The following is a 70,996-nucleotide window of genomic DNA, read 5'->3' as shown; positions in this document are numbered from 1 at the left end:
CAGAATCACCCCCAACCAAAGCAAAAAGACTTTTTGGGTTCGGTCTTCATTAAAAAGACGATGATAAAGCTCTGATGCGGCTTATTTCCAATTGTTGTTTTTGGGGTTAGAATGCACATTCACCCAGAAATCGCAGCGTGTCATGTTTGGTATCAGCCCAATTCAAGCAAAGGTGTTTTGGTTCCATCTCAATAGAGGACGAATAAGCTTTGATTTTTCTTTCATTGTTCATTCACCCACAAATAGCAAAGGGAAATGTAATAAGCCAAAACAGGTTGTTTCGGGTTCCAACTACATAGAAAGAAGAATCTTGGCTTTCTCTTATTTCAAATCGTGTTCTTTGGTGAAAATGCACATTGACCCAGAAATCGCAAAGTTTATGTAATTAGACCAAAATAACAAGACAGCGTCTTTTTGCTTCCATATGCGTATAAAGAAGACGAATAAGCTTTGATTGGGCTTCTTTCAATTTGCATGGTGTTGTTGGTTGTTTAAGTGTTCATTCACCCACAAATAGCAAAGCAAAGTGTAATGCCGAAACAAAGCAAAACAGGTTGTTTTCGGTTCCATCTACAAAGAAAGAAGAATCTTGGATTTCGCTTATTTCAAGTCGTGTTCTTTGGTGTAAATGCATATTGACCCAGAATTCGCAAAGTGTATCTAATGAGACCAAAATAACAAAACACCGTCTTTTCGCTTCTATATGCGTTTCTATACGATGAATAAGCTTTCCTTGGGCTTCTTTCAATTCGCATGGTGATGTTGATTGTTTCTGTGTTCATTCACCCACAAATAGCAAAGCAGTGTAATGCCAAAACAAAGCAAAACGGGTTGTTTTCCGTTCCATCTACAAAGAAAGAAGAATCTTGGATTTCGCTTATTTCAAGTCGTGTTCTTTGGTGTAAATGCATATTGACCCAGAATTCGCAGTGTATCTAATGAGACCAAAATAACAAAACACCGTCTTTTCGCTTCTATATGCGTTTCTATACGATGAATAAGCTTTGCTTGGGCTTCTTTCAATTCGCATGGTGTTGTTGGTTGTTTCTGTGTTCATTCACCCACAGCAGTGTAAAAGCAGTGTAATGCCAAAACAAAGCAGTGTAATGCCAAAACAAACAAAACGGGTTGTTTTCCGTTCCATCTACAAAGAAAGAAGAATCTTGGATTTCGCTTATTTCAAGTTCTTTAGTATAAATGCATATTGACCCAGAATTTGCAAAGCGTATGTAATGAGACCAAAATAACAAAACACCGTCTTTTCGCTTCTATAATAAGCGTTTCTACACGATGAATAAGCTTTGCTTGGGCTTCTTTAATTCGCATGTTTTTTGGGTGTGCACCAGAATCACCCCCAACCAAAGCAAAAAGGCTTTTTGGGTTCGGTCTCCATAAAAAGACGATGATAAAGCTCCGATGCGGCTTATTTCCAATTGTTGTTTTTGGGGTTAGAATGCACATTCACCCAGAAATCGCAGCGTGTCATGTTTGGTATCAGCCCAATTCAAGCAAAGGTGTTTTGGTTCCATCTCAATAGAGGACGAATAAGCTTTGATTTTTCTTTCATTGTTCATTCACCCACAAATAGCAAAGGGAAATGTAATAAGCCAAAACAGTTGTTTCGGGTTCCAACTACATAGAAAGAAGAATCTTGGCTTTCTCTTATTTCAAATCGTGTTCTTTGGTGAAAATGCACATTGACCCAGAATTCGCAAAGTGTATCTAATGAGACCAAAATAACAAGACAGCGTCATTTTGCTTCCATATGCGTATAAAGAAGACGAATAAGCTTTGATTGGGCTTCTTTCAATTTGCATGGTTGCAGCCCTGACACATGGTGTTGTTGGTTGTTTCAGGGTTCATTCACCCACAAATAGCAAAGCAAAGTGTAATTGCCGAAACAAAGCAAAACAGGTTGTTTTCGGTTCCATCTACAAAGAAAGAAGAATCTTGGATTTCGCTTATTTCAAGTTCTTTGGTGTAAATGCATATTGACCCAGAATTTGCAAAGCGTATGTAATGAGACCAAAATAACAAAACACCGTCTTTTCGCTTCTATAATAAGCACGATGAATACACGATGAATAAGCTTGGGCTTCTTTCAATTCGCAGGTGTTTTGGGTGTGCACCAGAATCACCCCCAACCAAAGCAAAAAGGCTTTTTGGGTTCGGTCTTCATAAAAAGACGATGATAAAGCTCTGATGCGGCTTATTTCCAATTGTTGTTTTTGGGGTTAGAATGCACATTCACCCAGAAATCGCAGCGTGTCATGTTTGGTATCAGCCCAATTCAAGCAAAGGTGTTTTGGTTCCATCTCAATAGAGGACGAATAAGCTTTGATTTTTCTTTCATTGTTCATTCACCCACAAATAGCTAAGGGAAATGTATTAAGTCAAAACAGGTTGTTTCGGGTTCCAACTACATAAGAAAGAAGAATCTTGGCTTTCTCTTATTTCAAATCGTGTTCTTTGGTGTAAATGCATATTGACCCAGAATTCGCAAAGCGTATCTAATGAGACCAAAATAACAAAACACCGTCTTTTCGCTTCTATATGCGTTTCTATACGATGAATAAGCTTTGCTTGGGCTTCTTTCAATTCGCATGGTGTTGTTGGTTGTTTCTGTGTTCATTCACCCACAAATAGCAAAGCAGTGTTATGCCAAAACAAAGCAAAACGGGTTGTTTTCCAGTTACAGATAGGTAGCCGTGTTGGTCTGCCATAGTCAAAACAAAACAAATTCCTTCCAGTAGCACCTTAAAGACCAACTAAGTCAGTTCATGGTATGAGCTTTCGTGTGCATGCACACTTCTTCAGATACACTTAGTTGGTCTTTAAGGTGCTACTGGAAGGAATTTGTTCGGGTTGTTTACCGTTCCATCTACAAAGAAAGAAGAATCTTGGATTTCGCTTATTTCAAGTTCTTTGGTATAAATGCATATTGACCCAGAATTTGCAAAGCGTATGTAATGAGACCAAAATAACAAAACACCGTCTTTTCGCTTCTATAATAAGCGTTTCTACACGATGAATAAGCTTTGCTTGGGCTTCTTTCAATTCCCAGGTGTTTTGGGTGTGCACCAGAATCACCCCCAACCAAAGCAAAAAGACTTTTTGGGTTCGGTCTTCATTAAAAAGACGATGATAAAGCTCTGATGCGGCTTATTTCCAATTGTTGTTTTTGGGGTTAGAATGCACATTCACCCAGAAATCGCAGCGTGTCATGTTTGGTATCAGCCCAATTCAAGCAAAGGTGTTTTGGTTCCATCTCAATAGAGGACGAATAAGCTTTGATTTTTCTTTCATTGTTCATTCACCCACAAATAGCAAAGGGAAATGTAATAAGCCAAAACAGGTTGTTTCGGGTTCCAACTACATAGAAAGAAGAATCTTGGCTTTCTCTTATTTCAAATCGTGTTCTTTGGTGAAAATGCACATTGACCCAGAAATCGCAAAGTTTATGTAATTAGACCAAAATAACAAGACAGCGTCTTTTTGCTTCCATATGCGTATAAAGAAGACGAATAAGCTTTGATTGGGCTTCTTTCAATTTGCATGGTGTTGTTGGTTGTTTAAGTGTTCATTCACCCACAAATAGCAAAGCAAAGTGTAATGCCGAAACAAAGCAAAACAGGTTGTTTTCGGTTCCATCTACAAAGAAAGAAGAATCTTGGATTTCGCTTATTTCAAGTCGTGTTCTTTGGTGTAAATGCATATTGACCCAGAATTCGCAAAGTGTATCTAATGAGACCAAAATAACAAAACACCGTCTTTTCGCTTCTATATGCGTTTCTATACGATGAATAAGCTTTCCTTGGGCTTCTTTCAATTCGCATGGTGATGTTGATTGTTTCTGTGTTCATTCACCCACAAATAGCAAAGCAGTGTAATGCCAAAACAAAGCAAAACGGGTTGTTTTCCGTTCCATCTACAAAGAAAGAAGAATCTTGGATTTCGCTTATTTCAAGTCGTGTTCTTTGGTGTAAATGCATATTGACCCAGAATTCGCAGTGTATCTAATGAGACCAAAATAACAAAACACCGTCTTTTCGCTTCTATATGCGTTTCTATACGATGAATAAGCTTTGCTTGGGCTTCTTTCAATTCGCATGGTGTTGTTGGTTGTTTCTGTGTTCATTCACCCACAGCAGTGTAAAAGCAGTGTAATGCCAAAACAAAGCAGTGTAATGCCAAAACAAACAAAACGGGTTGTTTTCCGTTCCATCTACAAAGAAAGAAGAATCTTGGATTTCGCTTATTTCAAGTTCTTTAGTATAAATGCATATTGACCCAGAATTTGCAAAGCGTATGTAATGAGACCAAAATAACAAAACACCGTCTTTTCGCTTCTATAATAAGCGTTTCTACACGATGAATAAGCTTTGCTTGGGCTTCTTTAATTCGCATGTTTTTTGGGTGTGCACCAGAATCACCCCCAACCAAAGCAAAAAGGCTTTTTGGGTTCGGTCTCCATAAAAAGACGATGATAAAGCTCCGATGCGGCTTATTTCCAATTGTTGTTTTTGGGGTTAGAATGCACATTCACCCAGAAATCGCAGCGTGTCATGTTTGGTATCAGCCCAATTCAAGCAAAGGTGTTTTGGTTCCATCTCAATAGAGGACGAATAAGCTTTGATTTTTCTTTCATTGTTCATTCACCCACAAATAGCAAAGGGAAATGTAATAAGCCAAAACAGTTGTTTCGGGTTCCAACTACATAGAAAGAAGAATCTTGGCTTTCTCTTATTTCAAATCGTGTTCTTTGGTGAAAATGCACATTGACCCAGAATTCGCAAAGTGTATCTAATGAGACCAAAATAACAAGACAGCGTCATTTTGCTTCCATATGCGTATAAAGAAGACGAATAAGCTTTGATTGGGCTTCTTTCAATTTGCATGGTTGCAGCCCTGACACATGGTGTTGTTGGTTGTTTCAGGGTTCATTCACCCACAAATAGCAAAGCAAAGTGTAATTGCCGAAACAAAGCAAAACAGGTTGTTTTCGGTTCCATCTACAAAGAAAGAAGAATCTTGGATTTCGCTTATTTCAAGTTCTTTGGTGTAAATGCATATTGACCCAGAATTTGCAAAGCGTATGTAATGAGACCAAAATAACAAAACACCGTCTTTTCGCTTCTATAATAAGCACGATGAATACACGATGAATAAGCTTGGGCTTCTTTCAATTCGCAGGTGTTTTGGGTGTGCACCAGAATCACCCCCAACCAAAGCAAAAAGGCTTTTTGGGTTCGGTCTTCATAAAAAGACGATGATAAAGCTCTGATGCGGCTTATTTCCAATTGTTGTTTTTGGGGTTAGAATGCACATTCACCCAGAAATCGCAGCGTGTCATGTTTGGTATCAGCCCAATTCAAGCAAAGGTGTTTTGGTTCCATCTCAATAGAGGACGAATAAGCTTTGATTTTTCTTTCATTGTTCATTCACCCACAAATAGCTAAGGGAAATGTATTAAGTCAAAACAGGTTGTTTCGGGTTCCAACTACATAAGAAAGAAGAATCTTGGCTTTCTCTTATTTCAAATCGTGTTCTTTGGTGTAAATGCATATTGACCCAGAATTCGCAAAGCGTATCTAATGAGACCAAAATAACAAAACACCGTCTTTTCGCTTCTATATGCGTTTCTATACGATGAATAAGCTTTGCTTGGGCTTCTTTCAATTCGCATGGTGTTGTTGGTTGTTTCTGTGTTCATTCACCCACAAATAGCAAAGCAGTGTTATGCCAAAACAAAGCAAAACGGGTTGTTTTCCAGTTACAGATAGGTAGCCGTGTTGGTCTGCCATAGTCAAAACAAAACAAATTCCTTCCAGTAGCACCTTAAAGACCAACTAAGTCAGTTCATGGTATGAGCTTTCGTGTGCATGCACACTTCTTCAGATACACTTAGTTGGTCTTTAAGGTGCTACTGGAAGGAATTTGTTCGGGTTGTTTACCGTTCCATCTACAAAGAAAGAAGAATCTTGGATTTCGCTTATTTCAAGTTCTTTGGTATAAATGGATATTGACCCAGAATTTGCAAAGCGTATGTAATGAGACCAAAATAACAAAACACCGTCTTTTCGCTTCTATAATAAGCGTTTCTACACGATGAATAAGCTTTGCTTGGGCTTCTTTCAATTCCCAGGTGTTTTGGGTGTGCACCAGAATCACCCCCAACCAAAGCAAAAAGACTTTTTGGGTTCGGTCTTCATTAAAAAGACGATGATAAAGCTCTGATGCGGCTTATTTCCAATTGTTGTTTTTGGGGTTAGAATGCACATTCACCCAGAAATCGCAGCGTGTCATGTTTGGTATCAGCCCAATTCAAGCAAAGGTGTTTTGGTTCCATCTCAATAGAGGACGAATAAGCTTTGATTTTTCTTTCATTGTTCATTCACCCACAAATAGCAAAGGGAAATGTAATAAGCCAAAACAGGTTGTTTCGGGTTCCAACTACATAGAAAGAAGAATCTTGGCTTTCTCTTATTTCAAATCGTGTTCTTTGGTGAAAATGCACATTGACCCAGAAATCGCAAAGTTTATGTAATTAGACCAAAATAACAAGACAGCGTCTTTTTGCTTCCATATGCGTATAAAGAAGACGAATAAGCTTTGATTGGGCTTCTTTCAATTTGCATGGTGTTGTTGGTTGTTTAAGTGTTCATTCACCCACAAATAGCAAAGCAAAGTGTAATGCCGAAACAAAGCAAAACAGGTTGTTTTCGGTTCCATCTACAAAGAAAGAAGAATCTTGGATTTCGCTTATTTCAAGTCGTGTTCTTTGGTGTAAATGCATATTGACCCAGAATTCGCAAAGTGTATCTAATGAGACCAAAATAACAAAACACCGTCTTTTCGCTTCTATATGCGTTTCTATACGATGAATAAGCTTTCCTTGGGCTTCTTTCAATTCGCATGGTGATGTTGATTGTTTCTGTGTTCATTCACCCACAAATAGCAAAGCAGTGTAATGCCAAAACAAAGCAAAACGGGTTGTTTTCCGTTCCATCTACAAAGAAAGAAGAATCTTGGATTTCGCTTATTTCAAGTCGTGTTCTTTGGTGTAAATGCATATTGACCCAGAATTCGCAGTGTATCTAATGAGACCAAAATAACAAAACACCGTCTTTTCGCTTCTATATGCGTTTCTATACGATGAATAAGCTTTGCTTGGGCTTCTTTCAATTCGCATGGTGTTGTTGGTTGTTTCTGTGTTCATTCACCCACAGCAGTGTAAAAGCAGTGTAATGCCAAAACAAAGCAGTGTAATGCCAAAACAAACAAAACGGGTTGTTTTCCGTTCCATCTACAAAGAAAGAAGAATCTTGGATTTCGCTTATTTCAAGTTCTTTAGTATAAATGCATATTGACCCAGAATTTGCAAAGCGTATGTAATGAGACCAAAATAACAAAACACCGTCTTTTCGCTTCTATAATAAGCGTTTCTACACGATGAATAAGCTTTGCTTGGGCTTCTTTAATTCGCATGTTTTTTGGGTGTGCACCAGAATCACCCCCAACCAAAGCAAAAAGGCTTTTTGGGTTCGGTCTCCATAAAAAGACGATGATAAAGCTCCGATGCGGCTTATTTCCAATTGTTGTTTTTGGGGTTAGAATGCACATTCACCCAGAAATCGCAGCGTGTCATGTTTGGTATCAGCCCAATTCAAGCAAAGGTGTTTTGGTTCCATCTCAATAGAGGACGAATAAGCTTTGATTTTTCTTTCATTGTTCATTCACCCACAAATAGCAAAGGGAAATGTAATAAGCCAAAACAGTTGTTTCGGGTTCCAACTACATAGAAAGAAGAATCTTGGCTTTCTCTTATTTCAAATCGTGTTCTTTGGTGAAAATGCACATTGACCCAGAATTCGCAAAGTGTATCTAATGAGACCAAAATAACAAGACAGCGTCATTTTGCTTCCATATGCGTATAAAGAAGACGAATAAGCTTTGATTGGGCTTCTTTCAATTTGCATGGTTGCAGCCCTGACACATGGTGTTGTTGGTTGTTTCAGGGTTCATTCACCCACAAATAGCAAAGCAAAGTGTAATTGCCGAAACAAAGCAAAACAGGTTGTTTTCGGTTCCATCTACAAAGAAAGAAGAATCTTGGATTTGGCTTATTTCAAGTTCTTTGGTGTAAATGCATATTGACCCAGAATTTGCAAAGCGTATGTAATGAGACCAAAATAACAAAACACCGTCTTTTCGCTTCTATAATAAGCACGATGAATACACGATGAATAAGCTTTGCTTGGGCTTCTTTAATTCGCATGATTTTTGGGTGTGCACCAGAATCACCCCCAACCAAAGCAAAAAGGCTTTTTGGGTTCATAAAAAGACGATGATAGAGCTCTGATGAGGCTTATTTCCAATTGTTGTTTTTGGGGTTAGAATGCACATTCACCCAGAAATCGCAGCGTGTCATGTTTGGTATCAGCCCAATTCAAGCAAAGGTGTTTGGGTTCCATCTCAATAGAGGACGAATAAGCTTTGATTTTTCTTTCATTGTTCATTCACCCACAAATAGCAAAGGGAAATGTATTAAGCCAAAACAGGTTGTTTCGGGTTCCAACTACATAAGAAAGAAGAATCTTGGCTTTCTCTTATTTCAAATCGTGTTCTTTGGTGAAAATGCACATTGACCCAGAAATCGCAAAGTTTATGTAATTAGACCAAAATAACAAGACAGCGTCTTTTTGCTTCCATATGCGTATAAAGAAGACGAATAAGACGGTGTTTTGTTATTTTGGTCTCATTAGATACACTTTGCGAATTCTGGGTCAATATGCATTTACACCAAAGAACACGACTTGAAATAAGCGAAATCCAAGATTCTTCTTTCTTTGTAGATGGAACCGAAAACAACCTGTTTTGCTTTGTTTCGGCAATTACACTTTGCTTTGCTATTTGTGGGTGAATGAACACTGAAACAACCAACAACACCATGCAAATTGAAAGAAGCCCAATCAAAGCTTATTCGTCTTCTTTATACGCATATGGAAGCAAAATGACGCTGTCTTGTTATTTTGGTCTCATTAGATACACTTTGCGAATTCTGGGTCAATGTGCATTTTCACCAAAGAACACGATTTGAAATAAGGGAAAGCCAAGATTCTTCTTTCTATGTAGTTGGAACCCGAAACAACCTGTTTTGGCTTATTACATTTCCCTTTGCTATTTGTGGGTGAATGAACAATGAAAGAAAAATCAAAGCTTATTCGTCCTCTATTGAGATGGAACCCAAACACCTTTGCTTGAATTGGGCTGATACCAAACATGACACGCTGCGATTTCTGGGTGAATGTGCATTCTAACCCCAAAAACAACAATTGGAAATAAGCCGCATCAGAGCTTTATCATCGTCTTTTTATGAAGACCGAACCCAAAAAGCCTTTTTGCTTTGGTTGGGGGTGATTCTGGTGCACACCCAAAACACCTGGGAATTGAAAGAAGCCCAAGCAAAGCTTATTCATCGTGTAGAAACGCTTATTATAGAAGCGAAAAGACGGTGTTTTGTTATTTTGGTCTCATTACATACGCTTTGCAAATTCTGGGTCAATATGCATTTATACCAAAGAACTTGAAATAAGCGAAATCCAAGATTCTTCTTTCTTTGTAGATGGAACCGAAAACAACCCGTTTTGCTTTGTTTTGGCATTACACTGCTTTGCTATTTGTGGGTGAATGAACACAGAAACAACCAACAATACCATGCGAATTGAAAGAAGCCCAAGCAAAGCTTATTCATCGTATAGAAACGCATATAGAAGCGAAAAGACGGTGTTTTGTTATTTTGGTCTCATTAAATACACTTTGCGAATTCTGGGTCAATATGCATTTACACCAAAGAACACGAAATAAGCGAAATCCAAGATTCTTCTTTCTTTGTAGATGGAACCGAAAACAACCTGTTTTGCTTTGTTTCGGCAATTACACTTTGCTTTGCTATTTGTGGGTGAATGAACACTGAAACAACCAACAACACCATGCAAATTGAAAGAAGCCCAATCAAAGCTTATTCGTCTTCTTCATACGCATATGGAAGCAAAAAGACGCTGTCTTGTTATTTTGGTCTAATTACATAAACTTTGCGATTTCTGGGTCAATGTGCATTTTCACCAAAGAACACGATTTGAAATAAGGGAAAGCCAAGATTCTTCTTTCTATGTAGTTGGAACCCGAAACAACCTGCTTTGGCTTAATACATTTCCCTTTGCTATTTGTGGGTGAATGAACAATGAAAGAAAAATCAAAGCTTATTCGTCCTCTATTGAGATGGAACCAAAACACCTTTGCTTGAATTGGGCTGATACCAAACATGACACGCTGCGATTTCTGGGTGAATGTGCATTCTAACCCCAACAACAACAAATGGAAATAAGCCGCATCAGAGCTTTATCATCGTCTTTTTATGAAGACCGAACCCAAAAAGCCTTTTTGCTTTCGTTGGGGGTGATTCTGGTGCACAGCCAAAAAACATGCGAATTAAAGAAGCCCAAGCAAAGCTTATTCATCGTGTAGAAACGCTTATTATAGAAGCGAAAAGACGGTGTTTTGTTATTTTGGTCTCATTTCGGTTCCATCTACAAAGAAAGAAGAATCTTGGATTTCGCTTATTTCAAGTCGTGTTCTTTGGTGTATATTGACCCAGAATTCGCAAAATGTATCTAATGAGACCAAAATAACAAAACACCGTCTTTTCGCTTCTATATGCGTTTCTATACGATGAATAAGCTTTGCTTGGGCTTCTTTAAATTCGCATGGTGTTGTTGGTTGTTTCTGTGTTCATTCACCCACAAATAGCAATGCAGTGTAATGTCAAAACAAAGCAAAACGGGTTGTTTTCCGTTCCATCTACAGAGAAAGAAGAATCTTGGATTTCGCTTATTTCAAGTTCTTTGGTATAAATGCATATTGACCCAGAATTTGCAAAGTGAATGTAATGAGACCAAAATAACAAAACTCCATCTTTTCGCTTCTATAATAAGCGTTTCTACACGATGAATAAGCTTTGCTTGGGCTTCTTTCAATTCGCAGGTGTTTTGGGTGTGCACCAGAATCACCCCCAACCAAAGCAAAAAGGCTTTTTGGGTTCGGTCTCCATATAAAGACGATGATAAAGCTCTGATGCGGCTTATTTCCAATTGTTTTTTTGGGGGGTTAGAATGCACATTCACCCAGAAATCGCAGCGTGTCATGTTTGGTATCAGCCCAATTCAAGCAAAGGTGTTTTGGTTCCATCTCAATAGAGGACGAATAAGCTTTGATTTTTCTTTCATTTTCTTTCATTTCTTTCATTTTTCTTTCATAGCAAAGTTTATGTAATTAGACCAAAATAACAAGACAGCGTCTTTTTCCTTCCATATGCGTATAAAGAAGACGAATAAGCTTTGATTGGGCTTCTTTCAATTTGCATGGTGTTGTTGGTTGTTTCAGTGTTCATTCACCCACAAATAGCAAAGCAAAGTGTAATTGCCGAAACAAAGCAAAACAGGTTGTTTTCGGTTCCATCTACAAAGAAAGAAGAATCTTGGATTTCGCTTATTTCAAGTCGTGTTCTTTGGTGTAAATGCATATTGACCCAGAATTCGCAAAGTGTATCTAATGAGACCAAAATAACAAAACACCTTTTCGCTTCTATATGCGTTTCTATACGATGAATAAGCTTTGCTTGGGCTTCTTTCAATTCGCATGGTGTTGTTGGTTGTTTCTGTGTTCATTCACCCACAAAAAGCAAAGCAGTGTACAAATAGCAAAGCAAAACGGGTTGTTTTCGGTTCCATCTACAAAGAAAGAAGAATCTTGGATTTCACTTATTTCAAGTTCTTTGGTATAAATGCATATTGACCCAGAATTTGCAAAGTGTATGTAATGAGACCAAAATAACAAAACACCGTTGTCAGGGGTTCAGGGAGAGAGGCGCAGAGGAGGGAGGAGACCGAGAGTGAGGGAGAAGGATTCCAGGCTGACGAGGAAGAGGACGACAATGACCCGAGATGGTCCATGAGTCCGTCCAGTGAATCGGAGGATTCCCAAAAGGGAGCCCCCCTGGTCAAGCCAAGGGGAGCCCAAGGGGGAAGCAGTCAGGAGCAGGGGAACGTAGGGGGAACCGCCAGTGGGAGTTGGAGATCGGGACCGGCTTCTCCACCGGAACGGAGTGAAGAGGGTGGAGTTACCAGTGTGTCGGGAGGAACAGAACAAGGAGCAGAGGGGGGAAGGAGATCGGGGCAAGACGTCCTGCTGGAAGGGGCGGAAAGCAGTACCGGGAGCAGTGTGGCTGTTGAAAGGAAGGTCAGGAGCAATGTACGCGCGCCAAGTTCAAATGTGGAGGCGCGCGGAAGTGGGGAGAGCTCTGGGGAGGAGCCTGGTGCCAAAGCACGAAGGAGGGGGGAGCAGGCAGGAGAAGACTCAGCCTCTGGGGAGTCCCGGAAGGAGGGAACACAGGGGGGCAGGAAGACCCTGCGGAAAAGGAAAGAGAGGAAAAGGTGGAGCAGCACAAGCCTCTTAAATTGGTGCAGGGGAGGGACGGACTCAGAGGGGACTTCTAACATCTAAGGGTAACAGATGCGGAGCCACGGAGTTTGGATGTAATGACGACAATGATCTTCAATAAAACCTTTTGTATATAGCTTGGACTGGACTTTGGTCTCTTGTGAGCTGGGACCCAGGGTGGCTCTGACAGTAAGTCCCCTCCAAAGAACGCAAAATTTTTTTTTTGCAAAGCTCACGAACGGTGACAGCCATGAGTGCGGAGGAGCAGTTGACAGCGCTGCGAACTACAGTTTCCGAACTCACTGCTGCAGTCCTTGCGTCTCAGAAGAAGCATGACGAAATGGAGAAGCGCTGCCAGGACCTGCAAACAAGGTGGGAACGTGCAAGCAGGGAAGGGTTCCCAGGGTCCAGATCAGAGGGGATTGGACTTGGACGGAGGGGGGGCAGCCTAGTCACCCACTTCGATGGGAACCTGAAGCACTACCCCAGTTTCAGAGCAGACGTTTTGTATGCATTGCACTTGCTTCGTCATGACTTTAAAGATGAGGAGGAGAAAGTGGGGTTTATTGTTTCTCACTTGCATGGGCCGGCCAGAGACTGGTTGCGCAATTTGTGGCGTGAAGATGGCCCTGCCCGCCGCGATGCAGATGAATTCATTAAAGCGATGGATGCCTGCTTCCAGTCAACTGTAGATGTGGATCTTGCACGCAGGGAAATTTTTGGATTGCGGCAAGGCAAAGCCACTGTGCGTCAGTACCATTCCAGATTTTTTGCTTTACTGACTGCGCTAAGCTGGGAGAAGGATTGTGCACCTGTGAGGGATTTGTTCTGGGAGGGGCTCAGCGGTCCCATTAAGGATGAACTTGCCAGGGGAGACAGACCCCAGACCCTGGAGGAGCTTGTGCAGAGGGCTTTGGCGATTGGGATACGGCACGAGGGACGTCCTTGGCACACTGAGGAAGAACGTCAGGTGCGTCCACCAGCGAGGACGTCTTCTTTCATCCCCAGGGAGTTCAGTCAGTCACATCCTTCGCCACTGGGAAGGCAGGGGGAGGAGCCCATGGAACTTGGTGGTGCTAAGGCTCAAGCAACAGCCAGAGCCCCAGCTTCCGGTGCAGTAAAGGCAAAGCCTCCTGGAGGGACCAGGAAGTGTTACATTTGCGACAGTGCACAGCACATGGCGAAAGAGTGTCCCCAGAGGCTGCAGAAACACACTGCAGCTTTAGCAACTGTTGCAGCAGAAATGATGCAAGCAGAGCAACCTCAGGGAAACGACAGTGCCTGGCTGGAAGCAGAGCTGCTGGGGCTCAGCCAGGCGAATCTGTAGAGCAGTCCCCAGCGCTTTTGCAACGCACAGACCCTTTACCACCCAAGCCAGCGGTGCAGCTCACTGCAACACTTCAGTTGCCGAATGGAACCACCCTGGAAGTCCCCATCACGATTGATTCTGGGAGCAACGCAGATTTTGTGGGGACGCACTTTGTCAAGCAGCATCGCATAGCGCTTCTGCCAGCGACAACACCTCTGAACGTAGTCACGGTGGATGGCAGGAAATTGCTAGGAGGACAAGTTGTGCAACAGACGCCTCCCATGGTGATGAGGATTGGAAATCATCGAGAAGTCATCAGCTTCAATGTCACCCGCCTTTCAGACACGCCTATAGTATTAGGCATGAGTTGGCTGGAGAGACACAGTCCTGCTGTAGCGTGGTACCAACGGCAGATCACCTTTTGCTCATCGTACTGTGCTCAACATTGCATCCAGTCCAGCCAGGAGGAGGGAGCTGAGCAGCAGTTGCAACTTGGCATGGTGCAGGCAGTACCCCGCAAGTACGAGGGGTTCCTGGAGGTTTTCTGCGAGAAGGAAGCTGACCAGTTGCCGCCCCACAGGCCTTATGATTGTGCCATCGACCTGGTGCCAGCGGCGCAGTTGCTGACTGCAAAGCTGTATTCCATGTCTGAGGACGAGATGCAAGAACTCAGGGAGTTCATAGAGCACAATTTGAAGCGCGGATTCATCCGAGAATCGAAAGCGGTGGGGGGCAGTCCTGTTTTCTTTGTAAAGAAAAAGGACACGCCCCAAAAAAGACTCATTGTGGACTATCGATTCATAAACAGTAAGACCAAACCCAAGGCCTTCCCCATGCCCAAGATAGATGATCTCCTGGCAACCGTAAGGAAGGGGAAGATCTTCACCAAATTGGATCTGCGTGGAGCGTATAACCTCATACGCATCCGGGAGGGCGATGAGTGGAAGACGGCCATGTTCACGCCTCTGGGCACGTACGAATACAGAGTTATGCCATTTGGTCTCCAAAATGGATCTCACGTCTTCCAAGCATTTATGCATCACGTGCTAGCGGGACTTCTCTACAAGAAATGCGTGTGTTTCCTCGACGACATCCTGATCTTTTCGGAAACGGAGGAGGCCCATGAGAAGGACGTAAAGGAAGTCCTGCAGAGACTACGGGAGAACAAGCTCTACGCCAAGTTAGAGAAGTGCCAGTTTGATGTGACGGACGTGGATTTCCTAGGCTACAAGCTGTCCGACAAGGGGCTGGCCATGGACAGCGCCAAGGTCCGCGCGGTGTTGGACTGGAAGAGCCCTCGCAATCGGAAGGAAGTCCAAAGATTCATCGGCTTCGCCAACTTCTACCGCAAATTCATCAGAGGTTTTGCAAAGGAGATGGCAGCGATCACGGACACTCTCAGTTCCAAGAAAAAGAGGTTCGTGTGGACGGAACAGGCGGAGCGCTCTTTTCAGAAGCTTAAAAGCCTTTTCGCCTCCGAGGAGCAGCTGCTGCACGTGAATCCAGGCAAGCCCATACGAGTAGAGACCGACGCGTCAGACAGAGCGGTTGGAGCCGTACTCCTGCAAGAAGATCCACATGGAAACTGGAGACCCGGTGCCTTTTACTCCAGAAAGCTCAGCAAAGCGGAGCAAAACTACACCATATGGGACAGGGAGCTGTTAGCCATTCACGCAGCGTTCAAAGCGTGGCGACATTTCCTCATTGGAGCCAAGCACACAGTGCAGGTCCGCACGGATCACAAGAACTTAGAGTATTGGCACACGGCGAAACTCCAGAGCCAAAGACACATGCGCTGGGCAGAGTTCTTCGCGGATTTCGACTTCAGGATAGAGTACGTCCCAGGGGACTCCAACGTTATAGCCGATGCGCTCTCCAGGAAACCGCAATATCTTGAGGAAGCGGCGCCAATAGCAGCCAGGCACATTTTTGCACCGCAGGCGTGGGCGTGCGCTGCCATCGCTGTCGACCTGGACGCGGTACGACGCGCGTTGCAGGTAGATCAGTTTGCACAATCCAAAATAGAGGAGCTGCGTAGGGGTTCGCTGAGAGACGATGAGTTCCAGTTACGCGACGGACTGTTAACTCACAAGGGTGCCCTCTACGTGCCGAGCGACGAGCTCCGAGCAAAGGTTCTGCAGCAGTTGCACGACGCTCCCAGTGCGGGCCATTTCGGCAGGGAGAAGACAATGGAACTGGTGGCCAGGGACTTTTGGTGGCCCCAGATGCGAGGAGAAGTAGCGGAGTACGTCGCCAGATGTGACACTTGTCAGAGGTCCAAGCCAGTACACCAGAAGCCGGCGGGCTTACTGGAACCACTGGAAACACCACAGCAACCGTGGGAGAGGGTGGCGCTGGACTTCGTCACTGACCTGCCCAGTTCCAGAGGCAAGACGGCGGTACTTGTGGTGGTGGACTTGTTCACCAAGATGGCGCACTTCATTCCCTGCGCGAAGGTGGCGACGGCGGAACAGACCGCCAAGCTCTTCATCGACCACGTGTTCCGGGCGCATGGGCTGCCGCGGGCCATCCTGTCCGACAGGGGGCGCCAGTTTATTTCCAATTTTTGGCAGAAGCTCCTAGGTATCCTGCACGTCAAGATCAACCTAGCGTCGGCAAGACATCCACAAACCAACGGCCAAGCCGAGAGGGTCAACGCGATCATGCAGCAGTACCTGAGATGTTACGCAAATCAGCGACCCGCAGCTTGGGTGGACTACCTACCGATGGCGGAGTTTGCCTACAACAACACGAAGCATGCGTCGACGGGGGTGACGCCGTTCTTCGCGAACAATGGACGTCATCCCAGGACCTTCCCGGGGTTCGTAGCACCAAGAGAGGGGGAGCCGCAAGAGGCCGACCAGTTCGCTGCAGAACTACAAGAGGTGCACGAGGAGCTGCGGAGACATTTGGAGCTAGCCAAACAAGCATATAAGGTGCAGGCAGACAAAGGCAGAAGAGTGGGAGAGGACATCCAGGTGGGGGACTGGGTGTGGTTAGCGGCCCAGGCGATGCCAGCCAAGTCGTTGGCCAAGAAGAAGCTAGGGCACAGGCAGCTAGGACCATACCAGGTGGAGGCTAAGATCAACCCCGTGGCTTTTCGACTGGCCCTCCCCGAAGGTTCCAGAGTCCACCCGGTTTTTCATAGGTCGGTGCTCACTCCCTACAAGGCCCCGCACAGGTTTCAGGAGTCTGAAACAGTACCGCAGCCACGCACAGAGTCACCTAGGAGGGAGGGATCGCCTAGGGTCGAACCACTCAACGAGGTCACAGAGATCCTGGACTCGAGATGGGGGGAAGAGGGAATAGAATACTTTCTAGTCAGAGAGGGTGCACCAGTCAGTGCCAGTGGGTGGGTGCCGGACTACGCTTTAGACGAACCTCTTTTAAAGGACGAGTTCCATGCCCTTTTCCCACATAGACCCATGCCAGCCGAGTACTTCGATGACTGGCTCTTTACCCCCACATGTTCAGGCAGCACTTTCCACGGCTTTTCTTCAGCCGAGGAAAGAACGCCGGACTCAAACTCGCCCAGGGGATCGTGTTCGGGGGTGGACACAGAGCCCTCTTATTGGTGGGATGAGCAACCAGAGGAAGCCTGGCGCAAGAAATGGCTGAAGGGGCCTTGGCCGGCAGCACCCGACGAAGTAGCAATGGAAGAGGGAACTGCGAACATTTTGGGTGAAGAACCCGAATTCGAACACACGTACACCGAGCTGCCAGCAGAGGACATGGACGTAGCCGAACTGTATCCTGCATCTACCTCTGAGGAGCTGCAGTTCCCACAACCCGCACCCGATGGGGGGGAGGGGGGAAGGGGGGGCTTCGAGGGGGGGATGGATGTCAGGGGTTCAGGGAGAGAGGCGCAGAGGAGGGAGGAGACCGAGAGTGAGGGAGAAGGATTCCAGGCTGACGAGGAAGAGGACGACAATGACCCGAGATGGTCCATGAGTCCGTCCAGTGAATCGGAGGATTCCCAAAAGGGAGCCCCCCTGGTCAAGCCAAGGGGAGCCCAAGGGGGAAGCAGTCAGGAGCAGGGGAACGTAGGGGGAACCGCCAGTGGGAGTTGGAGATCGGGACCGGCTTCTCCACCGGAACGGAGTGAAGAGGGTGGAGTTACCAGTGTGTCGGGAGGAACAGAACAAGGAGCAGAGGGGGGAAGGAGATCGGGGCAAGACGTCCTGCCAGAAGGGGCGGAAAGCAGTACCGGGAGCAGTGTGGCTGTTGAAAGGAAGGTCAGGAGCAACGTACGCGCGCCAAGTTCAAATGTGGAGGCGCGCGGAAGTGGGGAGAGCTCTGGGGAGGAGCCTGGTGCCAAAGCACGAAGGAGGGGGGAGCAGGCAGGAGAAGACTCAGCCTCTGGGGAGTCCCGGAAGGAGGGAACACAGGGGGGCAGGAAGACCCTGCGGAAAAGGAAAGAGAGGAAAAGGTGGAGCAGCACAAGCCTCTTAAATTGGTGCAGGGGAGGGACGGACTCAGAGGGGACTTCTAACATCTAAGGGTAACAGATGCGGAGCCACAGAGTTTGGATGTAATGACGACAATGATCTTCAATAAAACCTTTTGTATATAGCTTGGACTGGACTTTGGTCTCTTGTGAGCTGGGACCCAGGGTGGCTCTGACAGGTAGTCTACCATCTTTAGTGACTACCTGTCTCTGTGCCTTGTCCATATTTGTAGACACCACTCCATTCATATCTCCCATCAAAATCATATTATAGTCCATATAATCCATCAGAGTCTCATGTAACTTCTTAAAGAACTCCGATTTTCCTTCATTTGGTGCATAGATGCCTACTATCAAGAACTGCTCTCCTTGTGATTGAATTTCAATTGCAACAAATCTTCCTTGGTCATCTTTGAATATAAATTTCGGTGATAGGCTCTCCTTTGCATAAAGGACCACTCCTCTTTTTTAAACTTTATCTGATGAGATAAATTCATGGCCCAATCTTTTATTACTCAATATCTTCCTGTGTAGCCTTATCACATGTGTTTCTTGTAAACAGTTCAAGTCCAATTGTTCTTTTTTCAATAAATGAGACTCTCCGCCTTTTTTCTGGGGAGTTCAGTCCATTTACATTCCAGCTCAAAACTTGCAACGCCATGATGTAATTACACTGATATTCCTCCAACTGCGCCCAATGCTTGCTCTTCTGTTGGTGGTGTTGGTGACACGTTCACTGGGGGATCCAATCCAAAGGGTAATGCTGATATATCCAATATTCCTCTATTTGGTGATCCGATGCTCTTTGCTCTAGTCCTCTATCTGGTGATCTTCTATCCGATGCTCGTGGCTCTTTTCCAAGTTCCTTCTGCAGATCTTCTTCGTATTTATACAAAACTTTACTTTATCTTCTACTGATCTTATTTTTATTTTCCTTCCTTTGAAACTGAAAGATAGACCTTGGGGAAACTCCCACCTAAAGATGATTTTATTCCTTCTCAGCAGGGCAACCAAGTCTCTGTAGTTAGGCCTAAGATCCAAGAGATATTTCGGGATGTCTTAAAAAATTTCCACTCTTGACTGTTGTACTTCTAAGTTCTTCTGGTAGTGCCAACCCAATATTCTGTCTCTCTCTTCTTTGATTTGGAGGGTAATCAAGCAATCTCTTATTCTATTCTTCTCTTTTTTCCCTCCTCTTCCAAGTCTGAAGGCCTTCACAATTCTAAACTCTTCTCGGCCCAAGTCCAAGTCCCAAAAGTTGGCAAATTCCTGCGTGAGAAAGTCTATCAAACTTTCCTTCTCCAATTCAGGTAAAGCTCTGATCAAACTTTCCTTCTCCAATTCAGGTAAAGCTCTGATCCTCAGATTTGTCTGTTTTTCTTTAAGTTCAATCATAGCAAGCTTCAACTTATGGTCATCAAGTTGCCTCTGTAGGGCTGGGACTCTCTCTCTCTCCAGTTGTGTTACTTTACATTCCACAGCAACAGCTTTTTCCCTGGCTTCCTCCGCAGTCTGCTGTATCAAAGTAGATTCCTGTATCAATTTCTGAATGGTTTCTGTATTGGTATTCACCTTTTGACCCAGATTATTTATACTAAATCAATTTTAGTGGTTGCCACATCCACTTTCTTGTTAAGCTGTTACAATGAATCATTTATCTTGCTTAATGCAACCGCTAAGGCCTCTTCTGTTGACATTCCTCTTGATTTTGAGTATGCTGGTACAGCAGCTGAAGAGGCAGGGGGGCTGATGTTGAGGCTCTCCTGGGTTGCTGCAAAGTCTTCCCAGACCTTAATGTTTTTTCAGGAATTGACTGGTCTGTTTTTTCCTTTCCATTTGCCATAACACTTAAAAGATTCAAGGTCAGTCCCAGAGTCACACAGTTTTTTATCTTGCAGCTGGAAATTCCCCCAGCCCAGCACTTGTAACAGTTTCAAAAGCTTCCTCTAGGGGGAAACAGTTTCTATTTATATTAATCCGTAATGTCCCCTTTTAAACACAGTTCAAACAATGAAGTTAGTTTCAATTTTCAGTTACTTTTACTCCTTTTTAAGAGCAGACAGAGACAGTGGAAACAATGTATTTCTCTTATTTAGCTAGCTGTCAATGAACATTCTAATCACTGTCAATGAACGTCAGTCCTGCTACCAGCCCGTTTCCAGGGTCGGAGCAGTGGTATTTTAACTCTCTTCGCTCTCTCCTGCAGACATGCTCCGTCCAAAACTCCCTCCCCCCTTCTCCGGCCTCCAAGGGGGGTTTAATGTTTTTTACCAATGGAAATTTAGTCCTTTACGATAGGCTTTCAAAGACTTCAGCTTGCAGCCTCGTTGCTTCAGTCTAGTTACAAAAGGGGAAGGCGGACTTCCTGTGTTGAACCTCCCCGTTTCGATACCAAATTAGACGTTTAAAAATTCAATTCTCCTGCTTCAGCTCTACTCATGGGTAGTTGCTTTAAAGTCAAATTGTCCACAAGAAAAAAGTCAGCGCTCTCCGGCAACAGCATAGCGGCTTCGCTCCGTGGAAGAAGCAGTCGATTCGAAGCACCGTGCCGCTCACCCCACGTCGCTCCGGATACCTGAAACCGGGTTTCCCCGCGGGTAGGGGAGGTGCAAAGGGTGCCCGCCGAATCCCATGTTCACAGGCTTCACCCACCTGTGATTTTTAATGGGTCTCCAGATTCCCAGTCAGAAGGGGCTGCGGCGGCAGCGCAGGTCTTCGAGGCTTTGACAGCCAGAAGGGGCAGCGGCAGCAGTGCAGGCCGTCGAGGCTTTGACAGCCAGAAGGGGCAGCGGCAGCAGCGCAGGTTGTCGACCCTTTGACAGCCAGAAGAGGCATAGGCAGCAGCACAGTTCATTAAGGCTTTGACAGCCAGAAGAGGCAGCGGCAGCAGTGCAGGCCGTCGAGGCTTTGACAGCCAGAAGGGGCAGAGGCGGCAGCGCAGGTCGTCAACCCTTTGACAGCCAGAAAAGGCAAAGGCAGCAGCACAGTTCATTAAGGCTTTGACAGCCAGAAGAGGCAGAGGCAGCAGCGCATATCGTCGAGGCTTGACAGCCAGAAGGGGCAGCAGCGGCAGCGCAGATCGTCGAGGCTTTGACAGCCAGAAGAGGCAGACAGCAGCGCATATCGTTGAGGCTTTGACAGCCAGAAGAGGCTGTGGCAGCAGCGCAGATCGTTGAGGCTTTGAAAGCCAGACGGGGCAGCGGCAGCAGCAAAGGTCATCGAGTCTCTGACTTCCAGAAGAACCAGAGGCAGCAGCACAGGTTGTCGAGGCTTTGACAGCCAGAAGGGGCAGAGGCGGCAGCACAGGTTGTCGAGGCTTTGACAGCCAGAAGGGGCTGCGGCAGCAGTGCAGGTCGTCGAGGCTTTGACAGCCAGAAGAGGCAGACAGCAGCGCATATCGTTGAGGCTTTGACAGCCAGAAGAGGCTGTGGCAGCAGCGCAGATCGTTGAGGCTTTGACAGCCAGAAGCGGCTGCGGCAGCAGCGCAGGTCATTGAGGCTTTGACAACAAGAAAAGGAAGAGGCAGCAGCGCAGGTCATCGAGGCTTTGACAGCCAGAAAAAGAAGAGGCAGCAGCACAGATTGTCTAGGCTTTGACAGCCAGAAGAGGCAGAGGCAGCAGCGCAGATCGTCGAGGCTTTGACAGCCAGAAGCAGCAGAGGTAGCAGCGCAGATCGTCGAGGCTTTGACAGCCAGAAGGGGCAGCGGCAGCAGGTCGTCGAGGCTTTGACAGCCAGAAGCGTTAGCAGCGCAGGTTGTCAAGGCTTCGACAGCCAGAAGAGGCAGAGGCAGAAGTGCAGGTCGCTGAGGCTTTGACAGCCAGAATGGGCAGCAGCAGCAGCGCAGGTTGTCGAGTCTTTGACAGCCAGAAGAGGCGGAGGCAGCAGTTCAGCTCATCGAGACTTTGACAGCCAGAAGAGGCAGATACAGCAGCGATGATCGTTGAGGCTTTGACAGCCAGAAGCGACAGAGGCAGATGCACAGGTCGTCGAGTCTTTGACAGCCAGAAGGGGCAGCGGCAGTAGCGCAGGTCGTCGAGGCCTTGACAGCCAGAAGCATCAGTGTCAGCAGCGCAGGTCGTCAAGGCTTTGACAGCCAGAAGAGGCGGAGGCAGCAGCGCAGGTTGTCGAGTCTTTGACAGCCAGAAGAGGCGGAGGCAGCAGTTCAGCTCATCGAGACTTTGACAGCCAGAAGAGGCAGAGGCAGCAGCGCTGATTGTTGAGACTTTGACAGCCAGAAGGGGCAGCGGCAGCAGAGCAGGTTGTCGAGACTTTGACAGCCAGAAAAGGAAGAGGCAGCAGCACAGTTCGTCGAGGCTTTGACAGCCGGAAGAGGCCGAGGCAGCAGCGCATATCGTTGAGGCTTTGACAGCCAGAAGAGGCTTTGGAGCAGCGCAGATCGTTGAGGCTTTGACAGCCAGAAGGGGCTGCGGCAGCAGCGCAGGTCTTCGAGGCTTTGACAAGAAGAAAAGGAAGAGGCAGCAGCGCAGGTCGTCGAGGCTTTGACAGCCAGAAAAGGAAGAGGCAGCAGTGCAGGTCGTCCAGGCTTTGACAGCCAGAAGAGGCAGAGGCAGCAGCACAGATTGTCGAGGCTTTGACAGCCAGAAGAGGCAGAGGCAGCAGCGCAGATCGTCGAGCCTTTGACAGCCAGAAGCGGCAGAGGCAGCAGCGCAGATCGTTGAGGCTTTGACAGCCAGAAGCGTCAGCAGCGCAGGTTGTCAAGGCTTTGACAGCCAGAGGAGGCGGAGGCAGCAGTGCAGGTCATCGAGGCTTTGACAGCCAGAAGAGGCAGAGGCAGCAGCGTAGATCGTTGAGGCATTGACAGCCAGAAGGGGCAGCGGCAGCAGCACAGGTCGTCAAGGCGTTGACAGCCAGGAGAGTCAGAGGCAGCAGAACAGGTCGTCGAGGCTTTAACAGCCAGAAGGGGCAGTGGCACCAGCGCAGGTCGTCGAGGCCTTGACAGCCAGAAGAATCAGTGTCAGCAGCGCAGTTCGTCAAGGCTTTGAAAGCCAGAAGAGGCGGAGGCAGCAGTGCAGGTTGTCGAGGCTTTGACAGCCAGAAGAGGCAGAGGCAGCAGTGCAGGTCATCGAGGCTTTGACAGCCAGAAGAGGCAGAGGCAGCAGCACAGGTCGTCGAGGCTTTAACAGCCAGAAGAGGCATAGGCAGCAGCACAGTTCATTAAGGATTTGACAGCCAGAAGAGGCAGCGGCAGCAGCGCATATCGTTGAGGCTTTAACAGCCAGAAGGGGCAGCGGAAGAAACGCAGGACATCGAGGCTTTGACAGCCAGAAGAGGCAGAGGCAGCAGCGCATATCGTCGAGGCTTGACAGCCAGAAGGGGCAGCAGCGGCAGCGCAGATCGTTGAGGCTTTGTCAGCTAGAATTGGCTGCGGCAGCAGCGCAGGTCATCAAGGCCATGACAGCCAGAAAAGGAAGAGGCAGCAGCACAGGTTGTCGAGGCTTTGACAGCCAGAAGAGGCAGAGGCAGCAGTGCAGATCGTCGAGGGTTTGACAGGCAGAAGGGGCAGTGGCAGCAGCGCAGGAAGTTGAGGCTTTGACAGCCAGAAGGGGCAGCGGCAGTAGCGCAGATCGTTGAGGCTTTGAAAGCCAGAAGGGGCAGCGGCAGCAGCACGGGATGTCAAGGCTTTGACAGCCAGAAGAGGCAGAGACAGCAGCGCATAACGTTGAGGCTTTGACAGCCAGAAGAGGCTGTGGCAGCAGTGCAGATCGTTGAGGCTTTGACAGCCAGAAGGGGCTGCCGTAGCAGCGCAGGTCATCGAGGCTTTGACAACAAGAAAAGGAAGAAGCAGCAGCGCAGGTCATCAAGGCCATGACAGCCAGAAAAGGAAGAGGCAGCAGCACAGGTTGTCGAGGCTTTGACAGCCAGAAGAGGCAGAGGCAGCAGTGCAGATCGTCGAGGCTTTGACAGGCAGAAGGGGCAGTGGCAGCAGCGCAGGAAGTTGAGGCTTTGACAGCCAGAAGGGGCAGCGGCAGTAGCGCAGATCGTTGAGGCTTTGAAAGCCAGAAGGGGCAGCGGCAGCAGCACGGGATGTCAAGGCTTTGACAGCCAGAAGAGGCAGAGACAGCAGCGCATAACGTTGAGGCTTTGACAGCCAGAAGAGGCTGTGGCAGCAGTGCAGATCGTTGAGGCTTTGACAGCCAGAAGGGGCTGCGGTAGCAGCGCAGGTCATCGAGGCTTTGACAACAAGAAAAGGAAGAGGCAGCAGCGCAGGTCGTCGAGGCTTTGACAGCCAGAAGTGGCAGAGGTAGCAGCGCAGATCGATGAGGCGTTGACAGCCAGAAAGGGCAGCAGCAGCAGGTCGTCAAGGCTTTGACAGCCAGAAGCGTCAGCAGCGCAGGTTGTCAAGGCTTCGACAGCCAGAAGAGGCGGAGGCAGCAGTGCAGGTCATCGAGGCTTTGACAGCCAGAAGGGGCTGTGGCAGAAGAGCAGGTCGTTGAGGCTTTGACAGCCAGACAGGGCAGCGGCAGCAGCAAAGGTCATCGAGTCTCTGACTTCCAGAAGAACCAGAGGAAGCAGCACAGGTTGTCGAGGCTTTGACAGCCAGAAGGGGCAGAGGCGGCAGCACAGGTTGTCGAGGCTTTGACAGCCAGAAGGGGCTGCGGCAGCAGTGCAGGTCGTCGAGGCTTTGACAGCCAGAAGAGGCAGACAGCAGCGCATATCGTTGAGGCTTTGACAGCCAGAAGAGGCTGTGGCAGCAGCGCAGATCGTTGAGGCTTTGACAGCCAGAAGCGGCTGCAGCAGCAGCGCAGGTCATTGAGGCTTTGACAACAAGAAAAGGAAGAGGCAGCAGCGCAGGTCATTGAGGCTTTGACAGCCAGAAAAAGAAGAGGCAGCAGTGCAGGACCTTGAGGCTTTGACAGCCAGAAGAGGCAGAGGCAGCAGCGCAGATCGTCGAGGCTTTGACAGCCAGAAGCAGCAGAGGTAGCAGCGCAGATCGTCGAGGCTTTGACAGCCAGAAGGGGCAGCGGCAGCAGGTCGTCGAGGATTTGACAGCCAGAAGCGTTAGCAGCGCAGGTCATCGAGGCTTTGTCAGCCAGAAAAAGAAGAGGCAGCAGTGCAGGACCTTGAGGCTTTGACAGCCAGAAGAGGCAGAGGCAGCAGCGCATATCGTTAAGGCTTTGACAGCCAGGAGGGTCTGTGGCAGCAGCGCAGATCGTTGATGCTTTGACAGCCAGAAGGGGCAGCGGCAGCAGGTCGTCGAGGATTTGACAGCCAGAAGCGTTAGCAGCGCAGGTCATCGAGGCTTTGTCAGCCAGAAAAAGAAGAGGCAGCAGTGCAGGACCTTGAGGCTTTGACAGCCAGAAGAGGCAGAGGCAGCAGCGCATATCGTTAAGGCTTTGACAGCCAGGAGGGTCTGTGGCAGCAGCGCAGATCGTTGATGCTTTGACAGCCAGAAAAGGAATAGGCAGCAGTGCAGGTCGTCGAGGCTTTGACAGCCAGAAGAGGCAGAGGCAGCAGCGATGATCGTTGAGGCTTTGACAGCCAGAAGCGACAGAGGCATCAGCACAGGTCGTCGAGTCTTTGACAGCCAGAAGTGGCAGCGGCAGCAGAGCAGGTCGTTGAGGCTTTGACAGCCAGACGGGGCAGCGGCAGCAGCAAAGGTCATCGAATCTCTGACTTCCAGAAGAAGCAGAGGCGGCAGCACAGGTTGTCGAGGCTTTGACAGCCAGAAGGGGCAGAGGCAGCAGCACAGGTTGTCGAGGCTTTGACAACAAGAAGGGGCTGCGGCAGCAGTGCAGGTCGTCGAGGCTTTGACAGCCAGAATAGGCGGAGGCAGCAGCGCAGGTCGCTGAGGCTTTGACAGCCAGAATGGGCAGCAGCAGCAGCGCAGGTTGTCGAGTCTTTGACAGCCAGAAGACGCGGAGGCAGCAGTTCAGCTCATCGAGACTTTGACAGCCAGAAGAGGCAGAGGCAGCAGCGCATATCGTTGAGGCATTGACAGCCAGAAGGGGCAGCGGCAGCAGAGCAGGTTGTCGAGACTTTGACAGCCAGAAAAGGAAGAGGCAGCAGCACAGGTCGTCGAGGCTTTGACAGCCAGAAGAGGCAGAGGCAGCAGCGCATATCGTTGAGGCTTTGACAGCCAGAAGAGGCTGTGGCAGCAGCGCAGATCGTTGAGGCTTTGGCAGCCAGAAGGGGCTGCGGCAGCAGCCCAGGTCTTCGAGGCTTTGACAACAAGAAAAGGAAGAGGCAGCAGCGCAGGTCGTCGAGGCTTTGACAGCCAGAAAAGGAAGAGGCAGCAGTGCAGGTCGTCCAGGCTTTGACAGCCAGAAGAGGCAGAGGCAGCAGCACAGATTGTCGAGGCTTTGACAGCCAGAAGAGGCAGAGGCAGCAGCGCAGATCGTTGAGGCTTTGACAGCCAGAAGCGTCAGCAGCGCAGGTTGTCAAGGCTATGACAGCCAGAGGAGGCGGAGGCAGCAGTGCAGGTCATCGAGGCTTTGACAGCCAGAAGAGGCAGAGGCAGCAGCGTAGATCGTTGAGGCATTGACAGCCAGAAGGGGCAGCGGCAGCAACACAGGTCGTCAAGGCGTTGACAGCCAGGAGAGGCAGAGGCAGCAGCACAGGTCGTCGAGGCTTTAACAGCCAGAAGGGGCAGCGGCAGCAGCGCAGGTCGTCGAGGCCTTGACAGCCAGAAGCATCAGTGTCAGCAGCTCAGGTCGTCAAGGCTTTGACAGCCAGAAGAAGCGGAGGCAGCAGTGCAGGTTGTCGAGGCTTTGACACCCAGAAGAGGCAGAGGCAGCAGTGCAGGTCATCAAGGCTTTGACAGCCAGAAGAGGCAGAGGCAGCAGCACAGGTCGTCGAGGCTTTAACAGCCAGAAGGGGCAGCGGCACCAGCGCAGGTCGTCGAGGCTTTGACAGCCAGAAGCATCAGTGTCAGCAGCGCAGGTCGTCAAGGCTTTGACAGCCAGAAGAGGCGGAGGCAGCAGTGCAGGTTGTCGAGGCTTTGACAGCCAGAAGAGGCAGAGGCAGCAGCACCAATCGTCGAGGCTTTGACAGCTAGCAGGGGCAGCGGCAGCAGGTCGTCGAGGCTTTTACAGCCAGAAGCGTCAGCAGCGCAGGTTGTCAAGGCTTTGACAGCCAGATGAGGCAGAGGCAGCAGCGCAGATTGTTGAGGCTTTGACAGCCAGAAGGGGCAGCGGCAGCAGCACAGGTCGTCAAGGCTTTGACCGTCAGAATGTGCTGCAGCAGCAGCGCAGATCGTCGAGGCTTTGACAGCCAGAAGGGGCAGCGGCAGCAGCACAGGTCATCGGGGCTTTGACAGCCAGAAAAGGAAGAGGCAGCAGCGCAGATCGTTGAGGCTTTGACAGCCAGAAGGGGCAGCGGCTATTGCGCAGGTCGTCGAGTCTTTGACAGCCAGAAACGGAAGAGGCAGCAGTGCAGGTCGTCGAGGCTTTGACAGCCAGAAGATGCAGAGGCAGCAGCGCAGATTTTCGAGGCTTTGACAGCCAGAAGGGGCTGCGGCAGCAGCTCAGATCTTCGAGGCTTTGACAACCAGAAAAGGAAGAGGCAGCAGCGCAGGTCGTCGAGGCTTTGACAGCCAGACAGGGCAGCGGCAGCAGCGCAGGTCATCGAGGCTTTGCCCGTCAGAATGTGCTGCAGCAGCAGCGCAGGTCGTTGAGGCTTTGACAGCCAGACAGGGCAGTGGCAGCAGCAGCAGCACAAGTGGTCTCACTGGCAGAGCCTAAGTGACACCAGATAAAGTTGAGCAATGGACTCAATCCTGATATTCACCTGAGATGGTGGTGCTTTGTTTTGACCCCCAGGCTTGTTGTGACCCATGGAAGGTATAGAGCTGCTGCCCCCCCCCCTTATCAGACAACAAATATCATGTATTTCATAAGCATATATTTTCATGGTTTTACAGTTTTAGTGTGAGCTCAGTTTCTAAAAAGCACCTCTTGAACGGGTTATTTTGGGATTGATTCAGGTTGGCCCCCAAAGCAGCTCACTTCAAATCAATGGTCTCCAGCAAGAAGCACCCACCACGCATGACCCCTCCTGCCCCTTCTCATCCCAACGTGGCTGCAGCAGAAGCTAGGCTGGTGCTTCCATTTGGAACTATGGAGTTCTCTGCTGGTTTCTGGTGGGCCTGGACCCCGCCTTCCAACCTCTAGGGCTGGGCATGGCCCTCCCAATCTAACTCACCTCTGCTCTCACAGTCAGGTACATTTTGGTTGGAAAGGGAAGGAAAGAGTATGAGCTGGTTGGAATCATGCTGAACCAAACACATCCTAAGCTGGGTCTGAACTGCAGGAGGGTTTGGACTTGGCTCATAAAGAGCATGAGATGACGCTTGAAACTGGAGAAATCTCTTCAGTTCAAAGACTTAGTGGCCTCAATAAATATATGAAAAAAGCTTATTTGGACGAGCAAAGAATTATTATTGTTGTTGTTGTTGTTGTTGTTGTTGTTGTTGTTATTATGTCTCCCCACGCCGATACATAGCGGAACAAAGAGAAAAAAAGATATATAATAAACCAGCAGACATACAAAAATCAATCTTTAAAGCAGGCAAAAATAAATACATATGAACTTATACCAGCCTTCCAAAGGTGAAGACTTGCTCATCCATTAACGGAATACCTGTATGATTGCTGCCTGCAGTAACTTGCGCGCTAGGTCACGGAAGTGTCTGTATCAGAGTCGGACATCCCCTAAGTTGGAGCAAAGCCACTGTAAGTGCATCTTTTATTATGTATACATTCATCTTCTATCAAAAAAACACTGTCCATATATATTAGACATGATAGCAGTGAATGCAGTTGAAGTTGTACAATTAAATAAAAAATGTGTAAATACTAAAGAACATTTGACAGTTAAATTGTGAGGAATAAAGAAACCATTAGAAACATTAGAACAGGCATTCCCTGTTTCCAGTTCCTACCTCCAAGTAAAACGCCATGCCAATGGCTTTCTTCTTGTTGTTCGGACAGCACATATATTTCCGTGCCAATCGGGCAATCCTATTATACTGTTCTGTTGAGGAGGTGAACAAAGTCCTGAAACATAAGAGTAAGAGACAAAGAATTCACAAGTCTGAAGCTGGCAGGAAGAACCACCCAGCGTTCCTGCACAACAACAACCACCACCAGGTTACTTGAACGCTGAGCAGAGCCTCCCGCCTGCATTCGCTCCCTAAGATGCACACACATTTCCCCTTACTTTTTAGGAGGGGGAAAGTGTGTCTTATAGAGTGAACAATATGGTACATTTTCTGAAATAAATAAGAAGTTTATCCCCATTTCCCCAGAAAGCAGGCCTTGCTCTTCATGCCTCACCTGCCAGTCCTTTTCACCTTCTTACCTTGCCAGAAGACGAATGCCTTTGAAAAAGCTTTCTGGACTTGACAGCATATCCCAGCAGCTTTGCAACCCCAAAACCTCAAATTCGTCAAGGTATTCAACACGCCCAATCAGTTGTTTCAGGGCCTGCACAGCGGTCCTGAGTCAAGTGAAGGAATTAAGAATATTATATTTTAAAAATTTGTATACTGCCCTTCACCCGTAGATCTCCGGGCAGTTCACAACATAAAAATGCAAGTTAAAAAGCACAAAATACAGAATAAAAACAAGAACCAAAGCAAACCAATAACTCCTCTCCCTCTAACAAACACAGTTGAAAGGGCATAGGAGGTTAATCAGCCAATGGCCTGATTGAAGAGGACCATTTTTGCCTGGCATCTAAAGGCACCAGGCAAGCCTCCCTGGGGAGAGCAACCCACTAATGGGGAGCCACCACAGAAAAGGCCCCTTCTTGTGTGGAGGAGGCATGTGAAGAGGGGCTTCCGATGATGAGCGCAAGGTCTGGGTAGGTTCATCTGGGGAGTTTTAGGTCCTTGACATCTTGCAGTCCAACCCCAACCATCACCCCCTGCAGCCTCCCCCATGTTTCCAGCACAAGCGGCAACCTTTCGGCTGTGATGGAGACTTAAGGTTTCATGACACGTGAGTCCCACCACACCCAAATCAGCCCATCGTGCGGGAGAGTCTCCAACATCCTCTCCCATCCTAGTGTCCTTCAGATGTTTTGGGCTACAATAACTCCCATCTTCAGCCCCGTTGTGCTGGCTGGGGCTGGTGGGAGTTGTGGTCCAAAGTGACTGAAGAGCACAGGGGTTGGGGAAGCCTGGGTCTCCTAGCTATCTAACCTAAGCAGAACCTCCATGTCCAAATGAAGCCTATCTCTTGGGGGAGAGCTGAGCCATCACCACTATGGGTCAGAGAGAGAAGGGAGGGCCCCCCCAAATGCATTAGCAGGTCCCTTACATCAGTGGATCGAGATGCGAAGAGGGCTCCGGGATTAGACTTGCCGCCCTCGAACCTCTTCTTCTCGCCTCATGGACAAAACAGATCTGAGTGCTAAGTGCAAACAGCAGGTGGTGGAACATGCTCTTCAGGATACCTGCAGCCTCAGGGAACGACAGGATATGACACAGAGTGTTGGTAGCCTGGAGGGACAAGGACAGGAGAACGGCATTCAGCAGAGGTCATCGTCAGATCAAGATCTCAGACTCAGACGCGACTCAGAGCCCCGGTCCATTTCCCTCAGTGTTGTCTACACTGACTAGCAGTGGCTGTCCAGGGTTTCAGGCAAGGAACTCCCCGACATGGAGATGCTGGGGCCCTTCTGCATACAAAGCAGGTGCTCACAGGATGGACCACTTATTAAGATGCACCCCCCTCCCAGCAAGAAGCCCCCAGCCCCATCCAGCTCCCATTCAAAACAATCCAGGAGAGAGAAACTGAGTGGTTTCGTACCGCCATTGGCATTTGAGAAGTGCTGCGTCGCCTGGAAGTGACTTCCGCTTTGGGGTCTTCATCCTGCAGCCTTTTCAGGAGAGGTCTCAGCAGCTTGACGCTGGAATACTGATCAGCGACCAAGGCCTTCCAGATCACCGTGGCACTTCTGCAATTTTTCAAAACAGAATTTTTCCCTTTTCCTTTTCTTAAAAAAAGTCAGGCCTTTGATATTTTCTTTATATTGCACATACATTAGCAAAGAAAGAAACCACAACTCGGAGCACAATTTTTTGCAAGTACGAAATTCAATATAAATAAATATAAATTAAGAAACCCCTTAAATCTACCCCTCCCCATTTTCACATCACAAAAACTTACTCATCACACTCCATCGAACAGTCCAACAGGCTGTCTACGACCGGCTGCATGCGCTTGGTGGCTAGGCTGACAAGAGCCGAAAGTGTCACTTCCTTAGTGCGGGTGTCGGGGATCTGGTGGAGACGGTTGTAAATCTCCTTCACAACCATAGGCAGCTGGAAGAAGATAAAAGAAGACCAGGATGAGAAAGTGTGGTGAACCTGTTTCTATTTTGCTTAATGTATGTAGGGTTTGGTGTCAGCGTTACTCGTGCCGGTTCTCTGCCGTTCACTTGTGTTCCTTTGGTGGTGAGAGAGGTTGGGGTGGCCTAGGGTGTGGTTGTTTGTTTGTGATTGGCTGTGGTGATCTTTGTTTTGAATCAATTCCAGTACCCTTTTGGTACTAGATTCTGGCTCCTGCAAAGTCAATACTAAATCGTCAGCAAATGCTTTCAGTTTGTACTGTTTAGCACCCACTTGTATGCCTTTAACCAATTGGTCCTTTCTGATCATATTTAACAAAACCTCCAGGACCGATATAAAAAGCAATGGAGAGATTGGGCAACCTTGTCGTGTTCCTTTCTCAATCTTAAACTCTTCTGTCACTGCATTGTTCACAATTAATTTTGCCTTTTGTTCTGAATAAATTGCACCTATACCATTTTCAAAACCTTGACCTACCCCCATCCCCTGTAGATTCTTCTTCATAAAACTCCAAGAAATGTTGTCAAAGGCCTTCTCTGCATCCACAAAAATCAAAACTGCCTTAGTATTGATATTCACTTGTAATTTTTCTAGAATATAAATTATATTCCTCGTATTATCAGACAAATGTCTGCCCGGGAGAAAGCCCGCTTGGTCTTTATGAATTTCTTCTACTAACACCCTTTTTAATCTTTTAGCCAAAATATCTGCAAAAATTTTGTAATCTTCCATTCTATTTCCTGGTTCATCAATTTCATATATTGTACTTGATATAACTTTATCTCTTTCAGGATCTCCTGTGATTTTGGTTTTGCTCTCAGCTTCTTCTCTCCTTCCTTTATTTTTTCCAAGATTTTATCCTTTTTTTCATTTTGGGTTCTCTTCTTGTTGACGACTCTTAACGACTGCAATAGGTCTTACAGGAAAAAGCAGGAAAGAGACTGGAAAGAGAAGCTGCTGAATTGCAACTTATTACCAAACTTAAAACCATGGAGAGACCTGGTCTGAACAAAGACATTGGATTCTTATCTCATTATACATGACAAAGCCACTTTTCACCTTCTCACCCCTTGCTTTTTCCTGTAAGACCTATTGCAGTCGTTAAGAGTCGTCAACAGGCTCATCACAGCTATCTGCCAATCACCCATTCCCACCACCCTTCTGAGTAATACCCATCCCCACCTTCTCACTATATAAAAGGGTCTGGTGACTTCTGTTTCAGTGTATTTGAAGAAGTGTGCATGCACACAAAAGCTCATACCTAGAACTAACTTAGTTGGTCTTTAAGGTGCTACTGGAAGGAATTTTTTGTTTTGACTATGGCAGACCAACACGGCTACCTATCTGTAACTCCCCCACAACAAACACTCTGCGAGGTGAGTGGGGCTGAGAGACTTCAAAGAAGTGTAACTGGCCCAAGGTCACCCAGCAGCTGCATGTGGAGGAGCGGAGACGCGAACCCGGTTCCCCAGATTACGAGTCTACCGCTCTTAACCACTACACCACACTGGCTCTTCTTACTTCCCACACAATGCCTTCTTACTTCCCAGAAACAAGCTAATTCTAAGTCCGAAGAGAATGTTTGATTTAGAGGAAACCTGCTCCCCCTGCCTCCGTTTTGAGCCTTACGTCCTCCATTTCCATGCCGCATTCCTCAAGGAAGGACCTCAGGAGCTTTCCTGCAGCCTGAGAGACGGCTCTGTCTTCCACTGTCAGGTTGTCAATCGCCTTCAACACGACTTCGTTGATCTGGCTGGGCGTGAGGTGCTCCCCAAAAGCCTGGCACAAAGAAGAAAGAAGAGGGAGTTTTCTTCTGCTCCACACTCTGACCACGTTTCAGTAGTCCAAGGGTGCCTTCACAAACCAAGTGAAAGACATCTCCACTCTGCCTTGAGAGGGTTGAACTAAGTGACCCCCACGTCCCTTCCAACTCTACAATTTGGTGATTCTATTTATGTGTTTATTTAAGTAGCTGAAAGATTTTACAACAAACCAAACTAAAAGTCAGGTGACGCCTTGCTATTTTCGATCCACATCTTAAATTGGTTATGACATTGGAACATGAAGAGGTTCAATCTAAAATCAGACTAGAAAATTTTAAAAAAAAATCCCTCCAGGAACAGAGAGGGTGAATAATAGTGGCTATCCGTTATATAACCAATGCCTAACAGACTGGGTGGGAACCTGCCGGCTGTGTGTTTAGTTCTTAATATACAACAAAAACACCCACCACAAGGTTGGCATAGTCCACTGGCTTGGCAGTGCCTTGTGAAAGATGCATCGAATGAGTCAACTTTTCCTATTCTTTTTCCGCCCTGAGGAGCCCAAGGTGGCAATGCATGGTTCTCTCTCCTCCCCGTTTTAGTCTCATGAGGTAGGTTAGACTGAGAGACTGTGACTGACTCGTGAGTGGGGATCTGAACCCTAGGTCTCCCAGCACCTGGTAGAATTTCAATAAGTAGAATTCTGCATGCAGTTTAGGCTACCGGGCACTTGTCTTTGAGCAATTTATTCTAATACAATGCATTTCTGAATGTTATTTACACTAATAGCTCACGCATGGATTTTTTTACACACTGTTTGGCATTGCGAAATTCAAGGACATGTGAATTTCAAAGGCGGGTTGTGTTTCAGTTCTCCTGTTGTTTCTGAAAGCCTTGATCTGATAGCTTTGGCTTCCAGTGTGAACTGCTCTGAATCTCTCCCTCATCCCTAGAAGGCGTGGGCTGCCTGAGGGCAGGCTGAAGTTGGTGGGGCAGGGCCCCGTTGGCCCGAGTGAGCAAATCTTTGCTAACTGGGAGTGGCTGCGGTCTTAGCAATAAAGAGTACAAAAGGCCACCCCTACCTTGGCCACTTTTGCGATGTTGTAGTGGAAGAGAGAGGGCCCAGGGATGAAGAAGTCTTCTCGGACCCATCTGACCATGTTGCCTTTCTTATTTTTATTCCTCCTCTTCTCCAGTTCCTTACCTAAGCAGGGTCGGGTTTTGGAATATGCATGCAAAAGAACCCAGCATTAGTGCTCCCTGCTCAAAACCTCCAGTTTTCCCGCTGGGACCAACAAAAACAATTATTGGTTTCACCTCAAAAATTATAATTCGGAATTGGAAAAAAGGTTCAGAAGGGGGCAACCAAAAGGACTGGGGTGCTTGTGGAGCAAATGCTGGTTGCAGCATTTGGGGGGCGGTTCCGTTTAGAAAAACGGCGAGGAAGAGGAGACACAATGTATGGCTTGGAGAAAGTGGAGAGAGAAAGCTTTCTCTCTTGCCCTCATAACATGAGAACAACTGGACCTCCAATGAAACTGAAGTTTCAGGATGGTCCTTCTTCTTGCAATGCACAGCTAAACTCTGGAACTCCCTGCCACAGGAGGCACTGATGGCCACGGACCAAGATGGCTTTCAAAGAAGATGAGGCAAATTCATGGAAGAGAAGGCTACCCATGGCTATTAGCCAGGATGGCTATGCTCTGCCTCCATGGTCAGAGGCAGCAAAGTACAGGAGTAGAAAGAGCTTGAATTCTGCTTGCTGGATTCCCACAAGCATCTGATCAACCCCTGTGGGAACAGGATGCTGGACTGGGCTGGGCCACTGGTCAGGTCCAGAAGGCTTTTCTGATGAACATCAGCAGTGAATTCCTCCCCCAAGACTGCCCTCTCATCTCTGGCCAACGGGGTGTTGGCGTTAGGCCAGTGCTAGCACAATTCTGGCCCTCCTGAACTCCCTGATCAACCCCAGCAGCAGCCAGCATGGGCAACACTCAGGGATGATGGGAGTTGGAGCAGCCTCTGGAGGGCTACAAATCTCCCACCCTGCGGCTTACAAGAAACAAGCCATTTCCCAGCATCCCCCTCACCCATTTTGGCTATCATGATGTAATGGAGATGGTACAAGGCCTCTGCTGACTGCAGGCCAATCTCCTTCACGTTGTCTGCGAGGTGAAGGGACAAGAGCGCCACCAGCTGTCCAAGAAGGGGGAAATCCTGGGATACCTAAGAAGTGGAGAGAGAGAGATGCACAGTCAGCCCTTGTCCCACAGAGCCCAGCAAGAGAAAACCGTCTGGCATGCTTTCAGAAGAAGAAGAAGAAGAGTTTGGATTTGATTGATTTATTTTTTAATGGATTTTTATTAAGATTTTAAAGGTTAGGGAAAAAAAGATAAACAAATATCAATTTAAACAAAAAAAAAAAAAAAACAAACCCAGACAATTAAAAAAAACAAATCAAACCTTTACATAACTGTCAGAGCTGCCTCTAGGTCCCAGCTCACAGAGGACCAACGCTAGGCTGATGTTATGTACAAAAGTCTTTATTGAAGTTTAATTTCCATTTCAAAGCCAGGGCGTGCAGCCCTACGTCTAGACTCTAGATCGGCGAAGTCCCGTCTGAGTCTCCGCCCCTTCCACACCAGTTTAAGATCCTAGCACTGCTCCACCTCCTGCGCTGCACTCTTCTCCTCTGGGTCCTCCTGCCCGCTGGGGCATTGCCCTTTCTAGACTCTTCCGACGCTGAGTCGCTTAGCTCCTCCCCCTGCCTCCGGCGTGCTTTAGGACCCGGTTCCCAATCCTCACTCTCTGCTGTCCCGCGCTCCTGTACATTTGAACTTGCTTCTCGCGCCAACCCAGTGACCTTTCTCCTAACCATTACACTACCACAATAACTGTCAGGGGCTCAGGAGCAGAGGCACAGGGGAGAGAGGAAATGGAGAGCGAAGGGGAAGAATCGGAGGGCAGCGTAGGGGAGTATGAAAGTGGCCCGAGAGATTCCATGAGCTTCTCCAGCGAATCAGAAGATTCCCAGAGGGGGGCGCCGATGGCCAGTGCAAGGGGGGTCCCAGGGGGGACACACCAGAAGCAAGGGGCCAGCGGGGACTCCCAAAGCAGCAGCGGGAGATCAGGACCAGCTCCTCCACCAGAGCGTGGTTTGGGGAAAGAGTCCCATGTATCAGGGCCAGCTTCTCCTCCAGCAGGGAGAGAAGATGAATCAGGGCTGGCCACGCCTCTATCGCAGAGTGAGGGAACGGAGGGGAAGTCAGGTCCAGCTAGCCTCTCCGAAGGGGGAAGCAGTGACAGGAGCAGTGTAACGGTCAGGAGGAAGGTTGCCGGCTGGGCGCGCGCGCCAAGTTCGAATGTACAGGCGCGCGGAACAGCAGGAAACCCGGATTGGGAACCAGGTCCTAAAGCCCGCCGGAGGGAGGGGGAAGACTCAGGGGACTCAGCGTCAGAAGAGTCTAGAAAGGGCGAGACCCCAGCGGACAGGCGGGCCCAGAGGAGAAAAGAGCAAAGGAAGAGGTGGAGCAAGGCTAGAGTCTTAAACTGGTGTCGGGGGGAAGGAGATTCAGACGGAGCTTCAGCGGTCTAGAGTTTGAGACGTAGAGCTACGCGCCGCGGCTTTGAAATCGAAACTGAACTTCAATAAAGACTTTTGTATATAACAACGAACTGGCGTTGGTCCTTTGTGAGCTGGGACCTCGGGCAGCTCTGACAATAACTTTCTTTCCTTTACTTATTTCCTTGACTTCCTCACACCTCCCTTTTTTGTATTCTAGTTCAATTAGATATTTCAGCAAATCCTTTCCATCTTCGTTTTTATCCTAATAATTTATCTTAACATACTATAATTTTACATTCTCTTCTTTCACCAATTAACAATCCATTTTTACTTAGACCTTTATATCATTTCTGCTAAAACCACATAACTTCATTCCAACATCCTTCTAACATTCCTTAATTTTACAATGTTTCTGTAGATAAACTTTAAATTTCTTCCAATCTTCTTCCACCAACTCTTCTCCTTGGTCTCGGATTCTGCCAGTCATTTCTGCCAGTTCCATATAGTCCATCACCTTCATCTGCCATTCTTCCCAGGTGGGTAGACCTTGTGTCTTCCAATATTTTGCAATGAGTATTCTTGCTGCTGTTGTGGCATACATAAAGAAAGTTCTATCCTTCTTTGACACCAATTGGCCAACCATGCCCAGGAGAAAGGCCTCTGGTTTCTTCTGAAAGGTATACTTAAATACCTTTTCATTTCATTATAGATCATCTCCCAGAAAGTCTTAATCCTTGGGCATGTCCACCAAAGGTGAAAAAATGTACCCTCAGTCTCTTTACATTTCCAACATTTATTATCGGGCAAATGATAAATTTTTGCAAGCTTGACTGGTGTCATGTACCACCTGTAAATCATTTTCATTATGTTTTCTCTTAGGGCATTACATGCCGTGAATTTCATGCCTGTGGTCCATAACTGTTCCCAGGCAGCCATCATAATGTTATGTCCAACATCTTGTGCCCATTTAATCATAGCAGATTTCACCATTTCATCCTGAGTATTCCATTTCAACAGCAAGTTATACATTCTTGACAAATTCTTAGTTTTAGGATCTAACAGTTCTGTTTCCAATTTTGATTTTTCCACCAGAAAGCCAATTTTCTTATCCAAATTGTAAGCCTCCATTATTTGGTAATAATGAAGCCAGTCTCGTACTTTGTTTTTTAGTTTTTCAAAACTCTGCAGTTTTAATCTGTCCCCTTCTTGTTCCAAAATTTCCCAATATTTCGGCCACTTGGCCTCCATATTGAGCTTTTTCTGAGCCTTTGCTTCCATTGGTGACAACCACCTTGGAGTTTTGTTTTCAAGCAAATCCTTATATCTTATCCAGACATTAAACAGTGCTTTCCTGACAATATGGTTTTTAAACGCTTTATGTGCTTTGACCTTGTCATACCACAGATATGCATGCCACCCAAATACATTATTAAAACCTTCTAGGTCTAAAATGTCTATGTTTTCAAGAAGCAGCCATTCTCTCAGCCAACAAAATGCGGCTGATTCATAATAAAGCTTAAGGTCTGGCAGGGCAAATCCACCTCTTTCTTTAGCATCAGTTAGTATCTTAAATTTCTTGCCCTGCCAGACAAATCTAGAGATATCTTTCTGCCACTTCTTGAAACAATCCATTTTGTCCAAAATTTGCAGTGTTTGAAACAAAAACACCATCCTTGGCAATACATTCATTTTTATCGCAGCAATTCAGCCTAGCAATGATAACTTCAAATTTGTCCATATTTCTAGATCCTTTTTCACTTCCGTCCAACATTTTTCATAATTATCTTTAAATAAATTCACATTCTTAGCAGTCATGTTAACCCCTAAGTATTTCACTTTCTTAACCAATGTTAATCCTGTCTCCTTCTGAAACTTCTCTCTCTCAATCACTGTTAGATTTTTCTCTAAAACCTTAGTTTTCAACTTATTCAACTTAAATCCTGCGAGCGGTTGCCGAACAACTCCAGGCACGCCTGGAAGAAGCGGACCATTTGGATCCCTTCCAGTCGGGATTCAGGCCTCATCATGGGACTGAAACTGCCTTGGTCGCACTGGTTGATGATCTCCGGCGGGCTAGGGACAAAGGTGAGAGCTGTTTCCTAGTTCTGCTGGATCTCTCAGCGGCGTTTGATACCATCAACCATAACATCCTTCTGGACCGTCTTGAGGGGCTGGGAGCTGGGGGCACTGTCATACAGTGGTTCCGCTCCTTCCTCCTGGGCCGTGTTCAGAAAGTGGTGGTGGGGGATGAGTGTTCAGACCCCTGGGCTCTCACTTGTGGGGTGCCTCAGGGTTCTGTCCTCTCCCCCATGCTTTTCAACATTTACATGCAGCCGCTGGGAGAGATCATCAGGAGGTTTGGGCTGGGTGTTCATCAGTATGCGGATGATACCCAGCTCTACCTCTCTTTTAAATCAGAACCAGTGAGGGCGGTGAAGGTCCTGTGTGAGTGTCTGGAGGCGGTTGGAGGATGGATGGCGGCTAACAGATTGAGGTTGAATCCTGACAAGACAGAAGTACTGTTTTTGGGGGACAGGAGGCGGGCAGGTGTGGAGGATTCCCTGGTCCTGAATGGGGTAACTGTGCCCCTGAAGGACCAGGTGCGCAGCCTGGGAGTCATTTTGGACTCACAGCTGTCCATGGAGGCACAGGTTAAATCTGTGTCCAGGGCAGCTGTGTACCAGCTCCATCTGGTATGCAGGCTGAGACCCTATCTGCCTGCGGACTGCCTCGCCAGAGTGGTGCATGCTCTGGTTATCTCCCGCTTGGACTACTGCAATGCACTCTACGTGGGGCTACCTTTGAAGGTGACTCGGAAACTACAACTAATCCAGAATGCGGCAGCTAGACTGGTGACTGGGAGCGGCCGCCGAGACCATATAACACCGGTCTTGAAAGACCTACATTGGCTCCCAGTATGTTTCCAAGCACAATTCAAAGTGTTGGTGCTGACCTTTAAAGCCCTAAACGGCCTCGGTCCAGTATACCTGAAGGAGCGTCTCCACCCCCATCATTCTGCCCGGACGCTGAGGTCCAGCGCCGAGGGCCTTCTGGCGGTTCCCTCATTGCGAGAAGCAAAGCTACAGGGAACCAGGCAGAGGGCCTTCTCGGTAGTGGCCCCCGCCCTGTGGAACGCCCTTCCAGCAGATGTCAAAGCGATAAACAACTACCTGACATTCAGAAGACACCTTAAGGCAGCCCTGTTCAGGGAAGTTTTTAACGTGTGATATTTTACTGTATTTTTGGTTTTTATGGAAGCCGCCCGGAGTGGCTGGGGAGGCCCAGCCAGATGGGCGGGGTATAAATAATAAATTATTATTATTATTATTATTATTATTATTATTATTATTATTAACATGACCAAATTCTTGAATCAATTCCAATACTCTTTTGGTACTAGATTCTGGCTCCTGTAGTGTCAATACCAAATCATCAGCAAATGCTTTCAATTTGTACTGTTTAGCTCTGACTTGTATACCTTTAATCAATTGGTCCTTTCTAATCATATTAAGCAGAACCTCCAGGACCGATATAAAAAGCAATGGAGAGATTGGGCAACCTTGTTGTGTTCCTTTCTCAATCTTAAACTCCTCTGTGACTACATTGTTTACAATTAATTTAGCTTTTTGTTCTGAATAGATTGCACCTATACCATTTTCAAAACCTTGACCTACCCCCATTCCCTGTAAATTTTTCTTCATGAAACTCCAAGAAATATTGTCAAAGGCTTTCTCCGCGTCCACAAATATCAAAACTGCTTTGGTGTTAATATTCACTTGTAATTTTTCTAAAATGTTAATTATATTCCTCGTATTGTCAGACAAGTGTCTCCCCGGGAGAAAGCCCACTTGATCTTTATGGATTTCTTCTACTAGTACCTTTTTTTAGTCTTTTAGCCATAATATCAGCAAAAATTTTGTAATCCACATTGAGCAAAGATATGGGGCGGTAGTTCTTAAGCTGTGTCTTCTCAGACTCTGTTTTCGGTATAAGTGTAATATAAGCTTCCTTCCACGACTCTGGTGCCTTTTTCCCTTCCAGTATTTCATTGCAAACTTCCTTTAAAGGCTGTACTAGCCATTCTTTCAAGGATCTATAATATCTTGAAGTGAAACCATCCAGCCCTGGGGTTTTGCCCAATTGCATGTTCTGAATGGCTCCTTCTACCTCCTGTTCTGTTATTTTATAATTCAACATTAGCTTATTTTCTTGAGAGATTTTTTGTAATCCATTTATTTTCAAAAATCGATCAATGTCCATTTCTTTCTGAGTCTCCTGTGTATATAGATGTTTAAATACCTCTGAAAGCACTTCCTGATCTCCACTGGATTCTGTATATTCTTTCCCTCCACTTCCAAATTAGTAATAGTATTAAGTTTTTGTCTTTTTTTCATTTGCCAAGCCAGCAGTTTCCCACATTTATTTGCCGATTCAAATGTCTTCGGTCTCATCTGTTTGATCTTCCATTCTATTTCCTGATTCATCAATTTCATTTTGCATAAAGTATTACTCCTCTTTTCTTAACTTTGTCTGATGAAATAAATTCATGTCCCAATCTTTTATTGCTCAATATCTTCCTGTGTAGCCTTATCACATGTGTTTCTTGTAGACAAATCAAATCCAATTGTTCTTTTTTTAATAAATGAAAGACTCTCGCCTTTTTTCCGGGGAGTTGAGTCCATTCACATTCCAGCTTAATACTTGCAGTGCCATGATGTAGTTACTCTGCTTATCCTCCAACAGCACTTAGTACTTTATCTATTTCTGTCAGTGGTGTTGATTTCCCTCTTTTTGGTGAACTTCTGTCCAAAACTCCTGGCTCTTTTCCAAGTTCTTTCTGCAGATCTTCTCCATGGTTTCCCCAAAACTTATCTTTTTCCTCCACTGATCTTATCTTTATCTTTCTTCCTTTAAAGCTAAAGAATAGGCCTTGGGGAAATTCCCACCTGAAGATGATTTTGTTCCTTCTCAACAGGGCAACCAAATCTCCAAAGTTGGACCTAGGATCCAAAAGATGTTGTCAGGGACCTGACATTGGAGCGTGAGGTGGAGGCTGGGCTCCAAAGCGATGCAGGAGAGGGGACCAGCAGGAGGGAAGGAATTCAACGTAACACCAGTAGAGAAGGGAGGGAGATGGAGGATTCAGAGAGAGGTCTCCGGGACCCTTCATCTGAGACCAGTGGAGAGAGCACGGGCACGCCTCTGCCCACTCCTTCCTTGCACAGAAGAGTCCCACGCAGGGAGATAGGCGGAGACTTGGCGTCAAACAGCTCTTATGCTGGAAGAGGTTCAAGAAATGCCCACTGACGGATTCTGCAAGCGACTGAACGGCCACGGAGTGAGGGCTTTCAGCCAAAAGCATGGTTAGCCAGGCAATCTAGCCAAAAGTGACGGCAACTTACGCACAAGTAACCCCTTATAACCATTACAGATGTTTCGGTATATCTTTAAAGATTTCCACTCTTGACTGCAGAATTGTCAAAGAATTCTGAAAGTGCAGACCCAAAATTTTATCTCTCTCTTCTTTAGATCGGAGAGTAATCAGACAGTCCCTTATTTTATTCTTGTTTCCTCCTCTTCCAAGTCTGAAGGCCCTCACGATTTTGAATTCTTCTTGTTTCAAATCCAACTTCCAGAACTCTGCAAATTCTATCAAACTGCCCTTCTCTAATTCAGGTACAGCTCTAATCCTTAAATTCGTCTGTTTTTCCTTAAGTTCAATCATAGAAAGTGTCAATTTATGGTCCTCAATTTGCCTCTGTAGATCTGGGACTTTCTCTGTTTCCAATTGTGTTATCTTAAATTCCACAGCAGCAGCTTTTTCCTTAGCTTCATCTGCAGTCTGTCGGATCAAAGTAGATTCCTGCAACAATTTCTGAATAGATTCTGTATTAGTGTTCACCTTTTGTCCCAAGCTATTTAAGCTTTCTGTATTTAAGTCAATTTTAGTGGTTGCTGCGTCTACCTTCACTTTTGCCTCGTCCACTGTCATCTTTGTCTCTTCAACCGTCTTATTTGTCTCTTCGACCCTCTTATTAAGTTGCTCCAAAGATTCATTAATCTTGGCCAGTGCAATCGCTAAAACATCTTCTGATGACATTCCACTAGGCTTAGATTGTGTTGGTACAGTCGCAGATGGGGTAGGGAGACCAACGGCTGATGGTCTTCACTGCCAAATCTTCCCAGACCTTGTTGTTTTGTCTGGGAATGACGAGTCTACTTTTTCTTTCCCATGTGCCATAACACTTAAACAATAGAAGAGCCAAGGTCAATCCCAGCTACACAGTTTCTCTTTGCAAGTGGAAAATTCCCCTAGTATCGATTTCAGAAACTTCCTCTAGGTGGAAACAGTTGCAATAGTCCAAAATGACACCTTTTAAACTCAAATAAAAAAATAAACACTTCCAATTTTTTGTTACTTTCCAGTTACTTTCCCTCCTTTTTAAGAGCAGAAGAGGACAACTAACCACAATGTATCTCTCTTGCTGAGCTAGCTGTCAGCAAGTCGTCTATTCACAGTTAATACGCAGTTCAAAGCACAACAGTCTTTGTCTATTGGCAGCCCGTTCCCAAGTTTTGAGCGGTGGATTTTAACTTCTTTCCCTCTCTCTTGCAGGTATATATAGTCCAAAACTCCCCCCTCCTTCCCCTGCTTCCTGGGGGGGGGGTTTGATACTTTTTGTGTTAGGAAATTAATCCTTTCCAGTCGGATTTCCAAAACTTTAGCTTGTAGTCTCTTTGCTTTGATCTATTTACAAAAGCGGAAGGCGGACTTCCTGTTTAAACCTCCCCGCATCGGTGCCAAATTAAGTCTTTTTCGTCCTTTTATACTTCCAATTTTTCCTATTCACGGGTAGTTGCTTTTGAGGTCGAATTGTCACAGGAAGAAGTCAGCGCTCTCCGGTAACGGCTGTGCGGCTTCGCTCCAAGGAAAAAGCAGTTGATTCACAGCACCGCGCCGCTCACCCTGCTTCGCTCTGGAACCGTAATCGGTATTCCCTGCGAATTGGGGGGGCCCAAAAGGTGCCCGCTGAATCCCACGCTCACAGGCTTCTCCCGCCTGTGACTTTTGAAGGGTCTCCACTTCGCCATAGCGGTACAGACCCGATTTCCTCGAAGCAGATCCTCCTAGTCAGAAGGATTCCGCCATTACCGATGGCGCTAACCCGAAAGTCCCCAAGAGTTTGGATTTGATATCCCACCTTTCTCTCCCTTTAAGGAGTCTCAAAGCGGCTAACATTCTCCTTTCCCTTCCTCCCCCACAACAAACACTCTGTGAGGTGACTGGGGCTGAGAGACTTCAAAGAAGTGTGACTGGCCCAAGGTCACCCAGCAGCTGCATGTGGAGGAGCGGAGACGTGAACCCGGTTCCCCAGATTAGGAGACTACCACTCTTAACCACTACACCACACTGGCTCTCAGTCGGCAAAGGTGGCAGAGGGGCACAGGGCAAGAGAGCTGTGCTTAGGTGGCCCACCCTAGGCTTGCCCCAGGGCTTTTTCCCCAGCCAGAACTCACTGGAACTCAGTTCTGGCTGTTGAATGGTTGAATGTTGAATGGTTGAATGTTGAATGGCTGTGTCAGCATTTGGGTGTAGTATATAAGGAGCAGCACCTAGCTCTCCCATTACCCTGGGGGATTGGTTGGTGGTTGGGTCTGGTTTGTTGTTGATGTATTTAGTGTTTTTGTTTTTGTTATTAAAACCTTGTTTAAGTTATTTTTGAGTCCTTTTTTAATGCATGGTCTCCCCAGCAAGCTCTCTGCAGTGCTACTATACTGCAAATAGCTAACATCTTTGGTTATGGGCCCAGCTGCTGAGTGGATGACTGCCTTATTTTGGACTCTGAGAAAGCTTTGAAAACTCCTTCTCCTGCTAGTGTAGTTTCTGTGGGTCTGGAAGAGTTCCAGAATGGTTGACCGGGTTCCAGAAGCTGAGAAGGCTCTGGTGTTCCCACAGCTAACAGATGAGAACTATAGTTTATGGTCTTTTCGGGTGGAGGCGCTTTTGACCTCTAGAGAAGTATGGACCTATGTAACTGATGACCCTCCTGACCCTGTAACTAATGCTTGGTCGAAAGGAGATGCAAAAGCCAGGGCAATAATTAATTTGGCAGTCAGTGACCAGCAAGTAGTCTATATAAGAAATAAGAAAACTGCCAAAGAAATGTGGGACAGTCTTGCAGCAGTGCATATTAGAAAAGAGTCAGTGTCTGCATTGACGTTTTTCAAGCAGCTGTACCAGACCAAGTTGCAGCCTGGTAGTGATTTGGCAGCACACTTGAGACGTCTGGAGGCAATACACTGCGAATTAATTCGAAGGGACATGGAGATACCTTATATTCAGTATGTTTTTATCATTCTTTCTTCCCTTAATGAGGACTTTGATGGTGTAGCTAGCCAGATATCTGCCGTTCCACCAGCACAATTAACCGTGGAAGGGGTAACGGCATGATTAGCGGACTTCCGGGTTAGCGCCATCGACAATGGCAGCATTCCTCTGACTGAGAGGAACCCGCTCCGTGGAATTCGGGTCGTACCGCCGCGGCGAAGGCGGAGACCCTTTAGAAATCCCAGGTGGATGAAGCCTGGGAACGTGGGATTCGGTTGACACCAGGAGCGCTCCCCTACCCACAGGGAAACCCCTTTTCGGGGGTTCCGAAGTGACGTGGGGTGAGCAGCGCGGTGTTTTGAATCGACCGCTATTTTTACGGAGTGAAGCCGCGTAGCCGTTGCCAGAGCGCGCTGACTTTTTCTTGTGGACAAATGGATTTTAAACAACAACCCGTGAGTAGAACGGAAATTGGAATTCTAAAGTATTTAAAGTTTTTTTTTTTTTTAAAAAAATAATTGGTACCGATCAGGGAAGGTCCAAACAGGAAGTCCGCCTCCCCTTTCTGTAAATAAACTGAAGCAAAGAACCAGTTAACTAAGGTCGTGGAGAGTTTTGTGTAAAGGACCTAAATTCCATTGATTGAAACTATCATCAATATCTTTTTTGAAAGCAGGGGAACCTGCAGGAGAAGGTTAAAATCCGTGAAATTGAAGTGCCACATCCCCAGACCCGGGAGTGGTCTGTGTGAGCCCGTTGACAGTGATTTGACAGCTGTCAAGTTAGCTGTTAGGATACAAAAGAAGGACTTTGTTTCTACTGCCTGTTTTTGTTACAACTTTATGTTTAAAAGGAAGAAAGGAACTGTTATAATTCAATGTATGGGACCTTTGGGTCTGTGCTGGAAGGAGTGAAAAAGAATTTGAATCCCTCTAGAGAGAGCTTTGGGTTATTGTCGTAAGGATGCAGCTAAAGATAAAAGCCTTGAGAAACTAGTTTTTGACCTTGGACTATTTAAGTATGGCTGTTAGGAAGGAAATCGAGTGTGAACTGAACAGGACATTTTATCTCTTGGGAAAGCTGCAAGACCAGATAAATGTTATGGCTACTAACGTGGTAATCTTGGAAACAAAAGTAGGTTTTGGCAAAGAAGTGGACAAGAACCAAGCACAGGAACCTCTTTCAACTGAACAAATTGAAAAATTTGAAAAGGAGAATCTTGTTGTGAGCAAAGTGAGGAAAGGGGGAGCCGTAACCCTACAGAGGCCAATAGTGGATTACTACTTGAGGCCCTACATGATGACAACTAGGAGAAGTAAATATTTGGAGATGGAAGCCTGGTTTGGCCTGGAAGATGAAAGATGGAGAGATCACCCTATGTGGAGATCAAATGACCTTTGGAATATAAATCCGAGCCAGGTGGAGATTGGAAGATTGGAGCTTTGGGGGCCTTTGGATTTGAAAAGAGTGTGAAACAAGATTTGGAATACTTTATAGGCCCTACTTTTAACTATGGAAGTTTGGCAGGAAGTAATATGATGACTGTTGGGTTGGGGCTTCCCCAAGATCTGATTTTCAACATTAAAGACTATCAAAAAGACTGGCAGAGGGGACAGACTTAGGAGCCTCGGATTTAAGATCTCCGGGCTGATGGTTTTCTGAGATTAATGGAACTATTGAGGGGCTGAAACCGGGGAGGGGATTTGGTGAAAGAAAATTGGGAATCTAAAGTATATATAATATAAATTTGTTTTTTTTTAAATGAGAGATGGGAAAATCGCGGAATTGAATTTTTTCTTTGACCTTAGGGGAAATGTCTTAAGAATAAGTACAGATATATAAGTTTTAATGGGAAATAAGATTAAACAAAGTTAAAGTGGATGATAACTTGGTGAAGGAAAGAATGGAAAATTACAGTATATTAAGATAAGATATGAGGATAAAATTAAGATCAAGGATGTGTTGAAATATTTATATGAATTAAAATATAAAGAGGGGAAGTATAGTATGTTAAGATAAACTATTAGGATAAAAACAAGGTTGGAAGGATTTGCTAGAATATCTAACAGAATTAGAATACAAAAATGGGAGGCACGAGGAAGTCAAGGAAATAAGTGATTGCAACTAAGCGAGTTAAAGGTTTGATTTGCTTTTTTACTTTTTTTTCTTTTTACCTTTGTTTTTTATCTTTCTTTTTTCTGTATTTTGATATATGTATTTTTTTATTCTTATTTTCTTTTTTGACTGTATTTTTTCTTATTTTTTTGTAACCTTTAAAATCTTAATAAAAAATTATTTAAAAAAAATAACGGCACGATTAATGGGCGAGTTGGATAGAAGGGAGGCTTGTGCCATAAGCACTCCTATTTCCAGAAACAATGAGGAACGCCATATGCAAACTTGTGTTGATACGACTGCATTTAAAGCTGCAAAGCGTTGTTGGTTCTGCAATAAGCAGGGACATTTTGCAAAGGACTGCAGATCCAAAAGAAAGCAAAGTACTCCCAAGTCTGTTTCTGTTCGTCAGTCACAGTCATCAGCCCAGCAGCCGACATTGTACCGTAAAGACAGAAACGAGCCGCGAGCTTTTCATGCTCGGACTACAGATCGTAAAAGAATTAAAGGTGCCAAGTGGAAGTTTTTTATTGTGGACTCAGGAGCATCTCAGCACATTTGCAACAATCGAAGCTTGTTTATTTCTTTCGAAGAGGAAATTGGTAATGTACATTTAGCCAATTCACAAGTCTTGCAGTCGCTTGGCAGGGGTACTATTAAACTTGACTCTTTAAACATTACGATAGCGAACTGCATTTACTGCCCGTCAGTGGACAATTTATTGTCAGTAAGAAGTTTTGCTCGTCAAGGCATAACTGTGCGTTTCTTAAAGTCAATGTGTGAGTTTTTCAATGGGAACAAATGTCTATTGTATGCCCGGGACTCTGATTATATAGACTGTATTTTCACACCTACTCCCAATCGCCTATAAATTGCAGAGCAGCACAGTCAAGCCAGGGGTTGAGGAGTGTAAGGCCACATTCCGGGTGTGTCCATGAAGCACACAGAATTCTGGGACACCTGAATTTTGCTGATGTAATTAAGACAAAGAATATTGTTAATGGCCTAAACTTAAAACCATGTAAATTCTTTATGCAATGTCTATCCTGTTGCAAGAATAAGATTAAGGTTGCACGCAAGGGTAGGTGCTCAGATAGGAAAATAACTGAGCCATTTGAGCATGTACATTGTGATTTAGTTGGGCCACTCCCACCATCATTAGGAGGTTCTAAGTACTGGCTTACCCTGATAGACCAGTATAGTAGATATTGTTGGACTTATGCAATAGCTGAGAAGTCCCAAGCATTTGAGAAATACAGAGCTTTTTGCAACTGGGTAAAAAATGCATTTTAACAAACAAATTAAGTATCTGTTTTCTGACCGGGGCGGGGAATTTTCTTCTGAGGCACAGGGGCCTACTCACGAGTTATCTTGCCCCTGAAGTCCCTGGCAAAATGGGCTTGTTGAAGTTGTGCAGCATGACCTGCAGGCAGGGGTTAAAACTTATCTGTACGATGCTAATCTGCCCAAAGTCTTTTGGGCTGAAGCGCTCAATGCCTTTTGTTACGTTAGAAATTGCAGTTATCATTCTGGTTTAGATGTCACCCCCTATGAGAAGCTGTTTAAAAAATGCCCTAATCTGAAATACCTACGCATTTGGGATTCAGATGTAATTATGCATTATCCCGCTAAGCAGAAATTGGGTGAGTGTAGTGTTCTGAGAAAATTAATGGGCTACCAGAAGGGGGCGTACAGAATTTACATACCAGCAACTGGCAAATTTCATATTACCAGAAGCATGATACAAACTGTAAATTGGAATGGCGTTGCTGTTTTCCAAGATACTAACGGTATAAATGATACTGAGGAAGAAGAGGAAGCAGCAGCAGCAGCAGCAGCAGGAAATGGTGCTTCTGAATTAATGGAACAAGACAAAAAGCCTGTTGAATCTGATAATTTGTTTGATGATTTAAAGTCACAGGCACCCGAGGGGAGGTTAGATTCTCTTGAGTTTTCTGACCGTGATCTTAGCCTACAGGCACCTCTTCAGTCTGACAATGATGATTTACAACCTGAAACTAGTAGTTTACTTAGTCCCATTAAGTCTGAGGAGTCTGACTCTCCTTCCGGACTGAGACGTTCAGATAGAAAGAGACAGAAGCCACAACGTTTTGCAGATGAACTTTTAAATACTGTGTATGCCAATAAGGCGGTTTTTGAGCCAAAAAGCTACGATGATGTTCAGAATTTACCTAAGCACCAAGTAAATTGGTATAAAGCTATCAACTCTGAGATAGCTTCTTTAAAAGAGCATAACACCTGGTCTCTTGTACCACAAACCCCAGAAATGAGACTTATTGATTCAAAATGGGTTTAAGAAAATGCAAATGGGAAGGAAACGCCTATGGTATGTGGTTTCACCTTTACAGGTGAAGATAAGCCATTTCCTAACAAAACTTTGTATCGTTCTGCTATAGGCAAGCTAAATTTCATTCAAAGAATCTCAAGACCAGATATAACTTATGCTTTTCACTTTCTGGCAAAATTTGTGGAAAAGCCCACTACGCAATGTTTCTCTGCTCTTAAGAGAGTTTTAATGTACTTTAAACATACCAAACATTATAGGTTGCAGTTTACATCATGTATTGACAAAGGTTTTGAAATTTTCTGCGATGCATCTCATGCAGTGGAACAAAATAATTGCAGGGGTGTGTCTGGTATGGTGTTTTGTTATAAAGGTTGTCCATTTGAATGGAAGTCCCAGACACAAACCATTATTTGTCTCTCCACAACAGAGAGTGAATTATGTGCATGCGTTCAGGCCACTTGTGATGTGGAATGGTATCTGCAAGTATTTGCAGACCTACAGATGAAAGTAACACTACTAGTAAGAGTTTACCTTGATTCCCAGAGTGGACTCGCTATCCTGTTTTCAGAGACCAATACGCAGCACACTAGAGTCTTAAGGTTACGTTTACAGTTTGTAAAGAAACTAATTGCTGATGAAATGATTGTATTTCAATATGTTCCAGGTGACAATCAAATTGCAGACATTTTTACTAAAGCACTTCCAAAGGTTACACATGAAAGACATGTACAAAATATGCTTTATGTTTTTGTTCCACAATGATGAACCGCAGGGGAAATGTTGAATGGTTTCTTTAAATGTAAAGGTTCATCATTGTTCCACCAGTTGTGTATGTCTTTTTTTTTAAAAAAATATTTTTTATTAACAATTTTTTGTAAATCACAATTCCAATAAAACAATACAATATCACATCTCTTAACATATATCTTTTCACTGCTTTGGACTCCCTCACATCTCCCGCTCCTGCGTTCTTAGTTATAATTTTATTCAGCAAATTTGTCCCCTTGTTTTTAGTCTTCATAACTAATTTTCAATGTTATACCTCTAATTTTAACTATCATTTTATTCGAATCTTAAAAAGTTTAGATATAACCAACATATTCCAAAATTTTTATCATTTCTTAAATTTATCTTATCTTCATAATTCCCTTCCTTGAACTCAATGGTGCCAAGTTGTTTATACTCTAGCATCCTTCTTAACATTCATACAATTTACAATATTTTTGTAGGTAAATCTTAAATTTCTTCCAATCTTCTTCCACCGTCTCCTCTCCCAGGTCTCAGTTGTGTATGTCTTTAAGGGGCCAGAGCAAAATAACGAGACCCAGCTTTACAGCTGTGAAACATAGCAGGTGCTGAGTTGTATTGATTAAGCTGTGTCAGCATTTGGGTGTAGTATATAAGGAGCAGCACCTAGCTTTCCCATTACCCTGGGGGATGGGTTGGTGGTTGGGTCTGGTTTGTTGTTGGTGTATTTAGTGTATAAGGAGTTTTTGTTTTTGTTATTAAAATCTTGTTTAAGTTATTTTTGAGTCCCTTTTTATGCATTGTCTCCCCAGCAAGCTCTCTGCAGTGCTACTATACTGCAAAAAGCTAACACTGGCACCTCTCAGGTGGGCACTATTGCCATTATAAGAGAACAAGGGTGGTGAGTTCATGGTGAGTCCTGGCACCTCTTTTTCTAGAAAAATAGCACTGGCTGGCACCTTCCCCTGGAATGGCCATGCCATACAGCTTTCATCTAGTTCACACCTGAACTTTCCAACGCAATACGATTTGAAATTGCAGCGTTAAGCCTTGGTCACTCACATCAAAGTCCAAATGCTCGGAGACATATTTCAGGAGTACGTTGGTGGTCTTGACTGCTCTTTGCCTCTCACTGATTTTTGTGGAGTCAATCCAGCCATTTGTGTGCTGCGGGAGAGAAATCATCGTCATCACATGGAAGGACAACCCTTAATCCAGGTTTGCAAATTCACAAAGCTTCATAGAGGGGACAAATTGCAAAAGGGGGTTGTTTTGTAAAGGAGAAAGTTTGCTGCAATTTGTTTATTATTATTATTATTATTATTAATAATAATAATAATAATAGCCCACCTTTTTCCCAGACAGGGACTCGAGGCAGCTTAGTAGAATTAGATATTAATTGGCTCTTGGGTTGCTTTTGCTTTATCATGCATTTTCTGTTCTGATTTTGTATTTTTATGTTGTGAACTGCCCTGCAATCTGTCATTGGTGTGTTTGTGTGTGTGATAATTACAACAATACAACATACACCTCACCACAGCCATAGCAATGGAATGCAGGAAGCATCCTTAGACCAAGCCCAGCCATTGATCCACAGGTAATGAGGACTGGCAGTTGGCCCTTTGGCCTTTCAGACAGAGAGCCTTTTCACAGCCCCACCTGGAGTGCTGAGGACTGAACCGGGGACCTTGGGCATGCAAGACAGATGCTCTGCCCCGAGCCACGGCCCTTCCCCACAGGCCATCAGCAGAGGACATATCTTGTGTGCCTTGCACAAGCATTGCTAGCAGAACAGAGGCCCACTTGACCATCAGCACCCACAACCAGCGAGTTGGCCACAGATGCCCCCCGTGCAATCATTTCAAGAGGGTCTGTCCTCCGGCATGGGAGCTGCTGCTTCCCCCTGCTCTGACACCTTGGGGACTCCCTTACCACTAATATCTTCTGCAGCGTCTCCAGAGAGGGGGCCTCCGACAGCAAGCTGGTGAGCATGTTGAGCCAGATGTCGATAGTTTCGTGATAACAGTCCTGGAAGGAGAGAAGCAAAAGCAGTTAGAAGCTGAAGACCCCCATGGAAATCCCATATGCTCTGGAGCCTTCTAGTCCAAATTCGTAACAAAGCTTATGCAGGGGTTCAAGCAAGGCACACAAAGAGTCATAAACATCAAACGTTTCTTGATGTATATAAGGTTACAGGTCATGCGATATAAAGATACAGGACTCCACACTGGGCTCAACTTCCTTGGGGTGTTCCAAGGCAGAGGGCCTTCTTGGTGGTGGGGCCCACCCCGTGGAACACCCTCCTATCAGATGTCAGAGAGATACATCATTATACTTCCATCTGAAGACATCTGAAGGCAGCCCTGCATAGGGAAGTTTTAAATATTTGATGTCTGGCTGTGTTTTAATTTGTTGGAAGCCGCCCAGAGTGGCTAGAGTAACCCAGTCAGATGGGCAGCATATAAACAAACAAGCAAACAAATAAAATTAAATGCAGCGTAGGAGGGAGGCATGAGAGTCACAAAATGCAGGCATGCAGGAATCATTCGTGGATGCATTCTAGCCAAAGGTGAAATGCAATAAATATGGAAACAGGATTAAAATCAAAAATATACACCCCAAGTCTCTGGCTGTTACATCATTGTGATGGGTCAAGTGTCTCGGGCAGCATTCTTGGCAGCTTACACGGCTCAGACTCTTTGCCCTCAAATCCTTTAACCTGGCAACCCCATTTTCCTCCAGAAGCAGAAGGTCCAGTCACCTGGCTCTGTGTTGCCGGCACGGAGCTCCCGGCTTTGACCTTCGTAACCTGCAATGATGGCAATTGGAAGACCTTCCTGGTGGTTTTTTGTAGCAGCTGAGACCGGAGCAGGGGGTCCATGCGTGGTCTCAAGGCACTGAAAAGAGAAAGAAGGGGAGAGGAAAGGATCAGCACCCAGCAGTCCATAAACCTGGTGAAGAAATATGTACTGTGTCTGGCCGTACTTACGTCATGCGAATGATCGTTTCCATTGCGGGCTGTAAGATGGTGAGTGATGCCATTGGCTCCTCTTTGATGACCTCCTGTGGTGGGGAAGCACACAGCATGTCAGGGAACTGGAGGCGCCATCCCTGCCACCACCACACCAAGCCCTGAGTTGTGCTCTCTATCCAGCCCACTTGACAACTTCTTTGCAATTGGCAAGTGGGTCCTCCTAGGGGAGGAGAGTGGGCTTCCTGGATCTGGGAATAAGATCCCTTTTTCTCCTGGGCAGAGCTCTACCGCATAAGAACAGCATAAGATCAGCCTTCTGGACCAGGCCAAGGGCCCATCTAGTCCAGCATCCTCACAGCATTCTCACAGTGGCCAACCAGACGTCTGTGAGAAACCAGGGAGCAGACCATGAGCCCAAGAGCCCTCTCCCCGCCTGTGGCTTCCAGCAACTATATTCAGAAACATTGCTTCCTTCCTCTGTGGAGGTAGAACATAGCAATCATGGCTGGGAGCCATTGACAGCCCTCTCCTCCTGGGAGAACCTAGCCTCTTTTACTTAGGCACTGGTGACATCCTACTGAGGTTGCCACAATGTAGGGCTGCCTTTCAAGTGGGTTTGGAAACTTGAGTTGGAGCAGAACGTGACCACCCAGAAATGGTTTGGGGCCAGATGATCAGAACATGCAACCCAGAGCTAGACCTACACAGCTATTTTTAAGAAAAAACGCTCTGAAAAGAAACCCCAGGAGATTCCCCCTCTTTTTTTCTTTTTCTTTTTACTCACTGTGATGCAGAAGGTGAGCTCGTCTTTGTGGGGGAAGGTGACATATCCCACATTCGATTGCACAAGCGCCTTGGTTGTTAGAGTTGCTGCCTTCATAAAGCTCTTCTTCAAAGCCTCATTCTGAAAGGAGAAGGGATTTTATAAAATTGAGTTTGAATCAAAATCACAAGGAAACATAAAGCCACACTGACCCTAATCCTAATTCTAATCCTTACCCTAACACTAACCCAATCCAAAAACAAAAAATTCCTTCCAGTAGCACCTTAAAGACCAACTAAGTTAGTTCTAGGTATGAGCTTTCGTGTGCATGCACACTTCTTCAGATACCAATCCAAAAATTAACCCTAACCCAGAAGTGGTCTTGTTAGATAGTTAAATTCATGTTAAATTGCTGTTTTAGGGTTTCTTTAAAAAAAGTCTGGAACAGATTAATCCATTTTGCATTACTTTCTATGGGAAAGCATGCCTTGGTTTGGAACGCTTTGGTTTCAGAATGGATTAAGTTTGAGAACCAAGGTACCACTGTAATGCCCCATCTGGTCCTAAGTGTGGAGCCAGTATACACCCCAGTCTACAACCCTTCGGTGGATGAAGCCAAAAACCCTGCCCTAGGGCACAGTCTGAAGGCATGTGGTGCAAGGACCTTGATGGAGCTCAGGAGGTCTGCTCAGTGCCTGGATGGTGACCACGGGGGAAATGGTTGCACACCTCCTGGAGACGTATGACAGGAGAAAGGCAGAATATACCATATTTTTTCGAGTATAAGACACCCCCTATTTTGGGGGACTCCAAATTAAGAAAATGGGGGAAGGATTGCCCAGAGTTGCTGAGCTTTTCGGGGGTAGGATTACCCACAGTTGTTCAGCTATTTGGGGGAGGGGATTCCAAAAATTGCTCACCCGCTGAACCTATGCTGCCACTCACACATGTCGCAAAACCCACCTATTGTCTGTCCCTCGCCGGCAGAAACCGCCAATCGCCTTCCCAATTTCCGCAGCGACAGCCAATCAACACCACCCCTTGCTGCAGCCACCAATAACGCACACAATAGCTGTTGACTATCTCCGGCTTGCAGCGGCAACCAAACCCACGTCCCCCCAATGCACTCTCTGTGTATAAGATGACCCTCATTTTTAAACATCATTTTTTAATAATAATAAAAAAAACCCTCGTCTTATACACGGAAAAGTATGGTATAGCTGAGAGAACAAACAACAGGAGTCCGTGTGATAATCAGAGCCATACCTTCCTGCTGTTCTGGAATTGGAAGAGGAGCTCCTCTGTGATGAGGTCTATAAAAAGGGGGAGGTCATCCTGCCGTGCCCCGGATGCCATTTGACCACAGCAAAGGATGACGGTGATACTGGCATTCGTCTCGCTGGTATTCTGGAGGGAAAGGATGGGGAAAGTGAGTTTGGGAACCTTAAGTGCAATTGGAGACAAATCACCATTTAGTTGGGACCTTTTAGCAGCTGGGAAAATATTAGTAGTCAGTAAGTTGTTGTGCGAAAGGTGGAGGGCACAAGGAGAAGGGGACAACAGAGGACGAGATGGCTGGACAGCGTTCTTGAAGCTACCAGCATGAGTTTGACCAAGCTGCGGGAGGCAGTGGAAGACAGGAGTGCCTGGCGTGCTCTGGTCCAGGGGGTCACGAAGAGTCGGACACGACTAAACGACTAAGCAACAACAACTTGTTGTGCAGACTTACAAATTTTGTATTTTTTTTCCTCCAGGAAGCTCAAACTGCTGGCAAGCCAGGGCTCCCCCACCCTATATATGTGCATCGGGTTCTTCCTGCCTAAATATAGAGCCTGACATTTGACCCTATTGAATTTCATTTTGTTAGTTTGGGCCCAGTTCTCCAATCTGTTAAGGTTATCTTGAATCCCGATTCTGTCTTCTGTGGCATTGGCTACCCTTCCCAGTTTGGTGTCATCTGCAAATTTGATGAGCATCCCCTCAATTCCTTCATCCAAGTCTTTTATTTTTAAAAAAGTGGAACAACAACGGGCCAGGACAGAACCCTGTGACACCCCACTGGTCACTTTTCCCCCAGGATGATGAGGAACCATGAAGGTGTTCTCTTTGGGTTCGGTCAGTCAACCAGGGAGAAAGTGCAGGACAGTGTAGGGTAGACTGACCACTGGTGCTCTTTTCCATGGGAGCTGCTTTTTAAAAATTAAAATGAACCAGGTGGATCTGCTCATCTTCTCCATAGTGAGGGTTGGGAAATTTCCTTGGTCATTTACCAACTCACAGCAAAAATCCAGAGGTACCACACTCCTGGGTTTCATTTCTCTTGGATGGCAGAGCACAAGAGAGTTCAGGGCTGCGTTCAGATGTAACAATAAACCAGAGGGCATCAACATAGGTTGGCCTCTAGCTCCCATCAGCCTCAGCCAGCATGGCCAGAGGTCAGGAGGGATGGGAGTTGCAGTCTGTAGCATCTGAAGGGCACCATTTTGGTTACCTCTGTGATAAACTATGGTTTATTATTGTGTGAATGAGCCTTGGACTCATCGGCTCCTGCTCCCTTGAGGGAAGCTTGAGGGAAGTTAACTGAAAGTGGAAGGAAAAGGATCTGATCTCCTTCCAGCTGGGTTGGAGAATTGGAGAGTCGGGGGCACATGACCCCAAGGCCCCCTCAGGTTATGGAACTGTTAGATCCGCACGCAGTTACTATGCCTTGTGAGATAAGATGGCGCCCAGTACACTTCTGCTGCGCCGATGGACGTCTGTGCCGATAGAAAACTTGAGCTCCCTTAGCTCTCTTAGCATAGTCCTTAGCAGAGTTTTGCAGCGGCAGAAACTGTTGCCTTGTGTGTGGATAATAAATCAGACTGAATGCAGGCTTCTTGCTAAACTCCAACAGTCTTTTAATGAGTAGAAAAACATCATAAATCAGCCCGGCGAAAGAGCAGACATCCTTTCGCCTCTCAGCCAAAAATGAAAGGAAACTCACACACAAAGAAAGATTCCCGTATGTGAACATAACCACGCCTCAGAATGTGAGACGTCACACAGAACTGTTTAACCCTGTAAGTTCTGATTCTCCTCACATGCCTTTGTAATAATTCGCTTAATTGACAAATATATGGAGGTGAACACAGAGAGCGACACTCAACTATGCTTTGCTTCAAGTAGACCTGTCGAAATGAATGGGCCTAGTCATCTTCATTAAATTCAGTGGGTCTACTCTAGAACATAGTTGAATGGGGCCAGCAGGCACTCCCGTAAGGCAAAAGAACCCTTGCACGAGAGCAAATTTGGCAGGGGGTGCAGCTGAAACCTCTCCCCTCTTTCTCTCTGCCTCTCCCAGCCTGCCGCCTGCCTTCTCTCTTGGGTTCTGCTCCCTCCCCTCAGTTGGAGAGGTGTCCCCTCTTCCAAACTCTAAGAGGTTCTTCATTCAAAGCTTTCTGACAGCAGAACACTCTCCCTTGGGAGGTTGTGGACTCTCCTTCGTTGGAGGTTGGATGGCCATCTCTCAGGGATGCTTAAGATTCCTGCATTGGAGGGGGTTGGACTAGATGACCCTTGGGGGTCCCCATTAGCTTCCACTATTGAAGAAATGCCAACCAACCATCTGACAACCAACCTAAAAACAGGGGTCAGTGTACTTTGGGGGGTGACCAATGGTTTCTAACGAATCTGTTTGTTTGTTTGACTGACTGACTGAGCCAAGGGATCAGATCAGATCTAGGATCTGGAGCCACAGAGACAGGACTGCTGGAGCCCACTTCAGAAGGATGACTGAGACATACCCACAGAGGAAGCTGTCTGGCTTCCATACTGAGAGCAGATCCAATTGCCTTTTTGGAATGGTAAGGATCCCATCCCTTGAAAAAGAGCATGTTTGGAAATGGGGCAGGATTCGTTCTTTTCCAACATGCTTTGGTGTGGATGTAAAGAGCCGCTAAGGATCCAATCCGCCAGGATCTTCGTCTAACCATTGGCCATGCTGTCAGGGGCTGATGGGAGTTCCAATTCAAAACACACGGATGGGGAAGGGGCACCAGGCTGGGGATGGCTGACCTACACTCTTGCTACGCTCCTTCCTCACTTCACACCCTTACCTCAGATGTCTCAGTATTCCTTGCAATGGCTGCGTGGCCGAAGTCCCGCACTGCCATCAGCACCTGTGAAATATGGGTGCTTGAAGCCACACCGATAGCCTCAGAAATTCCCTAGGGAGAATGAGGCACGTCAAACATGTCATTTTCTTGATTGCAATTAGTGATAATAATAATAATAAATTTTATTTATATCCCGCCCTCCCCAGCCAAAGCTGGGCTCAGGGCGGCTAACAACAATTAAATAGTACAACATTCTAAAAACATTTCATTATAAAAATTAAATAAAATCAATTAAAATGAAATTGATGGCAACCATTAAGATAAGCTGATCATGAGGGATGGAGGATAAATGTGATTCTGTAAGCAGATTCCTGTGAAATGTGGGGAACCAAATTTAAGAATGGAGAAATGAGACACTTAGAGAACCAATTTGAAGAGATCCTTTCATCCCGGATAATAATAGGGGTGGTTTGAAGAACGATATTTCTGTGGATTCTGATGTGAACTGACCAGACCACACCTCCCAGACTCGTGCAGCTTGCAACGCAAGGATGCCTTGCATTCTGACATTTTCAAATCTTGTGATACAGTTCTTGGCTTCATTAAATACTCAACTACATTAAAATGCATCATTTATTCCCTGGAAGTATTTGTAATCCACCGCTCACCCAAAGGCGCCAGAGCAGGAATATGCACCATCTAAACCAGGGTGCTCCAGTTTCTCATACCAAGTGGGCCACAAGAGTAGTTCAGCACAGAACCTGTGGGCCGCACACTGACTTGTCGTGTGGGAGAGGGGAGCAAGGCCAAAATCTGACACACACGCCCCGGCCCGCATGCTGCCTTCCCAAAGGTAGGCAGGTGAGGCGCTGGGTTTTGGGAAGGAGGCACGAGGCTCTGGCGGGACCTAGAGCCTTCCCACCTTCTTGCCAAAGGTGGGAAAGAGCTAACTGAGGACCCTAGGACCCTGACAGATCACACCTGCCTCCTTCCCCAAGCCCAGCACCTCCTTACCCAGCTTTGGGAAGGCAGTGCAAGGCCTACAGGTGTGTAGGGGTGCCTCCAAGCTTGCTGAGGGCTGCCAAGGCATTGAGGGCCACTTGCTGGCTGCTCTGATCTAACCCAAAACTAAACAAATCTGCCCAGATATGTTGAATGCTGAAAAGCAGTTGCTCCTGTAAGAGGCTTTGAGGGGGTGAGTGGGTGGGTACAAAATCTTTGGAGGGAGGAAGGTCATGAGCAGAGACCAATCCGGAAATCAGGACAGAGGGCTGGTGGGGTAATGTCAGGGACTGGCTGGATGAGTAAGAGTGGGGGACCCTGGATTGTGGTGGTGGGACACTGGGGAGCAGCCTGGGGAGGCGCTTGAATCAAGAGGGTTCAGAAGGAGGAGGCTCTTCCAGGACAGTCTCCGTGTGAGCGCAGTCCCAGTCCCGCTGGCTCTCCTCCCCCCTGACATCTCACACATTCACTCACCTCTCTGTCTGCTTCCTCTTCGAGAGGCAACCTCAGGAGTAAGTGCAGGTACTGGTGGACTGTCTCTGCGCTCCTGGAATCCCGCAGCTTGAGTCCATAGTATCTATAGAGGGCGTTCTAAGGGTTGGGGAAGGTTTGGGTGAGTCACAGGGAGGAGACCCCACCAGCTACATCAACTGCTTTTGGAAAACCAAAAAAATTCAATTTTACCGTCTGAAAATGTCGGGTAATACTAAATAATAATAATAGATTGCAAGTACTAGGCAATTGTTTTAATGATTTGTATGCAATTTTACACATCTTCTGAATTCCCAAGTCACGTTACAACTCTTTAAAGGTAAAGGTAAAGGGACCCCTGACAATTAAGTCCAGTCGCAAACGACTCTGGGCTTAAAGCTCATCTCGCTTTAAGGCCGAGGGAGCCGGCATTTGTCCGCTTCCACAGACAGTTTTTCCAGGTCATGTGGCCAGCATGACTAAGCCGCTTCTGGCGAAACCAGAGCAGCACACGGAAATGCCGTTTACCTTCCAGCCGGAGCAGTACTGGCTTCAGCTGGGGAGGGTGGGATATAAATAAATTATTATTATTATTATTATTATTATTATTATTATTATTATTATTATTATTTTATTTACTTGCACTATGTGCTTTTGAACTGCTAGGTGGGCCGAACAACGGGAGCTCACCCCATCGCAGGGATTCGAACCGCCGACCTTCCAATCGGCAAGCCCAAACGGCACAGTGGTTTAACCCACAGCACCACCCGCGTCCCTATTACAACTCTTTAGTACTCCTCATTTGGGGAATTTGAAAGTTGACAAGTTCAGCATGTCCTAATTGCTCTGCCTCCACTGTTGGAGGCAGGAATGCTTCTGAATACCAGTTGCTGGAAACCACAGGAAGGGGAGAGTGCTCTGTGTTCGAATTCTGCTTTCCAGTTTCCCATGGGCATCTGGTTGGCCACTGTGAGATAAGGATGCTGGTCTAACCCAGCAGCCTCATCTTTCATTCTCATGACACACTTTTGTCCTAGATACGCTGACCCTAGGCTCTTCCCACTTTTTTAGAGGACTAATACCTGCACCTGCAGCCTCTTACAGGTGTCCCCAGCCTCCCTCCACAGTAATGTGGTTGGCTGTCACCGGTTTAAAAGGGAAGCCTGTCCAATAGTGGTGGAGTGGTGTAGATGAGTGTGGAGTCTTCTTTTGCCTCAAGGCGCAGGTACTCTGTCTGATTAGATGAACTGCTTTTGTAGATATTTGTATATATATTTAGCTCACAATAATAAATACTGCACTAAAGAACCTAGGACTCTGAGCTTTCTGCTAAAAGCGCTGCGAGGAATTCGTGACAGGGTTATGGGCCCAGCACACTTCTGCTGCGCATGAGTACAGGTGGCTGTTATCTAGCTGTGGGTGCTGGAGGGGAGCTGCAGCAATGGAGCAGTCCAGAGCTGGCGTGCTGCTGGAGAAGCTGACGGCCATGAACTACAGCATCTGGTCAGTCCGCATGCAACACTTCCTCAAGCGTGAGGGCCTGTGGAAAGTGGTGGAAGATCCACCGCAGCCCCCTGAGGAGGATGAAAAGGATGAGAAAGCCTTGGCTATGATCATCCTTGGAATGGACGACAGCCAGCTAGTCTACGTAGCTGATAAGGTGACAGCAAGTGAGGCGTGGGATGCGCTCAAGCTGTCCATGTGCGAGAGACATCTGGCTTGCTGATAACACTGACCAGGAGAACGTACCGGTGTCGGAAGACACCGGGGGACTCCCCGGTGAACCACCTAAAATTCCTTTGGACTTGCTGTGGACTTGATCACGCAAGTACCTTCTGCTATCCGGAGAGCAGAATAAACTCTTTCTTCTTTGAATCAACCTTGGTGTCATTTGGCTTCCTTCCTCCTGTCCCGGAGCAACGCAGACCCAATCAGTGAACTCCAATAAGGCTACAGATCCAATACTCTCTGTGGAAGTGCTGGGTCAGAATGACGCAGCAGTAATGTGATTGGCTGTCACCGGTTTAAAAGGGAAGCCTGTCCAATAGTGGTGGAGTGGTGTAGATGAGTGTGGAGTCTTCTTTTGCCTCAAGGTGCAGGTACTCTGTCTGATTAGATGAACTGCTTCTGTAGATATTTGTATATATATTGAGCTCACAATAATAAATACTGCACTAAAGAACCTGGGACTCTGAGCATTCCGCTAAAAGTGCCGCGAGGAATTCGCGACAAGGACTTACCTTGTTGTGTCCAGGCTTGGATGTCTTCTGCTGGGAATAAAATGAAGAAAAGTGTCATGTTTCTTGTCTAGAGAACAGTTGCCATCTATCTGCCACTTGTCTTCTCTAAAAAAACCCCACATGCCTAGAAATAGACTTCTTGCAAAAATCATTTGGAGTAAAATCTATTGCAATCAATTCTTCTTCTTTTTTAAAGTAACACTCCAAAGAAGATTCAATAAATCCTCTGGACTGGGAGACACACCATTCATTTAAAGCACTTTGTTTCTTGCCATGAACAAACAGAATCTAGGCATTGTGGCTATTACTATTATTTATTAAATTTCTGTACTGCCCTTCATCCGAAGATCACTGGCCAGTTTACAATATAAAAACTCAAAAATACATACCATAATAACAAACAGACAATACCACTCCCAGTATGATTATTTATTAAATTTTCTGTTGCAGAAAGTATTTGCTTGCCTGCTCTGCCAAATGCCCAGGCCTGGCAAATTAACTGCTCTTGAGAGCGAAGAGGAAATATTGGCCATATCAGGCACAATACAGTCACAAAAACTTTTACTGCACAATATCGGATTCTCAAACGTTCCAAGATATCGGGAACGATCAGTTGCAAAAGTTAAAGAAAAAAACATGCAACATTTCCTGGGGTCCAAGTCATCCCACCAAATCAAGTTCATGGATTGGTTCTTCTTCCGGTCTACAGATGCTGCACTGATCGCCTTCTCTGCTTCCCCAAATTTGCCTGGTCCTCTTTTCAAGCCCCACCAGGAGAAAGTCGTCTCTTGCATCTGCAAATAGGACCTTCCTCCAAGCTGGGCTCCCAATAGTTCAGGCGGAGGCAAACACGGCCCTCCAGCTGTTTGGGGACTCCAATGCCCATCACCCCTGACCCGCTGGTCCTGTTTGCTAGGGATGATGGGAGCTGTAGTCCCAAAACAGCTGGAGGGCTGGGTTTGCCTTTGCCTGTGATAGTTCATGGCAGTTCCCCTTCTACATGCTCCCACCAGCCCCAGGCAGCATATGGTCCAGAACATTTAGAGGGCACCAGGTTGGGGAATCCTGGTTCACGCTGCGCAACATCAGACCAGGGTGGCTAAAAATCAATGACCCCCTTTTTAAAAAATGGATTTCTTTGATTTAAATCACATTTTTTAAAAAATTAATTTGGATTTCTAAAATAAAATGCTTTTGGAGGAAAAATCTTCCAAAATATATTTTCTTTTAAAGTTGCATTATAGTCCAACGGCTATTCACTGGGAAGTAAGGATTTATTTTAAGTTTTTCATATATGCTAAAATTCATTCTAAGAATTTTTTTAAAAAAAGTTAACCACATCAGTTAACAAACATGGATATATATGCTATAATGTTATTGTTTTAGTTAAATAAATTGTTTAAATTCTAATTAAGAAAATGGTTATTTTTCTTCCAATAAGGTACAGCAGAAAAGTTGTCCAAATATACAGTGGTAGCTCAGGTTAAGAACGTAATTCTTTCCGGAGGTCCGTTCTTAACCTGAAACTGTTCTTAACATGAAGCACCACTGTTAGAGGTACCGGTTGGTTGCTTGACAGCAATCAGGAAATATGGCTCAAGAGTCGGTTTTCCAGCTTTCTTCTTAGTGATCAAAACCTTCAGAATGCAGAGCACCTCTATTCCATGTCTTGCTCATTCACGGGCAGAATCTGAGAGTGGGCGGCCCTTCAACCTTCCCCAGCAGAGTAATTTCTTGGCGCCCAGTCTGCGCCTCCCCTCTCTGCGCGGAAACCTACTGCGCAAGGAAGGCTTGGGTAATGGGGGACCCCCCTCCTCCCCGCTTTGCTCAGGCAAGGTGTCCTGGCACCGCCTTGCCTCCTCCAACCCCTGCATCTCCTCTCCTTCCTCCGCTGAGGAAGTGCTGCTTCCCACGATCTTTGGGGGCTCTCTGAAATCCACCCGGCTTTTCCCCTCTCGCCCCTGAGCCGATGGCAGTTCTTAACCCGAGGTACTATTTCTGGGTTAGCGGAGTCTGTAACCTGAAGCGTATGTAACCTGAAGCGTCTGTACGCAGTTAACTTATTATACCCCACAATAATTTCATAATTATGTGTCTATGCATTCCTAACAGTATAACCAAATCAGTAGTAAAAACTACTCTGGAAATTTATTATTCCCAAAATGAAACCTTCATCTGGTTGTAAATATTAAGATTATACAAGCAAGAATGTAAAAAGATGCTTTAAATCGATTTGATTTCAATCAAATCCACCCTGCATCACACACACCTGGGGAGGTGGCTGGAGGTGTTGGAGGATGGTCTCCAAAATCTCCCTTTCATCCATCATCTCCAAAGCTTCTCTGACGGTTCTTCCTCCCAGCATTTTCTTACCCACCAACAAGTACTCTAAGTTTTCATCAGAGAGTTCTTCAGAAAGAAAGAGAGAGAGAGAGAGAGGTGAGTAAATGAGGCGGATGAGAGGGAAAGGTACCGTGTTTTTCCATGTATAACACGCCCCCATGTATAAGACGCCCCCTATTTCTGGGCACTCAAAATTTAGAAAATGGGGGCAGATTGCCAAGACTTGCTAAGCTTTTTTGGGGAGGGGTTGCCCAGAGTGGTTGAGCTTTTTTGGGGGGGAGGGAGCCATTAATCAAATTGCACAATTGCAGGCAGGCATCAACCACCAAGTCACCTATCGTCTGCCAGTTGACAACAGCCCTTTCCACAGCAAAGAAATCATAGCTGGGAATCTCTTCCTGGCGGCTACAATCAAGCGCCCGTCCCCCCGCAGCACTCCCCCTGTAGAAGAGGAGCCCCAATTTGACACTTGATTTGGGGGGTAAAAAACCTCGTCTTATACATGAGAAAAGACGGCAAGTTCTTTCTCAGGTGGCTTCTCGCCTGTTGCAATGAGCGGGTGCATGCCATATCTGAACAGGGATCATAGAACTGTAGCGTCTGAGGGGACCTGCGGGGTCACCCAGTCCAACCCCCAACAATGCAGAACAGGGGCAGCCACCCGGAAGTCCCTGCTCCATGTTACACGCCTCTGAACAAGGAGGGGTGGGATGGGGGGGGGACTTCCACCCAGACATCAAGGAAACCAAGAGAGACCCTGACCTTGTATCATAATAATAATAATTTATTATTTATACTCCGCCCATCTGGCTGAGTTTCCCCAGCCACTCTGGGCGGCTGCCAATCAAGTATTAAAAACAATACAGCGTTAAATGTTAAAAACTTCCCTAAACAGGGCTGCCTTCAGATGTCTTTTAAAGATAGGGTAGCTACTTATTTCCTTCACATCTGAAGGGAGGGTATTCCACAGGGTGGGCGCCACTACCGAGAAGGCCCTCTGTCTGGTTCCCTGTAACCTTACTTCTCGCAATGAGGGAACCGCCAGAAGGCCCTCGGTGCTGGATCTCAGTGTCCTGGCTGAATGATGGGGGTGGAGAGGCTCCTTCAGGTATACTGGACCGAGGACGTTTAGGGCTTTAACACTTTGAATTGTGCTCGGAAACGTACTGGGAGCCAATGCAGATCTCTCAGAACCAGTGTTATTTGGTCCCGGCGGCCGCTCCCAGTCACCAGTCTAGCTGCCGCATTCTGGATTAATGGCAGTTTCTGGGTCACCGTCAAACGTAGCCCCACGTAGAGTGCGTTGCAGTAGTCCAAGCGGGAGATAACTAGAGCATGCACCACTCTGGTGAGACAGTCTGCAGGCAGGGAGGGTCTCATCCTGCATACCAGGTGGAGTTGGTAGACAGCTGCTATGGATACAGAAGTAACCTGTGCCTCCATGGACAGCTGTGAGTCCAAAGTGACTCCCAGGCTGCGCAGGGGCACAGTTACCCCATTCAGGACCAGGGAATCCCCCACACCCGCCAGCCCCCTGTCCCCCAAAAACAGGACTTCAGTCTTGTCAGGATTCAACCTCAATCTGTTAGCCACCATCCATCCTCCAACCGCCTCCAGGCACTCACACAGGACCTTCACCGCCTTCACTGGTTCTGATTTAAAGGCGAGGTAAAGCTGGGTGTCATCTGCATACTGATGAACACCCAGCCCAAACCCCCTGATGATCTCTCCCAGTGGCTTCATATAGATATTAAAAAGCATGGGGGAGAGGACGGAACCCTGAGGCACCCCACACGTGAGAGCCCAGGGGTCTGAACGCTCATTCCCCAACACCACTTTCTGGGCACGGCCCAGGAGAAAGGAGCAGAAGCACCGTATAACAGTGCCCCCAGCTCCCAGCCCCTCTAGACGGTCCAGAAGGATGTTATGGTCGATGGTGTCAAAGGCCGCTGAGAGATCCAGCAGAACTAGGAAACAGCTCTCACCTTTGTCCCTAGCCTGCCGGAGATCATCAACCAGTGCGACCAAGGCAGTTTCAGTCCCATGGTGAGGCCTGAATCCCGATTGGAAGGGATCCAAATGGTCTGTATCCTCCAGGCATGCTTGGAGATGTTCGGCAACCACCCGCTTAACCACCTTGCCCAAGAATGGTAAATTTGAGACTGGGCGATAGTTGGCCAAATTGGCTGGGTCTAAAAAAGTTTTTTTAAGAAGTGGTTTAATGACCGCCTCTTTCAGTGGGTCTGGGAAGGCTGCCTCACAGAGAGAAGCATTCACTACCCCGCAGAGCCCATCGCCCAGCCTTTCCCGGCTCGTTTTTATCAGCCAGGATGGGCAAGGATCAAGGAGACAGGTGGTTGGTTTCACTTGTCCAAGCAGCCTGTCCACATCCTCGGAGGTAACAGATTGGAATTGATCCCATGTAACAGCACTAGACAGAACTAGACAGTGCTACTCTCCCGCCCTGTCCCTGCTCCCACGGTGGAGTCTACCTCCTTCTGAATCTGAGCGACTTTATCTGCAAAAAACTTTGCAAAAGCACTGCAGGAGATCTTGGGGTCCCTACCAGGCCCTGGTGGTGCAAGTGGTTCTGATAGATTGTGAACCACCTGAAAAAGTCTCCCGCTGCTGTTTTCTGCATTGCCACTTGGTAGGCTCGACGTTGAGCTCTAGCCCGTGTCCAGTCTGATTCAGAGTGAGTTTTCCGCCACCGGCGCTCTAGCCGTCTCAACGATTCGCCCTCAGCTCTGGGGAAAACCACGGGGCTGTCCAGGCTCTGCAATCAGAGAGGGCGCTTCGGAGCCAGACAGTCAATAGCCCTGGTTAACTCCGCATTCCAACGGGCCACCAGGGAATCAGCCGAGAGGCCACCAACTTGGGATAATACATCCCCTACCGCTCTCTGGAAACCAGTTGGATCCATTAAGTAGCAGGGGCGGACCATCCGAATCGGTCCCACCTCCCTGCAGAGGGGAAGGGTCGCGGAGAAGTCCAGTTGCACCAGGAAGTGATCTGACCATGGCACTTCTTTTGTTTCGCTTTTAGTTAGTGTCAGATCACCAACATCCGTAGAGGTAAACACCAGGTCTAAGACCAAGGGGAACAACCCAAGAGGGATCTGGTTCTGCCTACTCACCTGGGAACGCTGGCCCAGAGTCCTCAAGGCTCTTCTTTTTTGAGGGCCGCTGCTGGCTTGGGTCTTGCTTCACCAGCCCTGGCAAGACTAGGGGTCTGGCCTCTGCCGGTCTGGCCTCTGCCGCTGATGGGGTAGGCTTTGCCAATGCCGGCAGTAGGGCAGGGGCCTCTTCCTCATATGAGGGGTAGATCTTTTGATTTCTCCTCCTGCCCTCTGTGGCTGATGTTGAAGGCTTTGCCAATGCCGGCAGTAGGGCAGGGGCCTCGTCCTCATATGAGGGGTAGATCTTTTGATTTCTCCTCCTGCCCTCTGTGGCTGATGTTGAAGGCTTTGCCAATGCCGGCAGTAGGGCAGGGGCCTCATCCTCATATGAGGGATAGATCTTGTTCTTCTTTTTTCTTTTTAGAAAAAAAGCCATCCTGCAAGATGCAAAAAGATTAGGAATTATTGGGAAATGATTTATAATGAATTGAAAAAACTGTTTAAAAAGACTTTTGTTAAGAAACCAGAAGCATTCCTTCTAGGAATTTTAGACCAAGATGTAAAAAAAGAAAATTGGAAATTATTTATGCATGCAACAACAGCGGCAAGAATTTAATTAACACAAATTTGGAAGACAGAAGAAATACCAACGAAAGAACAATGGCAAGGGAAACTTATGGAATATGCAGAACCGGCAAAACTAACAGAAAAATTACATGAAAAGGACAACAAAGACTTTAAAAGAGAATGGGAACCATTTACAATATGAAGAGGCAACATAAAGAAATGGACTCATTGGCAGTGAACAATCACAACTGTCTACAACAAAAAATAAGACTATATGTATTGAGGAAATTTTGGGGAAACATCAAATACGCAATGTGAACAATAGGGAAATAAAACAAAATGTGAGTACGAGGGAAGTCCAGGGGAGGAGGGTCGAAATATGAAAAATTGTTAAAGATATATTGTTAGAAGTAGAATCCATGGAAAAATCAATACAAAATTATTTTTAAAAAATAAATAGAATCTCTGGATAACAAGTGTCATTTTTAGGTAATCTATTAAGACTGGAATATGATATTCCAGTTTTGATTGCTGGAAATTTAGCAATTGGGAAATATTATCCTGGATATTGACAGAATCTGGGAATGATTCAAAGTATTTGGTATTGTATTTTTATTTGTAAACATTGAAATGAGGAAGTCTTTTTACTCAGAGTGAGAAGGATGACCAAATATTTGACAGACCTGGAAATAGCAAGCTCATGTAGATCCAAGGGGGGAGGAAGTGGATACAGCAGAAGAATATTGTAAAATTTGTGGAGGAAAATGATCTGACATGATCTACTATTCCAGCCTGGTTATCTCTTCCTAATTTTGGGTGCTGTGTTTTATATCTCTTGTGAAAAGGTATTTTAATGTACGGTCAGTAAAAGCCTGGATGTAAGGCCTGCCTTTTGTGTGAACAGTTTTGTTTTCGTTTTCTCATTATGGGTGGATCCCAAGACAGACTAGGTCTGGCTGAAGGTCTGCCCTGAAACCTTGCTGGAAGGATCTCCCCTTGCTGGGCCACTTTGCAGGAGTCGACTCCTGCAGGCGGCTTGTCTTGTGTGCGGGTGGAGGCGCGCTGCCTGCAGAAGTGGACCCTGGGACTAGCTACCTGGAAAACCTCTGTGCCTGAGGATGCCACAACTCCTGTAGCCTCTTCAGGCTTTGCCCTCGGATGGGAAGAGCATTGCACCCGGGAGAGGGAAAGGGGAGTCAAACAGGCACTCAAGGGATAATTTCAGAGAAAGAGCTTTATTTCTATCATCTGGGCTTGGTAGAAGGAGCTAGTGTGATAACTTCACAAACAAGCACAAGTTCACAGCCATTTGCACAGAGCATATATTCCCCTCCAGTTCCCTCCCCCTTCTCCCCCTCCTCAGGAGTCCTGCCTCATGAGTTTCCCTGAGCATGAACAGAAAGCTCCTGTCCTGGGACTCTTGGGACTCTTGGCGCCCTTCCCAGGAAAGGGGGATGAGAAGCCAAGGGGGTTGAGAAGCCTTGCGTTCAGCGTGTCCAAGATGTGTTGCAACTGGATGAGATAAGACTCAGTTCCCAGACCTGCTTATTCCTGGCATTGACAGAGCCTATTCATTAGCTTTTTGAAGGCTTCTTGTACTGATAAAAAATAACCTTTTGCTTATGCAGCAGCATCTTGTGAGAAAGCAGAGAACAGCAGAGAAAAGCTGTTGTAGACGAGAGAAAGGGGAAATTTGGTTTTGAGGCCTGGGGTGACTTTGGGCCTAGGGGGGTCACCTGTCCTCACCTCCTTCACTCCCTGGCTTCTCCCCCCCCCCCCGGAGAAAGGGGAAGGCATGGACAACAGACAGTCGCTTCAGGACACCGATCCGCTTTCAAGAAGCCGGCGCATGGGAAGAGCCGCACCCCATCAGCTTCGAGCAGTACCTGTTCCGCCTCCAAATAATCATTTGGGCTTCTGTGTATATTCCCAGGTTGTACTTTCAGTTAGTTGGAAAGGGGGGGGGGGGCGGTTCTCCAGCAGATGCAGGAGTGAAACGCTATCCCTTTTGTTGTGTTGAAAACAACAACTCATCAGTGGGAGCCTCAGCTTCTGATCCTAAGGATGAGGCTAATGCTTCTGGTCCTATCCCTGAAGTTCTTTTATAGGTACTGAAGATTGACTGGATATTCTGTTTATTGGTTTGGTAATGCTGTGTGTCATTTAAAATGTGGTTGAACAACTCACACCGCTCATGTGATGTCTCTGGGAAGTCAGCCCAAATCACGGCCTGTACCGCATCCCAGACAAAAAGGGTACGTGAGCCTTAAAAACCCTTTTGGATCTCTATCCCAACAGAACAGCTGCATTATTTCTCTGGGAAGGTTTTAGTTTAGGTTTTAGGATCCCAGTTGCCTTGCCCCCCAATTCAGGTGACCCACCATATCAGAAGTCAGTTAGAGAGATGCCCAAAGTGGCGCGCAAGAAAATACTTAAAGAAATTAAGGCAGGGAGGGCAGCCGGCCCCTTTTCTGTCCCTCCCATAGAGGGTTTGCATATCTCCCCATTAGGCATCGTCCCCAAAAAGGCACCCAGTGAGTTTCACATGATTCACAACCTATCCTACCCAAAGGGAGGGTCCGTCAATGATGCGATACCTCAGGAACTTTGCTCTGTGAGGTATGCCTCATTTGACCAAGCGGTTAAACTTATTCGCAAATTTGGAAAAGGCGCGTTGCTGGCGAAATGTGATATAGAGTCTGCTTTCTGACTCCTGCCAGTCCACCCGGAAGTTTTCCGGTGGCTGGGTTTTAAATCTGACGGGGCATACTTTGTAGACACAGAACGCGGGTGGCGCTGTGGGTAAAACCTCAACACCTAGGACTTGCCGATCGTATGGTCGGCGGTTCGAATCCCCGCGGTGGCGTGAGCTCCTGTCGTTCGGTCCCAGCTCCTGCCCACCTAGCAGTTCGAAAGCACTCTTAAGTGCAAGTAGATAAATAGGCTCCACTTTATAGCGGGAAGGTAAACGGCGTTTCCGTGTGCTGTGTTGGTGCTGGCTCGCCAAAGCAGCTTCGTCACGCAGGC

At 46.5% G+C, this 70,996-nt stretch overlaps 2 protein-coding genes across 2 annotated transcripts; both read right to left on the bottom strand.

Moving 5' to 3' along the window:
• Nucleotides 1-30,989: 30,989 nt before the first annotated feature.
• Nucleotides 30,990-35,312, bottom strand: LOC309326339 (maestro heat-like repeat-containing protein family member 7). The gene is made up of 3 exons (XM_081834939.1): nt 34,416-35,312; nt 33,200-33,349; nt 30,990-31,543 (listed from the first exon to the last, which is right to left on the bottom strand). The coding sequence occupies exons 1-3, from the start codon at nt 34,491-34,493 to the stop codon at nt 31,385-31,387; spliced, it is 387 nt and encodes a 128-aa protein (XP_081691065.1). The 5' UTR covers nt 34,494-35,312; the 3' UTR covers nt 30,990-31,384.
• Nucleotides 34,584-67,607, bottom strand: LOC309327062 (maestro heat-like repeat-containing protein family member 7; the record flags this gene model as incomplete). The annotated part of the gene is made up of 8 exons (XM_081836095.1): nt 67,421-67,607; nt 64,211-64,350; nt 61,942-61,968; nt 59,705-59,821; nt 52,330-52,425; nt 51,460-51,564; nt 35,424-35,559; nt 34,584-34,618 (listed from the first exon to the last, which is right to left on the bottom strand). The coding sequence occupies exons 2-8, from the start codon at nt 64,304-64,306 to the stop codon at nt 34,584-34,586; spliced, it is 612 nt and encodes a 203-aa protein (XP_081692221.1). The 5' UTR covers nt 64,307-64,350; nt 67,421-67,607.
• Nucleotides 67,608-70,996: the final 3,389 nt, after the last annotated feature.

Source organism: Podarcis erhardii (genome assembly GCF_964252035.2).
Source record: "Podarcis erhardii genome assembly, chromosome: 13".
In the NCBI taxonomy this organism is placed as follows: Eukaryota; Metazoa; Chordata; class Lepidosauria; order Squamata; family Lacertidae; genus Podarcis; species Podarcis erhardii.
The sequence above is the reverse complement of the archived record's forward strand: the minus strand, read 5'-3'. Positions and strand labels throughout refer to the sequence as shown.

Bases quoted from the DNA above. Each gene is read 5' to 3' on its own strand.
- LOC309326339 (XM_081834939.1), bottom strand. From the start codon at position 34,493: ATGGTCAGATGGGTCCGAGAAGACTTCTTCATCCCTGGGCCCTCTCTC. The intron at 33,350-34,415 runs GTAGGGGTGGCC...TCTTTGTGCCAG, and splicing joins ACATCGCAAAAGTGGCCAAG to GCTTTTGGGGAGCACCTCAC. The intron at 31,544-33,199 runs GTAAGGCTCAAA...ATCTTCTTCCAG, and splicing joins GCGGCATGGAAATGGAGGAC to CTGCCTATGGTTGTGAAGGA.